Below are 65,809 nucleotides of genomic sequence, written 5' to 3'. Positions count from 1 at the left end.
GAGGATATCTTGGACTTTGACAGCGATTTTGAGAGGACTTTGAGACGAAGGAAGAAGCAACACGAATCAAATGCACCAAGCCCGGAACCTGACCTCGAAGAACAAGTCCTAGAAGAGGAGGAGGAACCCACGGCAAGGATCTTTGAAGAACCACAAGTCATGGCCGTGGACACTCGGACACTCAAGGAGCTTTCTGCTTCGGGATTGGATAATGCCGCACCCTTGTGTATCCAATATCCCCCACCGGCCGAAGGCAAGACCGAGGAGTTCGAGTTGAAGTCAAGTTTGCTTCACCATATTCCGGAATACCATAGGTTGTCCATGGAGGATCCGAACAAGCATCTGAAGGAATTCGAGGTGGTGTGTTCAAGCATGACTCCCGTCAACGTCGACGGAAGTATTTTGAAGATGAAGGCTTTTCCATTCTCTTTAATGGACAAAGCCAAGGATTGGTTGTACGAGTTAGCTCTCGGAACTGTCACATCATGGGAGAGCATGAAGAGGGCATTTCTGGAGAAGTTTTTCCCAAATTCTCGAATCATCCTTTTGCGTAAAAGGACAAGTGGAATCCAGCAAGATGAAGGTGAGTCTTTTCCTACGTATTATGAACGTTTTAAATCTCTTGTTGCTTCTTGTCCACAGCATCAGATGAAGGAGGAGTTGCTTCTACAATACTTCTACGAGGGGCTCCTACCAATCGAACGTCAAATGCTCGATGCCTTGATAGGAGCATATTTATGCACCTTAGTTTAGCTTGTTCTTGTGCATTTATAGAGTTTTTCCTTAGTAAAGTAGTCTTTTAAGCTAGTTTTATGTATTTTCAGGTTTTATGGGCAAAGTATGCAAAAGGATGCATTTTGGAGCCTTTTGGAGCAAATTAGAGCTTGGAATGGACATCATATGCTTGGAGCCAAGAGGATGGACGAAAATGAAGATTTGAAGATGATGTTTCCTACTTGAACAAGGTTTCCTAGTTGAAGTAGGAAAGCCCCTAATGGAAACAGGTTTCCTAGTTGAATTAGGATTCCTAGAAGAATGAAGATTCCTACTCAAACAAGGTTTCCTACTTGAAGTAGGAAAGTCAAAATCCAAATGGTTTCAAGAGAAGCAACAAAGAAGTTTTCCAAGTCCAAGAAGGAAAAGGAGTCCAAGATGAAGAAGGAATGATGAAGACAAGGTTTCCTAATCCTAATAGGCAAAGTTTCCAAGTACAATGAGGAGTCCTTATCCATTTAGGGCACCTTATCCATTTAGGACACCCTATCCTATCCTTGCCGTGGGTTTTATCCAATTCCCCTTAGTTTTAGGGCTTTCTAGAAGCCCTAAACATTATCCCTAAGCTTTGCCGCACCCTTATCCCTTTTTCCCTACAAATTTGGCACTTAAAGCATGATTTTAGGAACCTTATCTTATCTCCTACAAAGGTGACGCCCAAACCCTTCTAGAAATCTGATTTCCCTTGCCTTGCAAGGCATTCTAGAAACCTTATCACCTTATCCCATACCTGCCGCACCTAGGAAGCATTATCCCTCTCTATTTCTGATTTCTAAGCCTATTTCCTAGTTGATTTGGGTTATTCAAGTCCATATCTGATTACCCTAGGGTTTTAAGTGCCTATATATACTCATGTTAACCCCTAGATCAGATCACCACCTCTCATACACATTCATTCATTCCATAAATTCGTCAAAACATCTTCACAGCCTTGCCGCACCACCCTACATACCTAAATCCATCCAAAAACCCACCATAGACCCTTTGCCGTGACTTAGCAAGGAAGAGGAGAAGGAAGACCAAGCCTTGGGCGTTTGTGCATTCAAGTGGAGTGTTGGACGTTTCTAGGTGTAATCTATCTTTTATTTTCAATGTTTAAATCTATATTGCTTTGTTTTGTCATGAACATGAGAGGCTAAACTCGTTTTAGCCTAGGGATGCTTTGAAACCATGATTACATTTATAATATGAGTTGATTAAGTCCAGTTGTGATTTCATAAATTGTGAACGCAATTTACTTAACCGTTTCATGGATAACTTATTCTTGTATGTTTATTAGGGAGGCCTACTTAATTTGCATGCTTGAATTTGGTGCTAGAATATTAGGGTGTTTCACATAATCGTCACAAACTAATATTCACAAGTAGTTAAGGTTGTTTTCACAATCATGTTAAGTAAATTCCTAGCATGAGTATCATGATGTCATAGTTACAAGTGCTTTGTCAATACTTATGATTTCCATTGAACGTAATGATCTTTGACCGTATCTCTATTATGATGTCATGTAGGGGACGTTTTGGAGAATGCTTTGGGTTGTCGTATGATGTCATCCAATCCACTAACTTAAGGGAAATCTGAGGGTTAATTAGTGATGTCACGGTTAATCTGGGGTGTTGAGGTTCATGGTTTATCGAAAAAGCAACTGGAAATCAATTTATGTTAGAAAGTATCATGTGTGGAGAAGTATCCCTTGGCTATCCCATCATCCATTAGTTTTTCTTATTTTCGTCCAAAATCTATTTTAAAGTTTTAAGTTACTTGTTTTCCTTTAAATTCGTCCAAAATCAAAACCCCTTTTCTTACTTGTTCCAAATCTGTCCAAAAGAGTCGTTTTGAGTCTTTAGAGTCAAAACCAAGTGTATTTTCGTCCAAACTAAGTCCTAGAGTCTAAATTGAGTCTTTTTGAGTCTTTAAAGTTTGTTTTTGAGTCATACAAGTTAGTAAGAGTCTTGTGAGTTATTTAAAGTGTTTTAAAGCCTATTTTCACTTGTTTGAGTCAATTTTCATTAGATTAGCAATCCCTCCTAATCCCCGGCCTAGAACGATCCCTACTTATATCTATACTACAATTGTCAAAAAGAGGGTTTAATTTGTGTGCTATCTTTTATCACATCAAATTTTTGGCGCCGTTGCCGGGGATTAGCAACTTTGCAAATCCCTTGTTATTTCTTTTTAGTTATTTTCGTGTGTTATTTGTTTGTTATTAGTTTCTGACTTGTTTGTTTCCTTGTTTTAGGCACTAGTGCATGACGCGGAGTTCTCAAACTGTGCATGCACATATCTTGGACTTTAACGACGATTTTGAACGTGATTTGAGAAGAAAGAGGAGGCATCCCGAACCTAGTGAACCTAGTTCAAGTTCAGAGGCCGAATCTGAGTTTGAAGAAGTGGAAGAAGAAGTTATGGCAGCGGACAATCGGACCATTAAAGAGCTTTCGGCCTCGGGGTTGGCCAATGCCGCACCATTATGCATTCAATACCCCGCGGCTGCCCAAGGCAAGACCGATGAATTTGAATTGAAGTCAAGCTTGTTGCACCACATTCCTAAGTACCATGGACTGTCCATGGAAGATCCAAACAAGCATCTTAAAGAGTTTGAAGTAGTATGCTTAAGCATGACACCCATCAACGTAGATGAGAGTATTTTGAAGATGAAAGCTTTTCCGTTCTCTCTTTTGGAAAAGGCTAAAGATTGGCTTTATGAATTAGCACCTGGAACGGTCACTTCGTGGGAAAGTATGAAGAGAGCATTTTTAGAGAAGTTCTTCCCCACTTCGAGAGTTATTCTTTTGAGGAAGAAAATTAGTGGAATTGAACAAGGCCAAGGCGAATCATTCCCAGCATACTATGAACGTTTCAAGGCTCTAGTTGCATCATGCCCACAACATCAAATGAAGGAGGAGCTGCTAATTCAATACTTCTATGAAGGTCTTCTTCCCATTGAAAGACAAATGCTTGATGCTTCGGCGGGAGGAGCGTTGGTGGATAAAACCCCTATGGCAGCCAAGAACCTCATTGCAAACCGAGCAACAAGTGAATGAGGTAAGTTCTCAATCCGACCTTCAAACTCAATTAGCTAATCTTACTTCTCTTGTGTCTCAGATGGCCGAAGGAATGAAGATCCAAAGTCCAATTGTATGTGGCGTATGTTCTATTCAAGGTCATCCTTCGGACAAGTGCCCTCAATTGATTGAGAATGGTGGGTGGGAGAGTGCAAACGCCATTGGATTTCCAAGCCAAAATCAACCAAGAAATGATCCATATTCCAATACATACAATCCGGGTTGGAGAGACCATCCAAACTTCAAGTGGAGGGAGCCTCAACAACCTTACCAACAAGGAGGCTTTAGGCAGCAACCCCCGGGTTTTACACCACAACCCACGGCCAAGACCAAACCCAACCCCAATCCGCCCAAAACCATCAAGGTACGTCTTTAGAAAATGCTACGATTCTTAAGTTACTTACTAGTTTGTCTCAGGGGCAAGAAAATCAAAACAAAGTATTGCAAAACCACGAAAAGGCAATGCAAAACCAAGACAAAAGGATGGACCACTTAGAGAAGCAAATAGGGCAGATTGCGGAGTTTGTGGGACAATTCCGAGACCAAGGCAAGCTCCCAAGCTCAACCATTGTCAATCCAAAGGGAGGGTTCGAAACGGCCAACGCAATCACCTTGAGGAGTGCAAAAGAAGTTGGCACTACATCCACACCATCCAAAACAAGTCCTAATGAAGACGAGACGTTGCAACATGAAGAGGAGGCTGCAAACAAGCCCACGGCAAGGACACAATCCCCTTTGCCGCAAGCACCTAAGGACACTACTTCATCCAATGCATCCCATTCGGCCACCAAAGGTAAGTTGGGTTCAAATTTGATTAATTCTAACCCCGTTCCACCCAATGTCCCCTTTCCTAGCAGGTTTATGCAATCTAAGACAGAGGAGGATGAAAAAGACATCCTGGAGACGTTTAGGAAGGTGCATGTCAATATCCCGCTCCTTGATGCAATAAAGCAAATTCCGAAGTACGCTAAGTTTTTAAGGAAGATTTGTACAACAAGGAAACGGATTCGGGAGAAAGAGGTGGTACATGTAAGTGAGAATGTCTCTGCAATGTTGCAAAGAAAGCTGCCACCTAAATGCAAAGATCCAGGTAGTTTCACTATCCCTTGCGTAATTGGTAATACAAGGTTTGAACATGCCATGCTAGATTTAGGTGCTTCAATTAATGTCATGCCATATTCTGTTTATGCATCGATGAATCTAGGAGAGCTTAAAAATGATGGTGTTATTATCCAATTAGCCGATCGATCTAATGCATATCCGAAAGGAGTTTTGGAGGATGTTTTGGTGCAGGTAGACCATTTGATTTTTCCTGCAGATTTCTATGTGCTTGACATGGAAGATTCGGCACACTCTCCATCATCACCACTCTTACTTGGACGACCTTTCATGAAAACAGCTCAAACCAAGATTGATGTGGCCAAGGGAGCAGTCACTATGGCCTTTGGTGGTGATATGATTAACTTTAAGATTCCTGAATCGATTGAGAATACTAATGATGTTCGTTCTTGTTGTGCCATTAATGTAATTGAACACATAGGGACGGAGTATTCAACAAAGATCAAGAAGGATGTTTCTCGAACTACCACCGAGAAGGAACTTGGAGTAGAGCACAAGGAGTGCACGGCTCCAACCTTGAAAGCACCACAATTGGCCATGAGCAACCCTTGTGCATCCGTCCATTGTGCTACCACTTCTTTGCCGTATAAAGGTAAGCCACCTATTCCAAATTCGATTCCCATTTCAACTAATAGGTTGTTACCTCGTGTGGTGCAGGTACCTAATCGAATTCAACGTCGTGGGAAAATTCGTGTTGATGTAGAAAAGCAAAATACGACAATAAGAAAGGATCATTATCCCACTCCATTCAAGGACCCAAAGCATGAAGTGGTTCGTCGGACAGATTGTAGTTGCACCCTTCCATGCCGTGGGGTTCTATAAACCTTCAAGGGAGCATCGTCCGGCTGTACGACGTTAAAGCAAGCGCTACTTGGGAGGCAACCCATGCATTCAACAAAGGAAGACCTAGAAAGCACTCCAATTCCAGATTTGCGTTCCTAAACTCTTCTCTTTGTTGTTGATTTTTGTTTCTGCCATGTTAGGTTGTTAGATGTTGTCTATGCTTGAAACATTGAGGACAATGTTTGATTTAAGTGTGGGGGGGTAACTAAAGTGTTTTGATGCAAATTCGTAGGGTTTTATCCACCATAACTTCTAATGTTGTTTCTTGCTGTTTTTAAGTGTTTTTAGGCTGTTTTAGAGTGTTTTAGAGTGTGTTGGCTTAAAAATCCGAAAAACCCATAAAAATTGAAAAAAATTGTTTTGAAAACCCAAAAAGAGTTGTTTTTAAGTTGTTTTTGTGTGTCTTAGGGTACCTTCCAACACAATGATGAGGATTAGGTTTGTAATTGCATGACTGTTAAAGAGAATGATTAACATGGATGGAAGTTTGATTTACTCTTTGTTTATGCTTGGTTGTGGTTATAACTTATGACTTCACATGTAATCAAAAAGAAAAAAATTAGTTTTTGTAACATGCTTGAACGAAGGAACTCAAACAAATGCTACAACCTTGTGAGACTTGAGCCTAAACGTTTATTTGGAGAGGTCAAATCTGTGCATTCTTGTTTTCTAAAGTCGTTGCATGATCTCATTATTCGTTGCTTGGTTACTACTTAGAAGGCGTTTCATCATTTAGTTCCAAATACTAGAACTCATGCCAATTTCATTCAAAACATGTTATTGAATTGCATAACAAATAACAAGATGAAGTTGTGTAGTAGTCACCACCATAGCCAAATAGCCGAATCCACCCTTGTCATTTGTATTGTAGGTTTAAACCCCTTTGAGCCCTATTTAGCCTATTTTCATTGTTAGCCACATTATCCTCACCTAGCCTAGATTAGGACTTTCCATACCTTTGTTCTTCAAGGATAGTAAAGCACGACGTAGGGTGAACTCCTTTGGTCAATATATGGCAGGAAACGAGTGTGGGGGAAGATGATAGGGCACGAAAAAAAAAAGAAAAGAAAAAAAAAAAAAAAAAAAGAAGAAAAGAAGAGAAATTCGTAGAAAAATCAAAAGAAAATAGAAAAGTGTTGAAAAGAAAGAAAAAGAGTTGAAAACTAAGTGAGAATGAACTCACAAGTGTTGGTTGTTGAAGGAAGGGTCCAAAAGAGTGAATTTGACCCTAAATGTTGCATGAATCTTCCCTTGTGTGTACTAATTGATTTCGGCCATTTGAAGAGAGTTTAAGTGTCAAATTCATTACTTTGCTTACTATTGCTTTAAAGAACGTTTGTTTTATCCTTTACCTTTCTTTGTTAGCCAATACCCCAAGCCCCGTTACAACCCTTGACTTTAATCTTGAGTGTTATGTGTTTCAATTTGTGGAGTTTAAAATTGGTACGAGCATATGGTGTCACTGGTTCTCGCATCTAAGTAGTAGCATTCCATTCATGAGATCATATTGATAAACATGCTATTTAACTCCGAAAAGTGCTTTCTTTGTCATACATATATGTGAGCATTCGTTTTCATATTTACATCTATCTTCTCACATATAACTAGTATAGGGTGTGTAGTCAGAAAATCTGTGTGAAAATTGAGTGCATATCTAGTAAGGAATTGAGGAAATTCTCTAAGGCATGTTACTACATTCAAATCATGTTTTAATTTGGTTATTTGTGAACTAATGAGTAGTGACTATGATTAAGTAATTGCTTAAGCGTAAAGATGGCTAAAATCTGTGGGAATGATGATTTTTAACATGTCATGTGCATTGGAAATCCCTGAGGCGATTGTTGGAAGGTGTAGGTTGTGTTTTACTCGTTTTACTTCGGTTGTTTACTTTGTTTCATTTTGTTTTGCTCGAGGACTAGCAAAAGCTAAGTGTGGGGGAATTTGATAGGAGCATATTTATGCACCTTAGTTTAGCTTGTTCTTGTGCATTTATAGAGTTTTTCCTTAGTAAAGTAGTCTTTTAAGCTAGTTTTATGTATTTTCAGGTTTTATGGGCAAAGTATGCAAAAGGATGCATTTTGGAGCCTTTTGGAGCAAATTAGAGCTTGGAATGGACATCATATGCTTGGAGCCAAGAGGATGGACGAAAATGAAGATTTGAAGATGATGTTTCCTACTTGAACAAGGTTTCCTAGTTGAAGTAGGAAAGCCCCTAATGGAAACAGGTTTCCTAGTTGAATTAGGATTCCTAGAAGAATGAAGATTCCTACTCAAACAAGGTTTCCTACTTGAAGTAGGAAAGTCAAAATCCAAATGGTTTCAAGAGAAGCAACAAAGAAGTTTTCCAAGTCCAAGAAGGAAAAGGAGTCCAAGATGAAGAAGGAATGATGAAGACAAGGTTTCCTAATCCTAATAGGCAAAGTTTCCAAGTACAATGAGGAGTCCTTATCCATTTAGGGCACCTTATCCATTTAGGACACCCTATCCTATCCTTGCCGTGGGTTTTATCCAATTCCCCTTAGTTTTAGGGCTTTCTAGAAGCCCTAAACATTATCCCTAAGCTTTGCCGCACCCTTATCCCTTTTTCCCTACAAATTTGGCACTTAAAGCATGATTTTAGGAACCTTATCTTATCTCCTACAAAGGTGACGCCCAAACCCTTCTAGAAATCTGATTTCCCTTGCCTTGCAAGGCATTCTAGAAACCTTATCACCTTATCCCATACCTGCCGCACCTAGGAAGCATTATCCCTCTCTATTTCTGATTTCTAAGCCTATTTCCTAGTTGATTTGGGTTATTCAAGTCCATATCTGATTACCCTAGGGTTTTAAGTGCCTATATATACTCATGTTAACCCCTAGATCAGATCACCACCTCTCATACACATTCATTCATTCCATAAATTCGTCAAAACATCTTCACAGCCTTGCCGCACCACCCTACATACCTAAATCCATCCAAAAACCCACCATAGACCCTTTGCCGTGACTTAGCAAGGAAGAGGAGAAGGAAGACCAAGCCTTGGGCGTTTGTGCATTCAAGTGGAGTGTTGGACGTTTCTAGGTGTAATCTATCTTTTATTTTCAATGTTTAAATCTATATTGCTTTGTTTTGTCATGAACATGAGAGGCTAAACTCGTTTTAGCCTAGGGATGCTTTGAAACCATGATTACATTTATAATATGAGTTGATTAAGTCCAGTTGTGATTTCATAAATTGTGAACGCAATTTACTTAACCGTTTCATGGATAACTTATTCTTGTATGTTTATTAGGGAGGCCTACTTAATTTGCATGCTTGAATTTGGTGCTAGAATATTAGGGTGTTTCACATAATCGTCACAAACTAATATTCACAAGTAGTTAAGGTTGTTTTCACAATCATGTTAAGTAAATTCCTAGCATGAGTATCATGATGTCATAGTTACAAGTGCTTTGTCAATACTTATGATTTCCATTGAACGTAATGATCTTTGACCGTATCTCTATTATGATGTCATGTAGGGGACGTTTTGGAGAATGCTTTGGGTTGTCGTATGATGTCATCCAATCCACTAACTTAAGGGAAATCTGAGGGTTAATTAGTGATGTCACGGTTAATCTGGGGTGTTGAGGTTCATGGTTTATCGAAAAAGCAACTGGAAATCAATTTATGTTAGAAAGTATCATGTGTGGAGAAGTATCCCTTGGCTATCCCATCATCCATTAGTTTTTCTTATTTTCGTCCAAAATCTATTTTAAAGTTTTAAGTTACTTGTTTTCCTTTAAATTCGTCCAAAATCAAAACCCCTTTTCTTACTTGTTCCAAATCTGTCCAAAAGAGTCGTTTTGAGTCTTTAGAGTCAAAACCAAGTGTATTTTCGTCCAAACTAAGTCCTAGAGTCTAAATTGAGTCTTTAAAGTTTGTTTTTGAGTCATACAAGTTAGTAAGAGTCTTGTGAGTTATTTAAAGTGTTTTAAAGCCTATTTTCACTTGTTTGAGTCAATTTTCATTAGATTAGCAATCCCTCCTAATCCCCGGCCTAGAACGATCCCTACTTATATCTATACTACAATTGTCAAAAAGAGGGTTTAATTTGTGTGCTATCTTTTATCACATCATGCCTCGGCAGGTGGAGCATTGGTGGACAAGACACCCATGGCTGCCAAGGTCTTGATCGCTAACCGAGCGTTGAACGCTCAACAATACGAAGGAGTAGGCCAAAGAGGACCCCCACGGCAGCAAGTGCATGAGGTAAGTTCCACACCCGATATTCATTCACAATTAGCTAATCTTACTTCCATTGTGTCTCAGATGGCCGAAGGAATGAGGATGCAAGGACCAATTGTATGCGGGGTGTGTTCTATCCAAGGACATGCTTCTGAGAAGTGCCCACAACTCATTGAAAATGGTGGATGGGAAAGCGCAAATGCAATTGGATTTCAGGGCCAAAACCAACCAAGGAACGATCCGTATTCTAACACTTATAATCCAGGTTGGAGAGACCACCCGAACTTCAAATGGAGGGAGCCCCAACAACCACCACAACAAGGAGGCTTTAGGCAACAACCCCCGGGCTTCTACAACAAGCCATACGCACCCACACAAGCACCTCCATAATCTGCCCAAACAAGCTCAGGTACGTCCCTAGACAATGATACACTTCTTAAGTTACTAACGAATTTGTCTCAGGGGCAAGAAAATCAAGCCAAAGCCATGCAAAACCAAGATAAGAGGGTGGAGCAATTGGAGAAACAAATTGGGCAGATTGCAGATTTTGTAGGGAAGTTTCGTGAGCAAGGCCATTGAGAAGTGGAAAAGAAGTCGGGGCAGGTCCTACACCATCATCATCAGGTCTTAACGAGGACGAAAAACTGAGAATTGAAAAGGTGGAAACACCTTTGCCGCAAGCTTCAAGTGATCCAAAATTGTCCAATTCGGCCAAAAAGGGTAAGAATGTGTCAAATTCAGTTCCTACTAATGTTTTTCCTTCGAATGTTCCTTTTCCTAGTAGGTTCTTGCAAACAAAGAAGGAGGAAGCTGAAAAGGATATCCTTGAGACGTTTCGGAAAGTTCAAGTAAACATACCCCTTTTGGATGCAATTAAGCAAGTCCCGAGGTACGCCAAGTTCTTAAAGGAGCTTTGCACCACGAGGAAGAGGATGTCGACCAAGGAAGTGGTAAAGGTAGGTGAAAATGTCTCCGCCATCTTGCAACGCAAACTACCCCCCAAATGCAAAGATCCAGGTAGTTTTACCATTCCTTGTGTGATAGGAAATACTCGTTTTGAATCTGCCATGTTAGACTTAGGTGCTTCTATAAATGTCATGCCATATTCAATTTATGCATCTATGAACTTAGGAGTATTGAAAAATGATGGTGTAATCAAACAATTGGCCGATAGATCTAATGCTTATCCAAAGGGAGTTTTGGAAGATGTGTTAGTGCAGGTAAATCATTTAATCTTTCCGGCGGACTTCTATGTGCTCGAGATGGATGAATCTGACCATGCCCCTTCGTTGCCAATCCTACTTGGCCGGCCATTCATGAAGACGGCTTGGACAAAGATTGATGTGTTTAATGGAACGTTGTCCATGGAATTTGATGGGGAAGTTGTTAATTTTAGTCTTTCTGATTCTATTAAGTATCCTAGTGAGGACCATGCATGTTTCTCCATTGATATAATTGACTCTTTGGCGCAGGGATATATTGAAGATTTGAATGCCGATGCGCTTGAAAATGTCATTACAAGAAGCATGGAGCTCAAAACCAAGGGAGGGGGATTGTTGCTAGGCCATGGCACACACACTCCATTGCATGTCGTGCCTCTTAGTGAGGAATGCTTGGAGTTGGTTGCTGCCCTTGAGTCATTGCCTAAGCACAAGGGTAAGTTTTCTAACTTTGAGTCAATTCCCATTTCGACTAATAAGTTGTTGCCATCCATAGTTCAGGCACCCACCCTTGATCTCAAACCGTTACCTAGCCATTTGAAGTACATTTTCTTGGGGGAAGAGGAGACATTACCGGCCATTATTTCTTCATCACTCACGGCACAAGAAGAGGAGAAACTAGTGCGTGTTTTGAAGGAGTTCAAATCTGCCCTAGGGTGGACCTTGGCCGATATAAAAGGTATTAGTCCCGCCACATGTATGCATCACATATTTCTTGAGGAGGGGGCCAAACCAACTAGAGAGGCTCAACGCCGTCTCAACCCTCCGATGATGGAAGTAGTGAAGAAGGAGATAATCAAGCTCCTAGATTGTGGAGTCATCTATCCAATCTCGGATAGTAAGTGGGTTTCACCTATCCAATGTGTGCCGAAGAAATCTGGAGTGACGGTTGTGGAGAATGCGGAGAATGAGCTGGTGCCCACTCGAATCCAAACCGATTGGCGCGTATGCACTGATTATAGGAAGATAAACGCCACCACGAGGAAGGACCACTTCCCATTGCCGTTCCTAGATCAAATGTTGGAAAGGTTAGCGGGTCATTCATTTTATTGTTTTCTTGATGGATACTCTGGTTATAATCAAATTGTTATTGCCCCGGATGATCAAGAAAAACCCACTTTTACATGCCCCTTTGGTACATTTGCTTATCGTCGCATGCCATTTGGTTTATGTAATGCACCTGCCACATTTCAAAGATGCATGATGAGCATATTTTCAGATTATGTTGAGAAAATTATTGAGGTTTTTATGGATGATTTCAGTGTTTTTGGTAATTCATTTGATGGTTGTTTGAATAATCTTAGTTTGATTTTGAACCGTTGTGTTGAAACAAACCTTGTGTTAAATTGGGAGAAATGTCACTTCATGGTTAAGCAAGGTATTGTTCTAGGACATATTATTTCTGGAAAAGGCATTGAGGTGGATAAATCTAAGGTAGACCTTGTTCGTCACTTACCCTCTCCAACTTCGGTTAGAGAGGTTCGTTCGTTTCTTGGTCACGCAGGTTTTTATAGGCGTTTCATAAAGGATTTCTCCAAGATTGCACAGCCACTATGTCGATTGCTTCAAAAAGAGGTGGCTTTCTAGTTTGATGATGCATGCTCCACGGCATTCAAGCACTTAAAGGAGGCTCTCACTGCGGCTCCCATTATCACACCTCCAGATTGGAGCCTTCCATTCGAGTTGATGTGCGATGCTTCGGACTATGCGATTGGTACTGTTTTGGGGCAGCGAAAGAACAAACAACCTCATGTTATTTATTATGCATCTAGAACACTAAATGATGCTCAATTAAATTACTCAACCACTGAAAAAGAATTACTTGCTGTGGTGTTTGCATTAGATAAGTTTCGGTCATACTTACTTGGTACTAAAGTTATTATTTTTACTGATCATGCAGCTCTCAAGTATTTGCTCACAAAAAAGGAGGCCAAGCCTAGACTAATTCGATGGCTGTTGCTTTTACAAGAGTTTGACATTGAGATTCGGGATAAGAAGGGCGTGGAGAATGTGGTGGCTGACCACCTAAGTCGAATGGTACATGAGGAAGCAGCGCCAATTTCTGAAACCTTTCCCGATGAGCAATTAATGTTTATCCAGGTAAGTGAGCCTTGGTATGCAGATTTGGTGAACTTTTTGGTGTCTAAACATACCCTTAGCACACTTAATAGGAATCAACGTGATAAGCTTAAAAAGGATGCTAGGTTTTATGTTTGGGATGACCCATACCTCTGGAAATTTTGTCCCGATCAGATTGTACGACGTTGTGTGAATGAATCTGAGTTTCAATCTATTTTAACATTCTGTCATTCATATGCATGTGGGGGACATTTTGGCACCCCACGCACTGCCCTTAAAGTCTTAGAATGTGGGTTTTATTGGCCAACCATTTTTAGGGATGCTAGGACATTTTGCCTTACATGTGATCGTTGTCAACGAATGGGTAATATAAGTGTTAAGGATCAAATGCCACAAAACCCTATACTTTCTGTTGAAATATTTGATGTGTGGGGAATTGATTTTATGGGTCCTTTTCCTTCATCACATGGTTTTCTCTATATCTTGTTGGCGGTGGATTATGTTTCCAAATGGGTGGAAGCAAAAGCCACCCGTACTAACGATTCCAAAGTGGTTGCAGATTTTGTGAAGTCTAACATTTTTGCTAGGTTCGGAATGCCTCGAGTCCTTATAAGTGATGGAGGTTCACATTTTTGTAATCGCACAATCGAGGCACTGCTCAAGAAGTACAATGTGTTACATAGGGTTTCGACACCCTATCATCCTCAAACAAGCGGGCAAGCCGAGGTGTCGAATCGGGAGGTAAAACAGATTCTTGACAAGACGGTTGGGCCAAGAAGAAAAGATTGGAGCTTGAGGTTAGAGGATGCATTGTGGGCTTATGGGACCGCCTACAAAACACCCATAGGAATGTCCCCCTTTTGGCTTGTGTATGGCAAACCATGTCACTTACCTGTGGAGTTGGAGCACAAGGCTCATTGGGCCGTGAGGAAGTTCAACATGGATATAGACGAGGCGGGAATTCATCGTAAGCTTCAATTGAATGAACTTGAGGAAATACGGAATGAAGCTTACGAGAATGCTCGACTTTACAAGGAAAAGACAAAGGCCTTTCATGACAAGATGATTCGCACCAAGTCCTTCTTTGTTGGACAAAAATTGTTGTTGTTTAATTCTCGTCTTCGTCTATTTCCGGGTAAGTTACGTTCACGTTGGATTGGACCCTTTGTTATTACTAATGTTTTTCCTCATGGTGCAGTCCAAGTTCGTAGTTTCAAAACAGGTCAAGAGTTCAAGGTGAATGGGCATCGCTTGAATCCTTACTACGAGAGCTTTGTAGAACATGATGTGGAGGAGACAACCCACTATGCCGTGGGTTCCCATGAAGGTTGATCAATGTGGCATCGTCCGGCTGCAAGACGTAAAAGAAAGCGCTACTTGGGAGGCAACCCATGCAATCAACAAAGGAAGAACTTGGGAATCGCTTCACACTCAGATTTGCGTCCCTAAACCCTTTCCTTTGTTGCTTACTTTATGTTATGTGTAATGTGTTCAATTGTGTCTAAAACATTGAGGACAATGTTTAGTTTAAGTGTGGGGGGGTAACATTCTGTTTTGAGATATTTTTGCATGAAATTCGTAGGGTATTACCACCTAACATGTCTAAACTTGTTTCCCACTATTTTTAAGTGTTTTTAAGCTATTTTAGAGTGTTTTAGAGTGTGTTGACTTAAAAATCCGAAAATACCATAAAAATTTGAAAAATTGTTTTGAAAAACCCAAAAAGAGTTGTTTTTGTGTGTTTGTTTGTGTCGTAGGTTACCTTCCAACACAATGATGAGGATTTGGTTTTTAATTGCATGATGGTTAAAGAAAGTTACAAACATGGATGGACGTTTGATATACTCTTTGGTTTATGCTTGTTTGTAGTTATAGTTCACGAATTCACATGTAATCACAAAGAAAAAAATTAGTTTTTGTAACATGCTTGAAGGAAGGAACTTAAACAAACGCTACATCCCTGAGAGACTTGAGCCTAAACGTTTATTTGGAGAGTAATAATCTGTGCATCATTGTTTTCTAAAGTCGTTGCATGATCTCATTATTCATTGCTTGGTTACTACTTAGAAGGCGTTTCATCACTTAGTTCCAAATGCTAGAACTCATGCCCATTTCATTCAAAGCATGTCATTGATTTGCATAACACATATTCAAGATGAAGTTGTGTAGTGACTACCATCAAAGCCAAACAGCCATGTGCCCTTCACTCATTTTGTGTTTAAGTTTAACCCCATTGAGCCGTGTTAGCCCATGTTCTTTGTTAACCCACATTATCCTCACCTAGCCTAGAATAGGACCATCCTTACCCTTGTTCTTGAAGCATAGTAAGCAATGAATTCCTTTTGATTAATGTGTTGCAGAAAATAAGTGTGGGGGAAAGAGTATTTATGTGGGTTGATGTGCCATAGGCACGGATAGAAAAAAAAAAAAAAAAGAAGAAGAAAAAAAAAAAAGAAAAAAAGAGTTGAAGAAAAAGTGAAAAAGAGTTGCAAAGCATTGTTTGTTGAAGTAAGGGCCCAAAACAATGAATTAGGCCCTAAGAGTTGTTTGAATCTCCCATATTTGTCTAAAAGTTGATTTCTGCATTCTAAGGGAATTCTAGGTCTTAATTTCATTACTTTACTTACTATTGCTTAAAGAACTTTTGTTTATCCCTACCTTTCCTTGTTAGCCAATACCCCAAGCCCCGTTACAACCCTTGACTTCTATCTTGAGTGTTGTGCATTTCAATTGTGGAGTTTGAATTTGGTATGAGCATATGGTGTCACTGGTTCTCGCATCTAAGTAGTAGCATTCCATTCATGAGATCATATCTAAACACGTTTAATTACTCCAGAAATGGCGTTCTTTGTTATAACGTATGTGAGTACTAGTCTTTCATGTTTACATCAATCTTCTCACATATAACTAGTGTAGGGTGTGTAGTCAGAAAATCTGAGTGAAAATTGAGTGCATAACTAGTGAGGAATTGAGGGAATTCTCTAAGGCATGTTACTACATTCAAAATGTGTTTTAATTGATTAAATGCGAACTAGTGAATGGTGACTATGATTAAGTATGTGCTCGAGGGGAAGGAAGACTAAAAGCTATGTGAGTAATGATCTTTGACATGTCATGTTTCATTGGAAATCCCTGAGGCAAACGTTGGAAGGTTTAGGTTATGTTTTGTTTGTTTTGTTTCGTCTTGTTTACTTTAGTTGTTTTGTTTTGCTCGAGGACTAGCAAAAGTTAAGTGTGGGGGAATTTGATAGGCGCATATTCATGCGACTTAATTAGCTTGTTCTCGTGCATTTATGTTGTGTTTCCTTAGTTATTTTAGTGTTTAAAGTCATTTTTGTGTATTTTCAGATTCTAAGGCCAAAGTGTGCAAGAAGATGCAAATTGGAGCCTTTTGGAGTAAAAGAGGAATGAATGAGTTGAAGACTTGAAGAAACGATGAATTCTTACTCCAACGATGAATTCCTACCAAAACGAGGAATCCTACTCAAACAAGGATTCCTACTTGAAGTAGGAAAGTTAACCCTAGGTTTCCCGTTTTGGTAACCTTTCCTAATCTTAAATGTCCGTATTTTCTAGCCACTTTGAACGCCTTGCATGCACTTTAGGACACAAAACAAAGGCCCTAGCCCACTTTATAGCCCTTTCCGTGCCTTAACCCTAGTTCCCCTACCTTGCCGTGCAAGGGGGGGCACTTTTTGTCACATCCCGGCCCGGGGCGGATCACTTCCCGGGCCCGCTCCACCACCGTAGCACGATATTGTCCGTTTTGGGCTTACCATTCCCTCACGGTTTTGTTTTTGGGAACTCACGAGCAACTTCCCAGTGGGTCACCCATCATGGGATTGCTCTAGCCCCCTTCTCGCTTAACTTCGGAGTTCCAATGGAACCCGAAGCTAGTGAGCTCCCAAAAGGCCTCGTGCTAGGTAGAGATGGGAATATACATTTAAGGATCACTCCCCTGGGCGATGTGGGATGTCACAATCCACCCCCCTTAGGGGCCCGACGTCCTCGTCGGCACACTCGCGACCAGGGTTAGGCTCTGATACCAAATTATCACATCCCGGCCCGGGGCGGATCACTTCCCGGGCCCGCTCCACCACCGTAGCACGATATTGTCCGCTTTGGGCTTACCATTCCCTCACGGTTTTGTTTTTGGGAACTCACGAGCAACTTCCCAGTGGGTCACCCATCATGGGATTGCTCTAGCCCCCTTCTCGCTTACTCTAGCCCCCTTCTCGCTTAACTTCGGAGTTCCAATGGAACCCGAAGCCAGTGAGCTCCCAAAAGGCCTCGTGCTAGGTAGGGATGGGAATATACACATCAGGATCACTCCTCTGGGCGATGTGGGATGTCACACTTTTGTCCAATGTTGTGCACTTAAAACCTATTTGCTTCTCCTAACCTAACCCTAGCCACACCCTTTAATCATTCCCCCTTTAATTTCTGATTTTATTTCCTAAATTCTAGAAGCTTTTGAATTTATTTTAGTTAATAAAAACAAGCTAGGGTTTTATTTCTGAAACCATATATGTTTTAAACCTCTAGCTGATGTGAACTAAGTAAGCACTCAAATGAAAACCCTCTTGTGACAATTGTAGTATATGAATAAGTAGGGATCGTTCTTAACCGGGGATTAGGAGGGATTGCAAAATCACTTGGAAACTGACTCAAAAACGTAAAATAAAGTTTGAAACACTAAACTAGACTCAAAGAATGCAAAACTAACAATAAAAACACTCAAACAAATCAAAAGACTCAAAACAGCCCCAAAACACTCAAAACTGCCTTAAAATCACTTTCTGGGCAGTTTTGAGCACTTTGACAACTTTGGACGAAATTGGGTAATAGAATGAATCAAAATGCTTAAAAACACAAACTAAGACACTTTCTAACTAAATTGGACACTAAAGTAAAGGGGGATTGAGTTTTTGACGAAATTAATTAAAATGCACAGATTGTAAATTAGGCAGATTCTAAATATAAATTTGATGAAAATATGAATGATGGAATAGCTAAGGGGTTTTTCTCCACACATGTCACACTTACATACACTTTGATTTTCAATTGGTCTTTCAATGAATTCTGGAACTCAACACTCCGGGTTAATTAGGTCCGCTTAAATTAACCGTCAAGTTCTCCTTAAGTTAATGAATTGGATGGGTTAGCGCAACGCAATTCAAAACATTCTCCAAAAGTCCTTTACGTGAAAAGCACAATAAAGATACAATCACAGATCATTAAGCATCATGAAAACTATAAGTGTTGACGAGGCATTCGTTACTATGATGAGCATGAAACTAGTGCCAAGAATTCATTTAACGCGATTGTTTATAAGCAACCTCCACTACTTGTGAATATAAATTCATAACTATTAGGTGAAACTCACTTATATTCTAGCTTCAAATTCATGCATGAACATTAAGCGTGCACTCTCAATAAACATACACAAACAAGTTATCAATCAAACAGTTAAATGAATTGAATCCAACATTCATGAAATTCCAACCAAAAGTAATCAATTCATATTGCAAGCATAAACATGGTTTCGAATCACCCCCTAGCTAACTAGGGGGATTTAGCCTCTCATGTTCACAAAAAGAGAATTACAAATGAATTTAAACATAAAGCACAAAGGATTGATTACACCTAGAACGCCCAACGAATCCACGTGAATTGGTGCGCGTCGAAGCTCCTCTTTCCTCTTCTCCTTTCTGCGGCAGATTGGTTTTGGAATGGTTTTCTGGGTTAGGAATGGATTTAGGGAGGTTGGGTGGTGCGGCAAGGTTGGTAGAGGGTGTGTGAAGGTGTGTAAGGTGGTGGAAAGTGGTGGAGATGGCTGCGGCAGGTTGGAAAATGGGTGGAATGGGTGGTTTTTGGGTTATGGTGGCTGCGGATTGTAGAGAGAATGACTGAATGGTGGCTGATTAGTGTTAGGGTGAATGTGTAGAATGAATGGGAATTAGGTGCGGCTAGGGTGAAATATGTATATGTTGGTGGCTGAAAATTATGAATGAATGGATGAGATTCTAGGGTGAATTAAAGGGTGTGGCTGAGATGGATTTAGAAAGCTTAGGGTGAAATATGGATGGGGATTTGCGGCTGCAAAGGAGTTAGGTTAAATGGTTGAATCAATATGGAATGAGAGGTGCGGCTGCAAGGTTAAAGAATGAATAATAGAGCATAAAGGGTGCGGCTAGGGTTATAAAATATGTAAGGTTTCAGAAAATAAATCCTAATTTATTTTGGTTAATTAAAATTAAGTTAAAAGCTTCTAGAACTAGGAAATAAAATCAGAAAATAAAAGGGATGGCTGCAAGGTAATTAGGGTGATTAGGGTTTAGGGTTTAATGCATGGATTTGGGCCTAAAATGCCCCCCCTTGCACGGCAAGGGAAAGGACTTGGGCTAAAGCCCACGGCATTGGGTGTTAAGGGCCCTAGGGCCTTCGTTTTGTGTCCTAAGGCGCCTACAAGGACTTCAAAGTGGCTAGAAAATGCGGACGTTTAAGATTAGGAAAGGTTACCAAAACGGGAAACTTAGGGTCAACTTTCCTAAAATAGGAAGCCTTGTTTGAGTAGGATTCTTCGTTTTGGTAAGAATTCATCATTGGCGTAGGAATTCGTCGTTTCTTCAAGTCTTCAACTCATTCATTCCTCTTTCGCTCCAAAAGACTCCAATTTGCATCTTCTTGCACACTTTGGCCTTATAATCTGAAAATACACAAAAGTGGCCTTAAACACTGAAATAGATAAGTAAACACAACATAAATGCACGAGAACAAGCTAATTAAGTCGCATGAATATGCTCCTATCAAATTCCCCCACACTTAACTTTTGCTAGTCCTCGAGCAAAACAAAACAACTAAAGTAAACATGACGAAACAAAACAAACAAAACATAACCTAAACCTTCCAACATTTGCCTCAGGGATTTCCAATGAAACATGACATGTCAAAGATCATTACTCACATAGCTTTTAGTCCTCCTTCCCCTCGAGCACATACTTAATTATAGTCACCATTCACTAGTTCGCATTTAATCAATTAAAACACATTTTGAATGTAGTAACATGCCTTAGAGAATTCCCTCAATTCCTCACTAAGTATGCACTCAATTTTCACTCAGATTTTCTGACTACACACCCTACACTAGTTATATGTGAGAAGATTGATGTAAACATGAAAGACTAGTACTCACATACGTTATAACAAAGAACGCAATTTCTAGAGTAATTAAACGTGTTTGGATATGATCTCATGAATGGAATGCTACTACTTAGATGCGAGAACCAGTGACACCATATGCTCATACCAAATTCAAACTCCACAATTGAAATGCACAACACTCAAGATAGAAGTCAAGGGTTGTCACGGGGCTTAGGGTATTGGCTAACAAGGAAAGGTAGGGATAAACAAAAGTTCTTTAAGCCATAGCAAATAAAGCAATGAAATTAAGACCTAGAATTCCCTTAGAATGCAACAATCAACTTTTAGACAAATAGGGGAGATTCAAACAACTCTTAGGGCCTAATTCATTGTGTTGGGCCCTTACTTCAACAAACAATACTTTTCAACTCTTTTTCACTTCTTTTTCTTTTCTTTTTTTTTTTTTTTTTTTTTTTTTTTTTTTTTTAGCCGTGCCTATGGCACAAAAACTCACATCCATAATCCTTCCCCCACACTTATTTTCTGCAACACATTAATCAAAAGGAATTCATTGCTTACTATGCTTCAAGAACAAGGGTAAGGATGGTCCTAATCTAGGCTAGGTGAGGATAATGTGGGTTAACAAAGAAAGTAGGCTACACAAGGCTCAACGGGGTTAAATCCTACAAAACAAATGAAAAGGGAAATATGGCAATTTGGCTATGGTGTTCACTACACAACTTCATCTTGAATATGTGTTATGCAAATCAATAACATGCTTTGAATGAAATGGGCATGAGTTCTAGCATTTGGAACTAAGTGATGAAACGCCTTCTAAGTAGTAACCAAGCAAAGAATAATGAGATCATGCAACGACTTTAGAAAACATTAATGCACAGATTTTAACTCTCCAAATAACGTTTAAGCTCAAGTCTCACAGGGATGTAGCGTTTGTTTAAGTTCCTTCCTTCAAGCATGTTACAAAAACTGATTTTTATCATTTGTGATTACATGTGAATTCGTAAACTATAACTACAAACAAGCATAAACCAAAGAGTATATCAAACGTCCATCCATGTTTGTAACTTTCTTTAACCATCATGCAATTAAAAACCAAATCCTCATCATTGTGTTGGAAGGCGATCTACGACACAAACAAACACACAAAAACAACTCTTTTTGGGTTTTTGAAAACAATTTTTCAAATTTTTATGAGATTTTCGGATTTTTAAGTCAACACACTCTAAAACACTCTAAAATAGCTTAAAAACACTTAAAAACAGCAAAGAACAAGTTTAGACATGTTAGGTGGTAATACCCTACGAATTGCATGCACAAATATCTCAAAACAGAATGTTACCCCCCCCCCCCCCACACTTAAACTAAACATTGTCCTCAATGTTTTAAGCTTAAAATCACAACAAACAAAAGTAAACACACAAACAACAACTAAACTCATTAAACATGGCAGAATATAAATAGCAAAGAGAAGAGGTTAGGGACGCAAATCTGGTTATGGAGTGTAAATTCCATCTTCTCCTTGTTGAATGCATGGGTTGCCTCCCAAGAAGCGCTTGCTTTAACGTCTTCCAGCCGGACGATGCTCCCTTGAAGGTTTATGGAACCCCACGGCATGGAGGGGTGCAACTACAATCTGTCCGACGAACCACTTCATGCTTTGGGTCCTTGAATGGAGTGGGATAATGATCCTTTCTTATTGTCGTGTTTTGCTTTTCTACATCAACACGAATTCTCCCACGACGTTGAATTCGATTAGGTACCTGCACCACACGAGGTAACAACCTATTAGTTGAAATGGGAATCGAATTTGGAATAGGTGGCTTACCTTTGTACGGCAAAGAAGTGGTAGCACAATGGACGGATGCACAAGGGTTGCTCATGGCCAATTGTGGTGCTTTCAAGGTTGGAGCCGTGCACTCCTTGTGCTCCACTCCAAGTTCCTTCTCGGTGGTAGTTCGAGAAACATCCTTCTTGATCTTTTTTGAATACTCCGTCCCTATGTGTTCAATTACATTAATGGCACAACAAGAACGAACATCATTAGTATTCTCAATCGATTCAGGAATCTTAAAGTTAATCATATCACCACCAAAGGCCATAGTGACTGCTCCCTTGGCCACATCAATCTTGGTTTGAGCTGTTTTCATGAAAGGTCGTCCAAGTAAGAGTGGTGATGATGGAGAGTGTGCCGAATCTTCCATGTCAAGCACATAGAAATCTGCAGGAAAAATCAAATGGTCTACCTGCACCAAAACATCCTCCAAAACTCCTTTTGGATATGCATTAGATCGATCGGCTAATTGGATAATAACACCATCATTTTTAAGCTCTCCTAGATTCATCGATGCATAAACAGAATATGGCATGACATTAATTGAAGCACCTAAATCTAGCATGGCATGTTCAAACCTTGTATTACCAATTACGCAAGGGATAGTGAAACTACCTGGATCTTTGCATTTAGGTGGTAGCTTTCTTTGCAACAGTGCAGAGACATTCTCACTTACATGTACTACCTCTTTCTCCCGAATCCGTTTCCTTGTTGTACAAAGCTTTTTCAAGAACTTCGCATACTTCGGGATTTGCTTGATTGCATCCAAAAGGGGTATGTTGACTTGAACTTTCCTAAATGTCTCTAGAATGTCTTTTTCAGCTTCCTCCTTCTTTGTTTGCATGAATCTGCGAGGAAAGGGTGCATTTGGAGGAATAGCATTAGAAATAATCGAACTTGGAACATCCTTACCCTTGGAAGTCGAATGGTGTAGGTTAGGTGGCTGCGGCATGGGTGGTGTTACCCTTGTCGTGGCTTGTTCTTGCTCCCCCTCCTCAAATTGCAACTTTTCGTCCTCCGTTGGGGCAGATTTAGAGGGTTGTGAGGCTGTTCCAACTTGTTTTCCACTTCGCAACATGATTGCTTTAGCAGATTCGAATCCTCCTTTTGGATTGACAACGGTTGAACTAGGCAACTTGCCTTGCTCTCTAAATTGGCCCATGAACTCCGCAATCTGCCCTACTTGCTTTTCTAATTCATCAACCTTTTTGTCCCTATTTTGCATTCCCTGCACCATAGAAGTTAGTAATTGAAAGATTTGATCATTATCTATGGACGAACCTGATTTGGGTTGTGTAGGTTGTGATTGGGGTGGTGTGGGTGCATACGGCCTTTGGTAGAACCCCGGAGGTTGCTGCCTAAATGTGCTTTGTTGTTGGGGTTGTTGTGGCTCCCTCCAGTTGAAATTTGGATGATCTCTCCAACCGGGATTGTATGTGTTAGAGAAAGGATCACTCCTTGGTTGGTTTTGGTTCCCATACCCCACGGCATTGGCAGATTCCCACCCTCCGTTCTCAATCAATTGAGGGCACTTGTCCGTGAGATGTCCATTCATGGAGCACACGCCACAAACAGCCACACTTTGTACCTTCGGTATTTCAACCACCTGCGAAAGAAGAGAAGTAAGATTAGCCATTTGATTTTGAAGTTCGGAAATAACACTTACCTCATTCACTTGTTGCTGCCGTGGCATGTCTCTTTGGCCAACTCCTTCGTATTGTTGAGCATTCAAAGCTCGGTTGGCAATGAGAGTCTTGGCGGCCATGGCTGTTTTGTCCACTAAAGCTCCACCCGCTGAGGCATCTAGCATTTGACGTTCAATTGGTAGAAGCCCTTCGTAGAAATATTGGAGAAGAAGCTCCTCCTTCATTTGGTGCTGTGGACATGAAGCAACAAGGGTTTTAAAACGTTCATAATAAGTTGGAAATGATTCACCTTGATCTTGCTGAATGCCACTAATTCTTTTACGTAAAAGAATGACTCGAGAAGTTGGGAAGAACTTCTCCAAAAACGCCCTTTTCATACTCTCCCATGATGTGACAGTTCTGGGAGCTAGTTCATACAACCAATCTTTAGCCTTTTCCAAGAGAGAAAAGGGAAAAGCCTTCATCTTCAAGATGCTCCCATCAACATTCACCGGGGTCATACTTGAGCAAACAACCTCGAACTCCTTCAAGTGTTTATTAGGATCTTCCATAGACAACCCATGGAACTTAGGAATATGATGCAATAAACTGGACTTGAGTTCGAACTCGTCAGTCTTGTCGGGGGCTGCCCTTGGATATTGAATGCATAGAGGCATGGAATTCACCAATCCCGAAGCGGAAAGCTCCTTGATTGTTCGGTTGTCGGCTGCCATAACTTGTTCTTCCTCAACAACCCTTGCCGTGGCTTCCTCCTCCACTTCTATTTCGTCCTCTTCAAGGTCTGGTGCAGGTGGAGGTGGTTGAGGCTCTTGTTGATTCTTCTTCCTTCTCAAGGCTCGCTCAAAATCGTCGTCAAAGTCTAAGATATGAGCATGAACCGGTTGAGAACTCCGAGTCATAAACTAGTGCCTAAAACAAGGAAACAAACAAGTCAGAAACTAAAATAAATAACAAACTAATAACACACGAAAATAACTAAAAAGAAATAACAAGGGATTAGCAAAGTTGCTCATCCCCGGCAACGGCGCCAAAATTTGATGCGAAAATTAACTTAACACACAAATTAACCCTCTTTTGACAATTGTAGCATATAAATAAGTAGGGATCGTTCTTACACCGGGGATTAGGAGGGCTTGCTAAACACTCTAAACTGACTCAAATAACTAAAATCAACCTTCAAAACACTTAAACTCACGTAAAAAGACTCAAAAACGTTCACAAGACTCAAAATAGGCTAAAAACACTCAAAACTGCCTTAAAAACACAATCTGGGCAGTTTTGAGCCTAAACACAAACTTGGACGAAAATTGGTTCTAACTTGACTCAAAACTCTTAAAAACACAATCTAAAACATATTTGGACCAATTAGACACTCTAAGACAATTGGGGATTTGGTTTTGGACGAAAATAAACAAAACAAAACAAATATGTAAACTAGGTAGATTTGGACGAATTTGATGGAATTAAGTGGATGGATGGTGAGATGGCTAGGAGGTTTTTCTCCACACATGGCATACTTGCACATAATACAATTTCCAGTTGCTTAATCAATGAATTTATGAACCTCAACACCCCAAGTTAATTAGGTACGCTTAAATTAACTTTCAGATTTCCCTTAGGTCATTGAATTGAATGGAATTAGCGCATTGCAATCAAATTATTCCTTAAAAGTTTCCTATATGAAAGCGCATAAAAGAAAGACAATCAAGGATCATTAGATTCTATGGAAATCATAGGTGTTGACGAGGCATTCGTAACTATGAAAGCGCATGATACTTATGCCAAGAATTCACTTATCATAATTGTGACCAACAATCTTAACTACTCATGAATATAAGTTCCCAACGATTAGGTGAAGTTCCCTCATACCCTAGCATCATGTTTATGCATGCAAATCAAGTGTGCACTCTCAATTCATATACATAAGCAAGTTTTAATTAAAATAGATAAGCAAATTGAATTCATCATTCATGAAATCACAACTGAAAGTAATCAAATCATCATGCAAATACAACCATGGTTTCGAAATTCCCCCCTAGCCAAAGGGGGGATTAGTTCCTCATGCTTGCACAACAAAAAGTATTGACTTTAAACATTGAAATCATAAGAAAGATTACACCTAAATGCTCAGCAATTCCACGATGGATTCGTTGCACAGATTGGCTCCTCTTCCTTCTCCTTGCTGCGGCACAAAGTGGGGTTGATGGAATTGGTGGTTTTGGATGGTGTTTCCTTGTTTAGAGGGATGGAGGATGGTTGATTATGGTGGGGAAGGGTGCGGCTGAAGTGTATGGATGTGTAGGGAGGTGTATGGAGGCTTAGAATGGAGAATGGAGGTGCTGCACAAGGGTTTCTGAATAGCATAAGGGGGTGGTACGAATTTTTGGCTGAATTTATGTTTATATAGTCCTAGGGTTAAGTAGATTAGGGTTGGACTTAACAGATTTTATGGATTAGGGCCCTAGAATTCGGCTATAGGTGAATCAAATCCACTTAGGAGGAGGTTTTGGCCCACTTAGTTTTATAAAAGGATTTGTAAACCCAAATACACAAGGATTAGGCCTTGGAAATCAGATTCCCAAAGGGATTGGGCCTAGGGATGTGCGGCTGATTTAGGGGAGAGATTTGCTTGGCTTGCAAGGCAAGGCAAAGCCTTCTAGAATAGGTTTTGGGCGCCACTTTTCTAGGGCTTCTAGAAAGAATAGGTTTTGTGGCAGATTTGGGCCTTCTAGAATAGGATGCTTCTAGAAATAGGTTCTAGAATTATCCATTTAGGTCCCCATGCAATTAGGATTAAAACATGATAAGGTTTGGATAGGATAAGATGAGATAAGGTTTGGATAATGTTTTGGATAATGTTGGATAAGGTTAGATAAGGTTTTGGATAATGTTTCCTCTTTTGAGCTCCTACCTTATCCACTTTGTCCCAAGCTTATTCCTTCCTCTTCTTATCACATTTCTAGCCCCTTGAAGTCCAAATTCGTCCATCCATGTTGGCCCATATGTAAGCTATCCACATAGTGTCCAAAATCGCTCCAAAATGCACCAAAATGCCCTTTCTTGATACTTTACCCCATAGGACCTACAAACACACGAAATTGAGTTGTAATGCGACATTAACTAAGAAATAATAGCATAAATGCACAAGAATAAGCTAGTTAAGTCGCCTAAATATGCTCCTATCAGTTTCAAAGCCTCCCTTCGGATTTGGAATGGTTGAGCTAGGGAGCTTGCCTTGGTCTCGGAATTGCCCTACAAACTCCGCAATCTGCCCAATTTGCTTCTCCAATTGATCCACCCTCTTTTCTTGATTCTGCATCGCTTTGGCTTGATTTTCTTGCCCCTGAGACAAATTCGTTAGTAACTTAAGAAGTGTATCATTATCTAAAGTGTTACCTAAATTTGTTTGGGCAGATTGTGGAGGTGCTTGTGTGGGTGCGAATGGCTTGGTGAAGAAGCCCGGAGGTTGTTGCCTAAAGCCTCCTTGTTGTGGTGGTTGTTGGGGCTCCCTCCATTTGAAGTTCGGGTGGTCTCTCCAACCCGGATTATAGGTGTTCGAGTACGGGTCGTTCCTTGGTTGGTTTTGACCCTGAAATCCAATCGCGTTGGCACTTTCCCATCCACCATTTTCTATGAGCTGTGGGCACTTCTCAGAAGCATGTCCTTGGATCGAACACACCCCGCATACAACTGGTTCTTGCATCCTCATGCCTTCGGCCATCTGAGACACAATGGAAGTAAGATTAGCTAACTGGGAATGAATGTTAGGTGTGGAATTTACCTCATGCACTTGCTGCCGTGGGGGTCCTCTTTGTCCTACTCCCTCGTACTGTTGAGCGTTCAACGCTCGGTTAGCGATCAAGACCTTGGCATCCCTGGGCGTCTTGTCCACCAATGCTCCACCCGCCGATGCGTCGAGCATTTGTCGTTCAATTGGCAGGAGCCCCTCGTAGAAGTATTGCAGAAGCAACTCCACCTTCATCTGGTGCTGTGGACAAGAAGCAACAAGAGATTTAAAACGTTCATAGTACGTAGGAAAAGACTCACCATCTTCTTGCTGGATTCCACTTATCCTTTTTCGTAAAAGGATGATTCGAGAAGTTGGGAAAAACTTCTCCAGAAAAGCCCTCTTCATGCTCTCCCACGATGTGACAGTTCCGGGAGCTAAGTCATACAACCAATCCTTGGCTTTGTCCATTAAAGAGAATGGAAAAGCCTTCATCTTCAGAATACTTCCGTCGACGTTGACGGGAGTCATGCTTGAACACACCACCTCGAATTCCTTCAGGTGCTTGTTCGGATCCTCCATGGACATCCCATGGTACTTCGGAATGTGGTGGAGCAAGCTTGACTTCAACTCAAACTCCTCGGTCTTCCCTTCGGCCGGTGGGGGATATTAGATACACAAAGGTGCTGCATTACCCAATCCCGAAGCCGCAAGCTGCTTGAGTGTCCGGGTGTCCACGGCCATGACTTGTGGTTCTTCAAATACTCTTGCCGTGGGTTCCTCCTCCTCCTCTAGGACTTGTTCCTCGAGGTCAGATTCCGGGCTTGGTGGATTTGGTTCGTGTTGCTTCCTCGTCCGTCTCAAAGTCCTCTCAAAATCGCTGTCAAAGTCTGAGATATGCTCACGAATCGGTTGAGAACTCCGAGTCATACACTAGTACCTAAAACAAGGAAAACAAAACAAGGTCAGAATCTTTAACAAAAACTAAAGTAAACAGAAAATACAATCCAAGGGATTAGCAAAGTTGCTAATCCCCGGCAACGGCGCCAAAAATTTGATGCGAACTAAGTAAGCACTCAAATGAAAACCTCTTGTGACAATTGTAGTATATGAATAAGTAGGGATCGTTCTTAACCAGGGATTAGGAGGGATTGCAAAATCACTTGGAAACTGACTCAAAAACGTAAAATAAAGTTTGAAACACTAAACTAGACTCAAAGAATGCAAAACTAACAATAAAAACACTCAAACAAATCAAAAGACTCAAAACAGCCCCAAAACACTCAAAACTGCCTTAAAATCACTTTCTGGGCAGTTTTGAGCACTTTGACAACTTTGGACGAAATTGGGTAATAGAATGAATCAAAATGCTTAAAAACACAAACTAAGACACTTTCTAACTAAATTGGACACTAAAGTAAAGGGGGATTGAGTTTTTGACGAAATTAATTAAAATGCACAGATTGTAAATTAGGCAGATTCTAAATATAAATTTGATGAAAATATGAATGATGGAATAGCTAAGGGGTTTTTCTCCACACATGTCACACTTACATACACTTTGATTTTCAATTGGTCTTTCAATGAATTCTGGAACTCAACACTCCGGGTTAATTAGGTCCGCTTAAATTAACCGTCAAGTTCTCCTTAAGTTAATGAATTGGATGGGTTAGCGCAACGCAATTCAAAACATTCTCCAAAAGTCCTTTACGTGAAAAGCACAATAAAGATACAATCACAGATCATTAAGCATCATGAAAACTATAAGTGTTGACGAGGCATTCGTTACTATGATGAGCATGAAACTAGTGCCAAGAATTCATTTAACGCGATTGTTTATAAGCAACCTCCACTACTTGTGAATATAAATTCATAACTATTAGGTGAAACTCACTTATATTCTAGCTTCAAATTCATGCATGAACATTAAGCGTGCACTCTCAATAAACATACACAAACAAGTTATCAATCAAACAGTTAAATGAATTGAATCCAACATTCATGAAATTCCAACCAAAAGTAATCAATTCATATTGCAAGCATAAACATGGTTTCGAATCACCCCCTAGCTAACTAGGGGGATTTAGCCTCTCATGTTCACAAAAAGAGAATTACAAATGAATTTAAACATAAAGCACAAAGGATTGATTACACCTAGAACGCCCAACGAATCCACGTGAATTGGTGCGCGTCGAAGCTCCTCTTTCCTCTTCTCCTTTCTGCGGCAGATTGGTTTTGGAATGGTTTTCTGGGTTAGGAATGGATTTAGGGAGGTTGGGTGGTGCGGCAAGGTTGGTAGAGGGTGTGTGAAGGTGTGTAAGGTGGTGGAAAGTGGTGGAGATGGCTGCGGCAGGTTGGAAAATGGGTGGAATGGGTGGTTTTTGGGTTATGGTGGCTGCGGATTGTAGAGAGAATGACTGAATGGTGGCTGATTAGTGTTAGGGTGAATGTGTAGAATGAATGGGAATTAGGTGCGGCTAGGGTGAAATATGTATATGTTGGTGGCTGAAAATTATGAATGAATGGATGAGATTCTAGGGTGAATTAAAGGGTGTGGCTGAGATGGATTTAGAAAGCTTAGGGTGAAATATGGATGGGGATTTGCGGCTGCAAAGGAGTTAGGTTAAATGGCTGAATCAATATGGAATGAGAGGTGCGGCTGCAAGGTTAAAGAATGAATAATAGAGCATAAAGGGTGCGGCTAGGGTTATAAAATATGTAAGGTTTCAGAAAATAAATCCTAATTTATTTTGGTTAATTAAAATTAAGTTAAAAGCTTCTAGAACTAGGAAATAAAATCAGAAAATAAAAGGGATGGCTGCAAGGTAATTAGGGTGATTAGGGTTTAGGGTTTAATGCATGGATTTGGGCCTAAAATGCCCCCCTTGCACGGCAAGGGAAAGGACTTGGGCTAAAGCCCACGGCATTGGGTGTTAAGGGCCCTAGGGCCTTCGTTTTGTGTCCTAAGGCACCTACAAGGACTTCAAAGTGGCTAGAAAATGCGGACGTTTAAGATTAGGAAAGGTTACCAAAACGGGAAACTTAGGGTCAACTTTCCTAAAATAGGAAGCCTTGTTTGAGTAGGATTCTTCGTTTTGGTAAGAATTCATCGTTGGCGTAGGAATTCGTCGTTTCTTCAAGTCTTCAACTCATTCATTCCTCTTTCGCTCCAAAAGACTCCAATTTGCATCTTCTTGCACACGTTGGCCTTATAATCTGAAAATACACAAAAGTGGCCTTAAACACTGAAATAGATAAGTAAACACAACATAAATGCACGAGAACAAGCTAATTAAGTCGCATGAATATGCTCCTATCACTAGCCGCACCCTATTCTATTCATTCACACTTTTCATTCATTCACCAACATATCAGCCGCATCTCCCATCCATCATCCATAAACCCTAAGCCTTCTAGTTCTAATCTCAGTCGTTCCCTTTAATTGAACCCTAGAGCCTTTTCATTCATTCATATATATTCTATTATTCACCCTAATTCACCCTAAGCCGCAGCCACCATCCCATTCTCTCCATTCAATCCGCAACCTTCCCCCTCCATCACCACCAATTCCAGCCACTTCCCACCTTGCCGCAGCCATCTCCACCATTCCAGCCACCTTCCACACATCCATACACCTTCCACCACCCTTGCCGCACCACCAAACCTCCCTAAATCCATCCCCAACCCAAAATAACATCCAAAAACCACCCATACCATCTCTACCGCAGCAAGGAGAAGAAGAAAGAGGAGCTTGGACGCGCAGAAATTCAAGTGGATTCGTTGTGCGTTCTAGGTGTAATCAATCTTTTGTTCGTTATGTTTAAATTCAATTTTATTTCTCTTTCTGTGAACATGAGAGGCTAAATCCCTAATTAGCTAGGGGGTGATTCGAAACCATGTTTATGCTTGCAATATGAATTGATTACCTTTGGTTGGAATTTCATGAGTTGTGGATTCAATTGGTTTAACTGTTTGATTGATAACTTATTTATGTATGTTTATTGAGAGTGCACGCTTAATTTTCATGCATGAATATGACGCTATAATATAAGTGAGTTTCACCTAATAGTTATGAACTTATATTCACAAGTAGTGGAGGTTGCTTATAAACAATCGCGTTAAATGAATTCTTGGCACTAGTTTCATGCTCATCATAGTAACGAATGCCTCGTCAACACTTATAGTTTTCATGATGCTTAATGATCTTTGATTGTATCTTTATTGTGCTTTTCACGTAAAGGACTTTTGGAGAATGTTTTGAATTGCGTATGCGCTGTCCCATCCAATTCATTAACTTAAGGAGAACTTGACGGTTAATTTAAGCGGACCTAATTAACCCGGGGTGTTGAGTTTCATAATTTATCGAAAGACCAACTGAAAATCATCTTGTATGCAAGTGTGACATGTGTGGAGAAGAACCTTCTAGCTAGCATTCATCCATATTTTCATCACATTCATATTTACATTCTACCTTTAATTACAATCTGTGCATTTAGTTTAATTTCGTCAAAACCTCAATCCCCCTTTACTTTAGTGTCCAATTTAGTTAGAAAGTGTCTTAGTTTGTGTTTATAAGTGTTTTGATTCAATTTGTTACACAAATTCGTCCAAATTCACCAAAGTGCTCAAAACTGCCCAGATTGTTGTTTTAAGGCAGTTTTGAGTGTTTTGGTGCTGTTTTGAGTCTTTTGATTTGTTTTAGTGTTTTAAGTGTTTAGTTTTGCATTCTTTGAGTCTAGTTTAGTGTTTTAAACTTTATTTTACGTTTTTGAGTCAGTTTCCAAGTGATTTAGCAATCCCTCCTAATCCCCGGTTAAGAACGATCCCTACTTATACATATACTACAATTGTCACAAGAGGGTTTTAATTTGTGTGCTTATTTAGTTCGCATCAGGAGAGACCACCCAAACTTCAAATGGAGGGAGCCCCAACAACACCCACAACAAGGAGGCTTTAGGCAACAACCCCCGGGCTTCTACAACAAGCCATACACACCCACACAAGCACCTCCACAATCTGCCCAAACAAGTTCAGGTACATCCCTAGACAATGATACACTTCTTAAGTTACTAACTAATTTGTCTCAGGGGCAAGAAAATCAAGCAAAAGCCATGCAAAACCAAGACAAGAGGGTGGAGCAATTGGAGAAACAAATTGGGCAGATTGCAGATTTTGTAGGGAAGTTTCGTGAGCAAGGCCAACTCCCTAGTTCTACCATTCCAAACCCCAAGGGAGGCTTCGAAAGTGCAAAGGCCATACTCTTGAGAAGTGGAAAAGAAGTCGGGGCAGGTCCTACACCATTACCATCAGGTCTTAACGAGGACGAAAAACTGAGAATTGAAGAGGAGGAAATAGGCCAACCCACGGCAAAGGTGGAAACACCTTTGCCGCAAGCTTTTATTGATCCAAAAGTGTCCAATTCGGCCAAAAAGGGTAAGAATGTGTCAAATTCGGTTCCTACTAATGTTTTTCCTTTGAATGTGCCTTTTCCTAGTAGGTTCATGCAAACGAAGAAAGAAGAAGCCGAGAAGGACATCCTTGAGACGTTTCGAAAAGTTCAAGTGAACATACCTCTTTTGGATGCAATCAAGCAAGTCCCGAGGTACGCCAAGTTTCTCAAGGAGCTTTGCACCACAAGGAAGAGGATGGCGACCAAAGAAGTAGTAAAGGTAGGTGAAAATGTCTCCGCGATCTTGCAACGCAAACTACCCCCCAAATGCAAAGATCCGGGTAGTTTTACCATTCCTTGTGTGATAGGTAATACTCGTTTTGAATCTGCCATGCTAGACCTAGGTGCATCTATAAATGTCATGCAATATTCAATTTATGCATCTATGAACTTAGGAGTATTGAAAAATGATGGTGTAATCATACAATTGGCCGATAGATCTAATGCCTATCCAAAGGGAGTTTTGGAAGATGTGTTAGTGCAGGTAAATCATTTAATCTTTCCGGCGGACTTCTATGTGCTCGAGATGGATGAATCTGATCATGCCCCTTCGTTACCAATCCTACTTGGCCGGCCATTCATGAAGACAGCTCGGACGAAGATTGATGTGTTTAATGGAACTTTGTCCATGGAATTTGATGGGGAAGTTGTTAATTTTAGTCTTTCTGATTCCATTAAATATCCTAGTGAGGATCATTCATGTTTCTCCATTGATATAGTTGACTCATTGGCGCAGGGATACTTTGAAGATTTGAACGCCGATGCACTAGAAAATGTCATTACACGAAGCATGGAACTCAAAACCAAGGGAGGGGAGCTTTTGATAACCCACGGCACACACACTCCGTTGCATGCCGTGCATCCTAGTGTGGAATGCCTTGAGTTGGTTGCTGCCCTGGAGTCACTGCCTAGGCACGAGGGTAAGTTTTCTAACTTTGAGTCAATTCCCATTTCGACTAATAAGTTGCTTCCATCCATAGTTCAGGCACCTCTCCTTGATCTCAAGCCATTACCAAGCCATTTGAAATACATTTTCTTGGGAGAAGAGGAGACCTTACCGGCCATTATTTCTTCATCACTCACGGCACAAGAAGAAGAGAAACTAGTGCGTGTTTTGAAGGAGTTCAAATCTGCCCTAGGTTGGACTTTGGCCGATATCAAAGGTATTAGTCCCGTCACATGTATGTATCACATATTTCTTGAGGAGGGGGCCAAACCAACTAGAAAGGCTCAACGCCGTCTCAACCCTCCGATGATGGAAGTAGTGAAGAAGGAGATAATCAAACTCCTTGATTGTGGAGTGATTTACCCCATCTCCGATAGCCGTTGGGTTTCACCTATCCAATGTGTTCCCAAGAAATCTGGAGTGACGGTTGTGGAGAATGCGGAGAATGAGCTTGTGCCCACTCGAATCCAAACCGGTTGGCGCGTATGCACGGATTATAGGAAGATAAACGCCACCACGAGGAAGTGATAGGAGTATATTTATGCTACTTAGTTATGTTGTTTCCTTGCATTTAGTTAGTTCATTACTATTTATTTTAGTCTTTTAAGCTATTTTCGTATGGTTTTAGGTCCTAATGGCAAAAGGAGCAAGCAAGGGCATTTTGAAGCTAAATGGAGTAGTTTTGGGCATGGATTGGATAGCTTAACTATGGAGCAATGTGGATGGACGAAATTGAAGTCAAGAGATGCTAGGAAAGGCTAAAAATCTGGAGAAAGAAGTCCAAATGCAAAGAAGATAAGGAAATAGCAAGAAACAAGGAACCTTATCCAAATTTCCTTATCTTATCCAAACCTTATCCAACCTTATCTTATCTTATCCTATCCTAATCTTTCCTACCTTAATTCCAACTTCAAAGAGGACTCCTTTTCACATTAAATCACCTAAATATCAAGTTCTAGAAGCCCTATTTTCGTGCATTAAGTTTATGCCACATGTAACCCTTCTAGAAGTTCTAGAATCTGCCACAAGGACCATTCCTTGTCCTCCTTGGAATCTAATTGAAAGTATCCTTGTTCTTTGATGATTTGGAGTCCTAATTCCTCTCCTTTTCAGCCCAAATTCGTGCCTCCCCTTCACCCTATAAATACTTGATGCCACAACACTCAAAAACCACCACCCTCTACCACAAATTCACACCACACCATCCACTCACTCATTCATTCATTCATACTTTCAGCCATCAAACACCACAATTCACCCTACACCACCCTAGTGCCGCAAGCAAGGAAGCAAGGAGAGGAGGACTTGTGCAATCTGCCATCCAAGGAGAGTTCGAAATCTGCCATTGGAGTGTGGAGAGTTTCTAGGTGTATTCTATCCTTTGTCTTAGTTCAATGTTTAAATTTAATTATCTTTGTTTTGCGAACATGAGGAACTAATTTCTTTTTAGTTGGAGGTGAATTCGAAGCCATGATTATATGTTTTATATGAATTGATTACGTCCGGTTATTATTTCTTAAGGCATGAATGTGATTTGCTTATCTAAGTTATTAAAACTGGTTTATGTATGTGGGTTGGGGGTTAACACTTAATTTGCATGCATAAACTTGATGCTAGAATATAGGGGGGTTTCACGTAATTGTTATTCACTTATATTCACAAGTAGTGGAGGTTGCTACTCACAATCGCGTTAAGTAAATCCTTGGTATGAGTCTCATGTGTTTCATAGTGATGAATGCCTTGTCAATGCTTATAGTTTTTTATAGGAGCATATTTATGCGCCTTAGTTTGCTTGTTTTCTTGCATTTATGTTGCTAGTACTTAGTAATTTTAGTACTTTAAGCTATTTTCGTGTGTTTGTAGGTCCAAAGGGCTAAAGGAGCAACAAAGTGCATTTTGGTGCATTTTGGAGTAGTTTGGGGCATTAAATGGATTGCATATGCTTAAAGCCAAGTAGATGGACGAAATTGAAGACCAAAGGAGGCTAGGAATAAATAAAGGGATGAAGAAATGAAAATGAAGAACAAAGAGTTCACATTCATCACCAACACAACCATGCATCCACACATTCTTTCTCCATCATTGCCGTGCATAACCCACCTTCATTCCAACCATTCCACATGCATTCATCATCATAACCTAGCTGTCATTCCACTCCTTTGTGCCGTGCATTATTCCACCTTCATTCCAGCCATTCCACATGCATTCATCATCATAACCTAGCTGTCAAAGCACATGCACATTCACCCTAATCACTCACATACACAACCTGCCATCATTCCTACCCATGCCGTGACTTCCCCTTCATTCCAGCCATTCCACATGCATTTCCAACCCACATGCAACTCTTCATCATTGCACCACAAATCAGCCAACCCATACATCCCCTCACCAAGAAATCATTCAAAACACATGCATTTCCAACACATTCCAACCATTGCCGTGCACATCAACAAATTTCAGCCATACCACTTCATCATTCTAGCCACCAAGACATTATTCCTTCATCATTACACCACATTCCAGCCTTGCCATGCATAACCCACCACAGAAATCATCACATGCACCCAAACAAGCCTTTGCCGTGCATAACCTTGTCAATTCCAGCACCTACACACCTTGCCACATGCTTTCCAGCTTTCCACCAACTTTCCTAGCTGTTTTTCCATCATTAACCAGCCACATGCATGCTTAAACAAACAGCCATATACACCTCCATTCCTCCTATAAAAACCCTTGCATTCCCATTACCAAAGGGGACCAAAACACAACACAAAAACAGCATTCTTCCATCTTTGCCGTGGGTTCCCTATCACTTCCAGCACCATTTTCATTCCATTTCCTACACCATCCTTCCATTTCCACCACTCCCCAAACCATTCACACCATCAAACTATCCTTAGACCTTGTGCCACAATAAAGAGGAAGAGAAGAGGGCCTAAACGTTCATACAATTCAAGTTTGAGTTGTTGGAATGTTTAGGTGTTTCTTTTCCTTTGATTTCAATGTTTAATTTCAATTCTCTTTGTTTTGTACGTATGAGGAAATAAACCCCCCATAGCTAGGGGGTGATTCGAAACCATGTTTACGCTTGCAATATGATTTGATTACCTTTGGTTGGAATTTCATAAGTTGTGGATTCAATTTGTTTAACTGTTTGATTGATAACCTATTTATGTATGTTTATTGAGAGTGCACGCTTAATTTTCATGCATGAGTATACGCTAGAATATAAGTGAGTTTCACCTAATAGTTATGAACTTATATTCACAAGTAGTGGAGGTTGCTTATAAACAATCGCGTTAAATAAATTCTTGGCATAAGTTTCATGCAATTCATAGTAACGAATGCCTCGTCAACACTTATAGTTTTCATGATGCTTAATGATTCTTGCTTGTATCTCTATTATGCAATTCATGTAGGGAACTTGTGGGGAATGCTTTGGGTTGTCGTATGCAATCATCCAATTCATTAACTTAAGGACAACTTGACGGTTAATTTAAGCGGACCTAATTAACCCGGGGTGTTGAGTTTCATAATTCATCGAAAGACCAACCGAAAATCATCTTGTATGCAAGTGTAACATGTATGGCGAAGAACCTTCTAGCTAGCATTCATCCATATTTTCATCGCATTCATATTTACATTTTGCCCTTAATTACAAAGTGTGCATTTTAGTTTAACGTCGTCAAAACCTCAATCCCCCCCCATATTTTGTTTAGTCTTAATCTATCTTATTTTGAGTTTTGCATTATTTGAGTCTAGTATAGTGTTTTAAACTTGTTTTTACGTTTTTTAGTCAAATCCAAGTGATTAACAATCCCTCCTAATCCCCGGTCCAGAACGATCCCTACTTACATACTTACTACAGTTGACAAAAAGAGGGTTTAATTTGTGTGCGTATAAATCTCGCATCAAATTTTGGCGCCGTTGCCGGGGATTAGCAACTTTGCTAATCTCTTGGATTGTTTTATTTTCGTTTGTGTGTATATATTTTTAGTTTTATTTTGTTGATTTTAGAAGCAAGACATGGCACTTGATAGTGCTTCTCTTTTGTCACAGCTTATGGAAAGGTCCCAAATGCAAAGAGTTGGTACATTTGATCATAATCAATCAAGGAATGACGTGTTTTCCAATACTTACAATTCAGATTGGAGTGATCATTCAAACTCTATATGGTGGGAACCTCAACATATTCAACAAGAAGGATATTGGCAGCCCTATGAGGAGTTCTATTCAACGTCTATGCATCCACCACAACCTCATATACAATATGCCCAACCAAACTCAGGTTTGTCAATAGATTATAATCAAGCTCTTAATGAATTAATTTCTTTGGTGCAGGGCTCACAAAACCAACTCGAGGAGGCTCAACAAGGAGAATATTGGCAACCATATGAGGAGTTCTATACAACACCTATGCAGCCACCACAACCTGCCCAAACAAATTCAAGTGAGTCTTTGTATAATGATACGGTTAGTAAGTTACTCACCAAAGCAAGGCAAAATCAAGACAAAAGGTTGGACCACTTGGAAAAGCAAATTGGGCAGATAGCGGAGTTCGTAGGACAATTTCAAGACCAAGGCAAACTCCCTATTTCAACCATGGCAAATCCGAAGGAAGGATTTGAAACTGCCAAGGAAATCATCTTGAGAAGTAGCAAGGAGGTTGGAACGGACCCTCAACCATCAAAATCAAATCACAAGGAAGATGAAAGATTGCAATTTGAGGAAGAGGAACACACCCAACACATGGAAAGGGTGGAAACACCTTTGCCGCAGGCACCTATTGCTCCTACGCCATCCAATTCAGGTAAGGTTGTTCCAAATTTAATTCTTTCTAACCCCATTCCACCCAATGTCCCTATTCCTTGCAGGTTCATGAATTCCAAGGAAGAAGAAAGTGAAAAAGACATCTTGGAAGCCCTTCCAAAGGTGCAAAGTATGGAATATCAAGAATTCGTCAAAGAGGATGTTCTTGAGGCAAACAACCCCGAAGAAGTTGAATTTTGTGACACAGGACAAGGACCAATCCTCACACCACATCTGGCCGAGTGCAAAGTCCCTGAAACGTTCAAAGAAGATGTGTTTATTCTTGAGTTTATGTCGGAGCACACAGGTAAGCCACCTCCCCGAATTTCAATTTTGTTTTATACTAATATGTTGTTAATGATTCAGGCACCCACTCTAGAATTTAAACCATTACCGGATCATCTCAAGTATCACCCCCCATTCAAAGATCAATTCCATGTCGTGGGTCCTAAGTGAGAAAAGAAGTTCTTCGTCCGGCTGCAAGACGTAAAAGAAAGCGCTACTTGGGAGGTAACCCAATACACTGAATAAAAAGCTTGTTCATTGATTTTCGAGAAATTACAATTGAAGAAAAGAAAACAAAAAAAAAAAAAAAAAAAAGCAATAATAAACATGGCAAAGAAAGAGAAAGATGGAGCCTTCACAAAGGTTGTTTTTGTTTACGTGAAGCCCCACTACGTGGCAAAACTCTCGGAGCGGAAGACATCGGAGCGGGAGGCATCGGAGCAAGAGACATCGGAGCGGGAGGCATCAGAGCAAGAGGCATCAGAGCGGGAGGCATCGAAGATAGATCATTCGAGGCCTCAATACTTGGTGGAACGCTAGATGACGCAGGAAAAAGGTGCCGCTGGAAGAAAGCCGCAAGCCTTTGACGGTCACTTTGAATGCGACCTTGAGATTCTTGCATCTCATCAAGCTTCCTCTTCATGCCGGTGGAATAATTATTTGCAAGCACGTGCAAACTTCTATTCTCGTGCTTAAGTTGTTTGATCTCTTGCTTGAGATTCTCCACCTCCGCCATCAATGATTCAACCTGACGGGATCGAGCAAGTAGGCGTTGGCCCATGTTGGACATAGAGCCCGCGCACTGAACACTGAGAGCAAGGGACTCTTGAACGGCCAACTCATCTGACCGTCCTGAAAGCAGCTTACTATCTCTTGGAGTGAGGAGGTTCCGAGCTACTACCGTAGCTGTTGTTGCATCCGTCATCACAGAGTCTTCACCTGTAAGAGGGCCATGAGAAGATAAAAAAGACGGGCACCATACCTTAGCCTGACGTGGCGCGACCGGATCACTGCTGAGACTCAAATCTAAGCAAAGGTTAGATGGGTTAGAAGAGTTAGCCATTTTCAAGAAGTTAAACGAGAAGGGTTGGATGGAGTAAAATCTCAAAGGGCCGGAGACGATTTCACAAATGGGCAATCTTCAAAGTGTGCATGTTAGAGGTGATCGATCACCTCTATAAAAGGAGAGGCGACACAATCACCGATTCAGAATTGAAGAGACACCACTCTCGAAAGCCGGATTTTCCTGCGTAAAGTTCGCCAGATCTTCAGCCGAAATCCCGGCTTTTCAGATAAAGCGTGCCACTTTGTCAAAAGATCTCTGACAAAGTTGACGACGCGTGGAGGACGAAAAAGCAGCTGCACACTTTTGCCGACAAGCGTGGGTGACTAAGCCGAAATCCCGGCTTTTTAGAAAACGCGTGCAACTTTGTCAAAAGAGCTCTGACAAAGCCGTATCCGCACTACTACTTGCCATTACAAATCCTATATACATCAACATTCATGGCAAGGCATACACCCAAAAACGCATAACTTTCCTTCTCGGCCGAGAATGTAGCTCCAACCAAACCTCTCAAACATGCTCAGTTTTCTTCTTCCCTTGAGAACACCTATTCAACCATTGATGTATCCCCCAAAGAAGATATCAGATGCCTGGAGTACAGATGAGGCAAGAGGAAACAGTGGATCGAAGCATGTGGAGACAAGCGCAACAAATATATGTGCTGATTCATTCGCTGCTTCTTCAAAAGCAAAAGTATCTCATATCATCAAGGGCGAAAGCAAAGGTATCTCATATCATGATCTTTCCCTGTCTTTTCCTTTGTCCTTGTTATTACTCGCATGGCAAAGTGAAGTGAGCAATGATAGGCGCATATTCATGCGACTTAATTAGCTTGTTCTCATGCATTTATGTTGTGTTTACTTATCTATTTCAGTGTTTAAGGCCACTTTTGTGTATTTTCAGATTATAAGGCCAAAGTGTGCAAGAAGATGCAAATTGGAGTCTTTTGGAGCGAAAGAGGAATGAATGAGTTGAAGACTTGAAGAAACGACGAATTCCTACGCCAACGATGAATTCTTACCAAAACGAAGAATCCTACTCAAACAAGGCTTCCTATTTTAGGAAAGTTGACCCTAATTTTCCCGTTTTGGTAACCTTTCCTAATCTTAAACGTCCGTATTTTCTAGCCACTTTGAAGTCCTTGTAGGCGCTTTAGGACACAAAACCAAGGCCCTAGCCGCACCATTTTAATCTTCCCCCTTTAATTTCTGATTTTTCCTAAATTCTAGAAGCCTTTGAATTTATTTTAGTTAATAAAAATAAGCTAGGGATTAATTTCTGGAACAAAAACATTTTTCAAACCCTAGGTTCTACCATCTTAGCCGCATCTCCCATTGATCCATCACCCCATTTTAATTTTCCACCTTTGCCCTGCATTCTAGAATAATGCACCACAATTCCCCCTAAGCCGTGTCCCCCTCCCCCATTCTATCATGGACCCTAATAAACTAAAAAAACAAGATAAGCAGCCACCATAATCCTATTTATTCCCCATGTAGCCGCACTATATTAAGGGATTCCATTCATTCACATTTTTTTGGACTGGCCGCCACCATTCACCTTATATACATCATTCGGTCCCCAAAAAACTGGCCCATTTCCATAATCATGCTGCCGTGGCCCCCCCCCATTAATCTCACCCTAATTCATTCAACAATCATCTCCTATTCTACTCCATAATCCGTGCAAAAAAAACCATAACAGCCGCAAGACACACACATCATTCATCCACCCGCAGTCTCCATTCTCTCCCATTCTACACTTCACCCTAATAAATTATTCAGCCACCATACTTCCATTCTCCAAAACAGCCGCAACACCATCCCATTCAACCTCCCTTCTCTGCCGTGTCATTCCCCTGCCATTCTAATCATGCACCCAAAAAATCCCACCAGCCGCCACCATTCCATAACCTAATTCACAAAACAGCCGCAACCATTTCTCCCATTATTCAAAACCTGCCGCAGCCAATTCCCAGACCATTCCACACCATCCTACACCTTCCACCACCATTGCCGCACCACAAAACCTCCATAAATCCATCCCCAACCCAAAATAACATCCAAATCATCCATTTAACCTCACTACCGTAGCAAGGAGAAGAGGAAAGAGGACTTAGACGCGCAGAAATTCAAGTGGATTCATTGGGCGTTCTAGGTGTAATCCATCCTTTGTTCTTTATGTTTAAATTCAATTTTATTTTTTCTTGTTGTGAACATGAGAGGCTAAATCCCCCTAGTTAGCTAGGGGGTGATTCGAAACCATGTTTATGCTTGCAATATGAATTGATTATATTTGGTTGGAATTTCATAAGTTGTGGATTCAATTTGTTTAACTGCTTGATCGATAACTTATTTATGTATGTTGATTGAGAGTGCACGCTTAATTTTCATGCATGAATATGATGCTAGAATATAAGTGAATTTCACCTAATAGTTATGAACTTATTTTCACAAGTAGTGGAGGTTGCTTATAAACAATCGCGTTAAATAAATTCTTGGCATAAGTTTCATGCAATCATAGTAACGAATGCCTCGTCAATACTTATAGTTTTCATGATGCTTAATGATTCTTTCTTGTATCTCTATTATGCAATTCATGTAGGGAACTTGTGGGGAATGCTTTGGGTTGTCGCATGCAATCATCCAATTCATTAACTTAAGGAAAACTTGACGGTTAATTTAAGCGGACCTAATTAACCCGGGGTGTTGAGTTTCATAATTTATCGAAAGACCAACTGAAAATCAAAGTGTATGCAAGTGTGACATGTGTGGAGAAGAACCTTCTAGCTAGCATTTATCCATATTTCATCACATTCATATTTAAATTCTGCCTTTAAATTACAATTTGTGCATTTAATTTATTTTCGTCAAAATCTCAATCCCCCTTTACTTTAGTGTCCAATTTAGTTAGAAAGTGTCTTAGTTTGTGTTTATAAGTGTTTTGTATTCTTTGAGTCTTTTGATTTGTTTTAGTGTTTTTATTGTTTAGTTTTGCATTCTTTGAGTCTAATTTAGTGTTTCAAACTTTATTTTACGTTTTTGAGTTAGTTTCCAAGTGATTTTGCAATCCCTCCTAATCCCCGGTTAAGAACGATCCCTACTTATTCATATACTACAATTGTCACAAGAGGGTTTTAATTTGTGTGCTTACTTAGTCGGCACCAAGCAACCTGGAATCTATTCCCTAGTTGCTTACCTAGCGTTGCTCTCGAGTAGTCATCTTCAAAGGTTGATACACTTCCAGAGAAGGGACCACATCTGCTTGGAGAAAGACGAGTGACAATGAAAAATCAATCTTTCTAATTCGTGCTCTTCAGTACGAATTAGAGAGATTGAACAAAGAAACAGGTCATCACCTCCACCTCGTGCTTGCCTACCATGTGTCAGAATCCTCCAGCCCAGTTCAAGATTAGCCTGTGGAAAAACTCACGATCAAGCCTCAATGCAATCACCAAGGAGAAGATGGAATTTACACTCCATAACCAGATTTGCATCTCTAAACTCTTCTCTTTGTTAGATACATTCTGCCATGTTTATTATGTTTAGTTGCTATTTATGTGTTTACCTGTGTTTAGTGTGAATCTATGCTTAAAACATTGAGGACAATGTTTGATTTAAGTGTGGGGGGGGGGGGGGTAACTAAGTATATTTGATGCAAATTCGTGGGATTTTATCACCCATAACTTCAAATATTGTTCCTTGCTGTTTTAAAATGTTTTTAAGATGATTTGGAGTGTTTTAGTGTGTTTTGTTTTATAACTCCGAAAATCACATAAAAATTTGAAAAACCTAAAAAGAGTGTTTTGAGTCGTTTTTGTGTGTTTGTGTCTTAGGGTACCTTCCAACACAATGATGAGTTTCATGGTTTTTAATTGCATGACTGTTAAAAAGAGTTATAAACATGAAGAAAAGTTTGATTTACTCTTGGTATATGCTTGGTTATGGTTATAATGTATGACTTCACATGCAATCCTAAAAAATTAGTTTTTGTAACATGCTTGAAGGAAGGAACTCAAACAAACATTACAACCCTGAGAGACTTGAGCTTTAAACATTCTTTGGAGAGTATAAATCTGTGCATTATTGTTTTCTAAAAGTCGTTGCATGATCTCATTATTCTTTGCTTGGTTACTACTTAGAAGGCGTTTCATCATATAGTTCCAAATGCTAGAACTCATGCCCATTTCATTCAAAGCATGTTATTGATTTGCATAACACATATTCAAGAAGAAGTTGTGTAGTGACCACCACCAAGGCCAAACTGCCGTGTATCCTACTTCATTATATGTTTAAGTTAACCCCATTGAGCCTTGTTAAGCTTACATTCTTTGTTAACCCACACTATCCTCACCTAGCCTAGTTTAGGACAGTCCACACCCTTGTTCTTAAAAGATAGTGAGCATGACTTAAATGAATTCCTTTTGAGTGTGGGGGAGAGAATGTTTGTTCTTAAGTGTTTATGTATGTTTTGAGATTCAAAAGAAAAGAAAAACAGAAAAGAAAAGAAAGAAAGAAAGAAAAAAGAGCTTAAAAAAATGAAAGAATGAGTGATTGAAGAAAGGGTCCAAAACACCAATTCTGGCCCTAAATTGTCTAAATTCTCCCTTTTTGTTCAAAAGTTGAGTTTTCATTCAAAAGTGAATTCTAAGTTGATTCAAGTGCTTTGCTCACTATTTCTTTAAGAACCTTTGTTTTCCATATCCCTTCTTTGTTATCCACACGCCCCAAGCCCCATTACAACCCGTAACTTCAATCTTGAGTGTTATGTGTTTCAACTTGTGGAGTTTGAACTTGGTATGAGCATATGGTGTCACTGGTTCTCGCGTCTAAGTAGTAGCATCCCATTCATGAGATCATATCTAAACATGCTTATTAACTCCAGAAATTGCTTTCTTTGAGATACATATATGTGAGTGTTCGTTTTCATGTTTACATCAATCTTCTCACATATGACTAGATTAGGGTGTGTAGTTAGAAAATCTGAGTGAAAATTGAGTACATATCTTGTAAGGAATTGAGCAAATTCTCTAAGGCATGTTACTACATTCAAAACATGGTTTTAAATGCTTAATTGTGAACTAGTATGTGGTGACTATGATTAAGAATGTACTTAAGTGTGAAGATGACTAAAATATATGGGAATGATGATTTTTAACATGTCATGTGCATTGGAAATCCTTGAGGCAAATGTTGGAAGGTGTAGGTTGTGTTTTGTTCGTTTTGTCTAGTTTCGTGTTCTTTTGTTGTTTTGTTTTGCTCGAGGACTAGCAAAAGCTAAGTGTGGGGGAATTTGATAGGAGCATATTTATGCGCCTTAGTTTGCTTGTTTTCTTGCATTTATGTTGCTAGTACTTAGTAATTTTATTACTTTAAGCTATTTTCGTGTGTTTGTAGGTCCAAAGGGCTAAAGGAGCAACAAAGTGCATTTTGGTGCATTTTGGAGTAGTTTGGGGGCATTAAATGGATTGCATATGCTTAAAGCCAAGTAGATGGACGAAATTGAAGACCAAAGGAGGCTAGGAATAAATAAAGGGATGAAGAAATGAAAATGAAGAACAAAGAGTTCACATTCATCACCAACACAACCATGCATCCACACATTCTTTCTCCATCATTGCCGTGCATAACCCACCTTCATTCCAACCATTCCACATGCATTCATCATCATAACCTAGCTGTCATTCCACTCCTTTGTGCCGTGCATTATTCCACCTTCATTCCAGCCATTCCACATGCATTCATCATCATAACCTAGCTGTCAAAGCATGATGCGAAATAGATAAGCACACAAATTAAACCCTCTTTTTGTCAAATTGTAGTAAAGATGTAAGTAGGGATCGTTCTAGACCGGGGATTAGGAGGGATTGCTAAACACTTGGAAACTGACTTAAAAACTCAAAAACAAAGTTTAAAACACTAAACTCGACTCAAAGAATGCAAAACTAACAGTTAAAACACTTAAAGAAACCTAAAACCCAAAACAGCAACTAGAAGACTCAAAACTGCCTAAAAACCACTTTCTGGGCAGTTTTGAGCACCTACACTAATTTGGACGAAATTGGATGAAAACTTGAATCAAAATACTTAGAAACACAAATCAAAACACTTTCTAACTAATCTAAGACTTCAAATTAAAGGGGGATTTGTTTTGGACGAAAATTTAACATAAAACAGAAACTTTAAACTAAACAGATTGTAGAATGTTTTTGGATAAAAAGGATGGATAAAAGGCTAGTTAGGAGGTTCTTCTCCACACATGTCACACTTGCAAACAAAACGATTTTCAGTTGTTCTTCCAATAAATTATAAATACTCAACGCCCCAAATTAACCGTGAATTGCACTAATTAACCCTCAGTTTTTCCACAAGTTATTAAGTTGGATGATTGCATACGACAACCCAAAACATTCCCTACAAGTTCCCTACATGAATTGCATAATAGAGATACAAGCAAGAATCATTAAGTTCTATGAAAAACATAAGCATTGACGAAGCATTCGTTACTATGAATTGCATGAAACTTATGCTAAGAATTCATTCAACGCGATCGTTTTCAAGCGACCTTCACTACTTGTGATTATAAGATTGTAACTATTAGGTGAAACTCCCTCATAATCTAGCATCATATTCATGCATGAAAACTAAGCGTGCACTCTCAATCAACATACACAAATAAGTTATCAATCAAATAGATGAATGAATTGAATCCACAACTTATGAAATAACAACTGAATGTAATCAAATCATATTGCAAGCATGTACATGGTTTCGAATTCCCCCCTAACCAAGGGGGTTTAGCCACTCATGATTACAACAAACTTAGAGAGTAATAACAAAGTAAACATTGAAAACAAGAATCGAAGTACACCTAAAAATTCCAACAACTCAATCTTGAATTGTATGAACGTTTAAGCCTCTTCTCCTCTAGTTGCTGCGGCACAAGGGGTTTTGGTGAGTTTTGGGGGTTATGGATGATGTAGAATGATGTGTTTAGGGTAGGGATGGATGTAGGGGAAGGCAAGGAGTGTTTTTGGGCAGAAAATATGAAGAATGGTGAAGTATGGCTGTGTTAGAGAGAGGGAATGAATTTATGGCGTGAATTAATGTGTATGAGAGGTGGTGATCTGATCTAGGGGTTAATATGAGTATATATAGGCACTTCGAACCCTAGGGAAATCAGATATGGACTTGAATTAATTAATGGGAGAGCATGGGAGTGCATGTGGCTGATTTGTGGTGCAATGATGAAAGGCAAAGTGCATGTGGCTGATTTGTGGTGCAATGATGAAAAGGCAAAGTGCATGTGGCTGATTTGTGGTGCAATGATGAAAGGATGGAAGTGCATGTGGCTGAAATGTAGCCTTCTAGAAATCAGGTTTTTAGGCCCCTTTGCAACTCCCTAACTGAATTCAAGCCTTTCAAATTCGTCCATCCTCATGCCACCATGCTTGCACTATCCAATCTTGGCCCAAAAATGCTCTAGAATGCTCCAAATTGCTTCTTTTTGCATACTTTGACACTAAAACCTGAAATTGCACGAAAATAACTTTAAACACTATAATTAACATAGTTTAGCTAATTAAATGCAAGAAAACAAGCTAACTAAGTCGTATAAATATGCTCCTATCAATTTCCCCCACACTTAGCTTTTGCTAGTCCTCGAGCAAAACAAACAAAAGAAAGAAAACAAAACAAAACAAACTAACCAAAACAAAACCTAAACCTTCCAACGTTTGCCTCAGGGATTTCCAATGCACATGACATGTTAAAGATCGTTATCCCCACAGATTTGAGTCCTCTTTACACAAGCACATACTTAATTAAAGCCACTACTCACTTGTTCACAAGTAATCAATTAAAACAATGCTTTGAATGTAGTAACATGCCTTAGAGAATTCCCTCAATTCCTTACAAGATATACACTCTATTTTCACTCAGATTTTCTAACTCCACACCCTATACTAGTCATATGTGAGAAGATTGATGTAGATATGAAAACGAATGCTCACATATATGTTTCACAACGAATGCAATTTCTAGAGTTAAGAAGCATGTTTAGATATGATCTCATGAATGGAATGCTACTACTTAGATGCGAGAACCAGTGACACCATATGCTCATACCAAATTCAAACTCCACAAATTAAAACACATAACACTCAAGATAGAAGTTAAGGGTTGTAATGGGGCTTGGGGTGTTGGTTAACAAGGAAAGGATAGGGAAAACAAACGTTCTTCAAGCAATAGTAAGCAAAGCAATGAAATTGAGACTTAGAATTCACTTAGATTGCAGAAATTAACTTTAAAACACAAGGGAAAGATTTAGACAACTCCTTAGGGCCGAATTCATTGTTTTGGACCCTTACTTCAACAAACAATACTTTGGAACTCTTTTTCTCAACTTTTCAACTTTTTCTTCATTTTTTTTTTCTTTCTCTTTTTTTTTTTTTTTTTTTTTTTTTCGTGCCTATAGCACACAATTCCTCATGAAAAACACTTCCCCCACACTTGTTTTCTGCCAACATAAATCAAAAGGACTTCAATTTGAATCATGCTTTGCTATGCTTCAAGAACAAGGGTATGGATAGTCCTAATCTAGGCTAGGTGAGGAAAACATGAGTTAACAAATAATGACGGCTAACAAGGCTCAATGGGGTTAAAAACCTACAAAACATAATGACATAGGGCACACGGCTTTTTGGCTAAGGTGGTGGTCACTACACAACTTCATCTTGAATGTGTGTTATGTAAATCAATAACATGCTTTGAATGAAATGGGCATGAGTTCTAGCATTTGGAACTAAATGATGAAACGCCTTCTAAGTAGCAACCAAGCAAAGAATAATGAGATCATGCAACGACTTTAGAAAACAAAGAATGCACAGATTTTAACTCTCCAAATAAACGTTTAGGCTCAAGTCTCACAAGGTTGTAGCGTTAGTTTGAGTTCCTTCCTTCAAGCATGTTACAAAAACTGATTTTTTTCTTTTCTTTATGATTGCATGTGAATTCATAAGTTATAACCACAACTAAGCATAAACAAAGAGTAGATCAAACTTTCATCCATGTTAATCACTCTCTTTAACAGCCATGTAATTACAAACCGAATCCTCATCATTGTGTTGGAAGGTACCCTAAGACACAAACAAACACACAAAAACAACTCTTTTTGGGTTTTTTAAAACAAATTTTTCAAATTGTTATGTGATTTTCGGATTTTTGCATCAAAACACACTAAAACACACCAAAACTGCTCAAAAACACTTAAAAACAGCAAGAAACAACATTTGAAATTATGGGTGACAAAACCCTACGAATTTGCAAGAAAACACTTTGGTTACCCCCACACTTAACTCAAACATTGTCCTCAATGTTTTAAGGCATAACTCACACAAATAACAAACAAACAAACAAACAGCAACTAACATACTAAACATGGCAGAAACGAAATACACAACAAAGAGAAGGGTTTAGGAACGCAAATCTAGAATTGGAGTGATTCCTTGGGCTTCCTTTGTTGAATTGCATGGGTTGCCTCCCAAGTAGCGCTTTCTTTAACGTCGTACAGCCGGACGAAAAGCCCATTCACTCTCCATTTGTGCCCACGGCACCCAAAGAAATATCCTCCACGGTTTGTTCAACAAAGTTCTCATAATATGGCTTCAAACGGTGTCCGTTCACTTGGAATTCATGACCTGTTTTGAGACTTTGAATCTGGATGGCACCATAAGAAGATACGTTAGTAATAACAAACGGTCCAATCCACTTAGAACGTAACTTACCGGGAAACAAACGTAAACGGGAATTGAACAATAGCACTTTCTGCCCAATTGAGAATGATTTCCCACGGATCATGTTGTCATGGAAAGCTTTGGTCTTTTGCTTGTAAATGCTTGCATTATCGTACGCCTCATGCCGTATCTCATCAAGCTCATTCAATTGCAATCTCCTTTGACTTCCTGCTTCCTCGAGGTTCATGTTAAACTTCTTGATGGCCCAAAGTGCTTTGTGCTCCAATTCAACAGGAAGATGGCACGCCTTGCCACAGACAAGTCGGAAGGGGGACATCCCGATGGGGGTTTTGTACGCCGTACGATACGCCCAAAGTGCCTCATCTAACCGTAAGCTCCAATCCTTCCTTGTTGGCCCAACGGTCTTCTCTAGGATTTGCTTGATCTCTCGGTTGGAAACCTCGGCTTGGCCATTCGTTTGAGGATGGTAAGGTGTAGAAACCTTGTGGGTGACACTGTATTTCCTCAATAACGCTTCAATGGTCCGATTGCAAAAGTGTGACCCTCCGTCACTAATGATCACTCGTGGCATTCCGAATCTTGCAAAAATGTTAGTTCTAATAAAATCTGCAACCACTTTAGAATCATTAATCCGTGTGGCCTTTGCTTCCACCCACTTCGACACATAATCAACCGCAAGCAAAATATATGTAAAACCATACGAAGAAGGAAAAGGACCCATAAAATCAATACCCCAAACATCAAAAATTTCAACATTTAGGATAGAAACCTGCGGCATTTGGTCCTTTGCACTAATACCACCCATTCGTTGGCATTTATCACATGTTAAGCAAAAAGTTTTAGCATCTTTAAAAATACTAGGCCAATAAAATCCACATTGTAACACCTTAAGGGCTGTGCGTTGTGTGCCAAAATGCCCTCCACATGCATATGTGTGACAAAAACTCAAAATTGAATGACATTCAGAATCGTGCACACAACGACGTATAATCTGATCGGGGCAAAATTTCCATAAGTACGGATCATCCCACACATAAAACCGTGCATCATGCCTAAGTTTATCACGTTGGTGCCTAGTGAACTCACTTGGAATACGTTTTGACACCAAAAAATTAACAATATCGGCATACCAAGGTGCACTAACCTTAATGGACAGCAATTGTTCATCGGGGAATGTCTCCAAAATCGGCAAAGACTCCTCATTATGCACCATTCGGCTTAGGTGGTCAGCCACCACGTTTTCACTTCCCTTCTTGTCCCGAATTTCTATGTCGAACTCTTGAAGTAGCAATATCCATCGAATTAGCCGTGGCTTGGCCTCCTTTTTGGTGAGCAAGTACTTCAGAGCTGCATGATCAGTGAAAACAATTACTTTAGTTCCAATTAGATATGATCGAAATTTATCTAAAGCAAAGACAACGGCAAGGAGTTCTTTTTCCGTAGTGGAGTAGTTCAATTGTGCATCGTTCAACGTCCGGGAGGCGTAGTAAATGACATGCGGCCTCTTGTCCTTTCTTTGTCCTAAAACAGCTCCTAAAGCATAGTCGGACGCATCACACATGAGCTCGAAAGGTAGACTCCAATCCGGTGGAACAATGATGGGTGCCGTGGTCAACAATTTCTTGAGTTGTTTGAATGATTCCGTGCACTCCTTGGTGAATTCAAACGCCACTTCTTTTTGTAGGAGTCGGCAAAGAGGTTGTGCTATCTTCGAGAAATCTTTGATAAACCTACGATAAAATCCTGCATGGCCAAGAAACGAACGAACCTCTCTAACTGAAGTCGGAGAGGGTAAGTAACGTACAAGATCTACTTTAGACTTATCAACTTCAATTCCTTTTTTAGAGATTATATGACCCAAAACAATACCTTGTTTAACCATAAAGTGACATTTTTCCCAATTCAACACAAGGTTTGTTTCAACACAACGTTTCAAGATTAAAGTGAGATTATCCAAGCATTTGTCAAATGAATCACCAAACACACTAAAATCATCCATGAATATCTCAATAATCTTTTCAACATAATCCGAAAATATGCTTACCATACACCTTTGAAACGTGGCAGGAGCATTGCACAAGCCAAATGGCATGCGTCGGTATGCAAACGTTCCAAAGGGACAAGTAAAAGTGGTCTTTTCTTGATCATCCGGGGCAATGACAATTTGGTTATAACCTGAATATCCATCAAGAAAACAATAAAAGGAATGACCGGCTAACCTTTCCAACATTTGGTCTAGGAACGGCAAAGGGAAGTGATCCTTCCTTGTGGTGGCGTTTATCTTCCTATAATCAATGCACACACGCCAACCGGTTTGAATCCTCATGGGTACAAGCTCATTCTCGGCATTTTCCACAACTGTCACTCCGGATTTCTTAGGCACACATTGGATAGGTGAAACCCAACGACTATCGGAGATGGGATAAATCACCCCACAATCTAGAAGTTTGATTATCTCCTTTTTCACTACTTCCATCATCGGAGGGTTAAGACGGCGTTGAGCCTCTCTAGTTGGTTTAGCCCCCTCCTCAAGAAATATGTGATGCATACAAGTCGTAGGGCTTATACCTTTGATATCGGCCAATGTCCAACCTAGGGCAAATTTGAATTCCTTCAAAACTCGAAGCAACTTCTCCTCCTCTTGTGCCGTGAGGGAGGAGGAAATAATGGCAGGTAGTGTTTCATTTTCCCCCAAGAAAATGTACTTCAAATGGCTTGGCAAAGGCTTGAGTTCAAGGATAGGTGCCTGAATTATAGATGGAAGCAATTTGTTAGTCGAAATGGGAATGGACTCACGGTTAGTATACTTACCATCAAGCTTAGGTGAGGACTCAAGGGCAGCCACAACTTCAAGTAATTCCTCACTAGGGGGCACGGCATGGGATGACTCTTGTATGCCGTGGGTATGCATGCAATCTGCCCCCTTTGTTTTGAGTTCCATGCCTCGTGTAATGACTTTTTCAAGCGCATCGTCATTCAAATCGTCGAGATATCCCTGCGCCAAAGAGTCAATTATATCAATAGAAAAGCATGAATGGTCCTCACTAGGGTATTTAATGGAATCAGAAAGATTAAAATTAACAACTTCCCCATCGAATTCCATGGACAAAGTTCCACTATACACGTCAATCTTCGTCCGGGCCGTCTTCATGAATGGCCTTCCAAGTAAAATGGGCAGCGAAGGAGCATGGTCTGATTCATCCATTTCGAGGACATAGAAATCCGCCGGGAAGACCAAATGATTAACCTGCACAAGAACATCTTCCAAAACTCCCTTTGGATAGGCGTTAGATCTATCGGCCAATTGTATTATTACCCCATCATTTTTCAATGCTCCTAAGTTCATAGATGCATAAATGGAATATGGCATAACATTTATAGAAGCACCTAAATCAAGCATGGCAGATTCAAATCTAATATTCCCAATGACACAAGGAATGGTAAAGCTACCTGGATCCTTGCATTTGGGAGGTAGTTTGCGTTGCAAGATGGCGGACACATTCTCACCTACCTTTACCACTTCCTTAGTCGACATCCTCTTCCTAGTGGTACATAACTCCTTCAAGAACTTAGCATACCTCGGAACTTGCTTGATTGCATCTAACAAAGGTATGTTAACTTGAACTTTCCTAAAGGTTTCAAGGATATCCTTTTCTGCCTCTTCTTTCTTCGTTTGCATGAACCTACTAGGAAAAGGCACATTTGAAGGGAAAACATTAGTATGAACCGAATTTGACACATTCTTACCTTTGTGGGACAAATTGGGCAGATTTGGGACCATAGGGACTTGCGGCAAAGGTGGAATCACCTTTGCCGTGGGCAACCTTGTTTCCTCCTCTTCCATTTGCAAAATTTCATCCTCGTTATGACCTGTTTTTGATGTAGGACCTGCCCCAACTTCCTTACCACTTCTTAGGGTGATTGCTTTGGCTGATTCGAAACCTCCCTTCGGATTTGGAATGGTGGAACTAGGGAGTTGTCCGGGATCTCGAAACTAACCTACAAACTCGGCAATCTGCCCAATTTGTTTCTCAAGTTGATCCACCCTCTTATCTTGGTTTTGCATAGCCTTCGCTTGATCTTCCTGCCCATTAGACAACTTAGTTAGTATCTTAAGAAGTGCATCATTGTCAAGAGACGTACCTGAGGCACTTGGGCCGGATTGGGCTTGATTTTGGGGTGGGCCGTAGGTTTTGGGAAAGAACCCCGGGGGTTGTTGCCTAAAGCCTTCTTGGTTCTGAGGTTGCTGGGAATCCCTCCACTTGAAATTTGGGTGGTCTCGCCACCCCGGATTATACGTGTTGGAGTATGGATCATGTCTTGACTGATTTTGGCTTTGAAACCCAATGGCATTCGCACTCTCCCATCCGCCATTCTCAATGAGTTGAGGACACTTTTCGGAGGCATGTCCTTGGATAGAACATATGCCACATACCACAGGTCCTTGCATCTTCATTCCCTCGGCCATCTGTGAAACAATAGAAGTAAGATTAGCCAATTGTGAATGAAGATCGGACGTTGAACTTACCTCATGTACTTGGTGCCGTGGGGGTCCTCTTTGGCCTACACCCTCGTACTGTTGAGCGTTCAACGCTCTATTAGCAATCAAGACCTTGGCATCCATGGGTGTTTTGTCCACCAATGCTCCCCCCGCCGAAGCATCAAGCATTTGACGTTCTAGAGGTAGGAGACCCTCGTAGAAATATTGCAAGAGCAACTCCTCCTTCATCTGATGCTGTGGACAAGAAGCAACAAGTGATTTAAATCGTTCATAATACGTAGGAAAAGACTCACCTTCTTCTTGCTGGATTCTGCTTATCTTTTTGCGTAGGAGGATGATGCGAGAAGTTGGAAAGAACTTCTCCAAGTACGCTCTCTTCATACTCTCCCAAGAAGTGACAGTGCCGGGAGCTAACTCATATAACCAATCTTTGGCTTTATCCATCAAAGAGAATGGAAAAGCCTTCATCTTCAAGACATTTCCGTCAACAGTGACGGGAGTCATACTAGAGCAAACTACTTCAAATTCTTTCAAATGTTTGTTAGGATCTTCCATGGACAAGCCATGGTATTTAGGAATATGATGAAGCAAACTTGACTTTAATTCAAACTCATCCGTCTTACCTTGGGCAGCCGTGGGGTATTGAATGCACAAGGGTGCGACATTATCCAAACCTGAGGCGGAAAGCTCCTTGAGTGTACGGTTGTCCACCGCCATGCCTTGGACTTCTTCAAATATCCCTGCCGTGGCTTCCTCTTTCTCTTCTTGTATGTTTTCTTCAAGGTCAGATTCGGAATTTGGTGGATGGTGTTCTTGCTGGTTTCTAGCTCTTCTCAACTTCCTCTCAAAATCGTCGTCAAAATCCAAGATGTTCGCACGAATTGGTTGAGAGCTTCTAGTCATACATTAGTACCTAAGAAACAAGAAACAAAATTAGGTCAGAAACTTAAACAAAGTCAGAAACAAAGTGAAATAAAACAAACAAAAACAATCCAAGGGATTAGCAAAATTGCTAATCCCCGGCAACGTGATAGGAGCATATTTATGCACCTTAGTTTAGCTTGTCTTGTGCATTTAAAGTGTTTTTCCTTAGTAAAGTAGTCTTTTAAGCTAGTTTTATGTATTTCAGGATTTAAGGGCAAAGTATGCAAAAGGATGCATTTTGGAGCATTTTGGAGCAAAATTGGGCTTGAAATGGATAGCATATGCTTGGAGCAAAAGGAATGGACGAAATTGAAAGCATTCACTCTTCATAATTCACTCACATGCTCTCCCATCATCATTCCACACCTCCATTGCAGCCACCAACCAACCTAGCTGTCACCCACATGCTCTCCCATCATCATTCCCTCTTTAACCCATTCAGCCACATGCACTTTGCCTTTAATCATTCACCCTAGCTGTCACTCCCATGCTCTCCCATTAATTAATTCAAGTCCATATCTGATTTCCCTAGGGTTCTAAGTGCCTATATATACTCATATTAACCCCTAGATCAAAAAAACCACCATTCATACACTCTTCCATATTCAGAAATTCATCCATTCATACACATTCACACCATCAAACTATCCTTAGACCTTGTGCAGCAACAAAGAGGAAGAGAAGAGGGCCTAAACGTTCATACAATTCAAGTTTGAGTTGTTGGAATGTTTAGGTGTTTCTTTGATTTCAATGTTTAATTTCAATTCTCTTTGTTTTGTACGTATGAGGAACTAAACCCCCCTTGGCTAGGGGGGGGGGATTCGAAATATATGTTTATGCTTGCAATATGATTTGATTACTTCCAATTGCGTTTCATAAGTTGTGGATTCAATTTGTTTAACTATTTGATTGATAACCTATTTATGTATGTTTATTGAGGGTGCACGCTTAATCTTCATGCATGAATATGACGCTAGAATATAAGTGAGTTTCACCTAATAGTTATGAACTTATATTCACAAGTAGTGGAGGTTGCTTATAAACAATCGCGTTAAATAAATTCTTGGCATGAGTTTCATGCAATCATAGTAACAAGTGCTTCGTCAATGCTTATGGTTTTCAAAGAACTTAATGATTCTTGCTTGTATCTCTATTATGCAATCATGTAGGGGACTTGTGGGAAATGTTTTGGGTTGTCGTATGCAATCATCCAATTCAATAACATTAGGAAAATCTGAGGGTTAATTAGTGCAATCACGGTTAACTTGGGGTGTTGAGAATTCATGGTTTATTGAAATGCAATTGGAAATCTTTTTATTATGCAAGTGTAACATGTGTGGAGATGAACCCCTTAGCTAGCCATAGCATCCATTCATTTCATTTCATCAATTTCATATTTACATTCTGTTTTAATTGTAATTTGTTCATTTAGTTTAATTTCGTCAAACCCTAAATCCCCCTTTACTTTATTGTCAAATTAGTTAGAAATCAATTTAGTTTGTGTTTTTAAGAGTCTTGAGTCAAGTTACAACTTAATTTCGTCCAAATTCACCAAGGTGCTCAAAACTGCCCAGAAAGTGTTTTTAAGGCAGTTTTGAGTGTTTTGGGTGATGTTTGAGTCTTTTGGTTTGTTTTAGTGTTTTAAGTGTTTAGTTTTGCATTCTTTGAGTCTAGTTTAGTGTTAAAGTGTCTTAATTTGTGTTTTAAAGTGTTTTGAATCAACCTATAATCTTAAATTCGTCCAAATTTGTGTTTAAGGTCAGAAACTGCCTAGTTAGTGTTTTTAGGCAGTTTTGAGTCTTTTGAACCTGTTTTGAGTCCTTTGAGTCTTTGTGAACGTTTTTAACTTTGTTTTTAAGTTTTTGAGTCAATTTAGAGGTTTTAGCAAGCCCTCCTAATCCCCGGTTTAGAACGATCCCTACTTGCATCATTACTACAATTTGACAACAAGAGGGTTTAATTTGTGTGCGTATAATTCTCGCATCAAATTTTGGCGCCGTTGTCGGGGATTAGCAACTTTGCTAATCCCTTGGTTCTTTTCTTTTTGGTTTAGTTGTTTTCGTTTTAGTTTCTAACTTAGTGTTGTTTTCTTTGTTTGTTGTTACTTTTGATATTTGATTTAGTTCTCTTTCTTTGATTTTAGGTACTAGAGAAGTAAGATATGGATTTTGCTAGCATTCAAGCTCAATTGGCAAATCTTACTTCTCAATTGTCGTCGTATGCCGAAAGGACCACAATGCAGAGTGTCCCTACATTTGGTGCTTCATATAGGCAAGGATTTCAAGCCAATCAATGTCCACAAAGAGATTGGAGGGATCATTCAAACTCTATGTGGTGGGAAGCTCAACAAGTTCAACGTGAAGCAGATTGGCAGCCATATGAGGAGTTCTATTCAAGACCTATGCAGCCACCACAACTTCATATGCAATATGCTCAATTAAATTCAAGTTCGTCAATAGATTATAATCAAAAGCTTGATGAATTAATTTTGTTGGTGCAGGGCTCACAAAATCAAGCCAAGGAGGCTCAACAAGAAGCATATTGGCAACCATATGAGGAGTTCTATACAACACCTGTGCAGCCACCACAACCTCCCCCACAACAATTCCAATCAAGTTCAAGTATGTCCATGGATAATGATAAAAATTTTCAATTACTAACCTCTTTGACGCAGGACGAACAAAATCAAGACAAGAAGTTGGGTAAATTGGAGGAGCAAGTTGGGCAGATTATGGAGTTCATGAAACAAATTCAAGAGCAAAGTGAACTTTCCAACTCAACTATTGAAAACTCGAAGGAAGATTTTGAAATCCATAATGCTATCACTTTGGGAAGTGCTATGGAGGTTGGAGCTGACCTAAAAATGTCCAAACATAGCCTAGAAGTGGATGAGGAGCTGCTAATTGAGGAGGAGGAAGAAGACATGCACACGGCAAGGGTAGAACAACCCTTGCCGCAGCCCCCTAAGCCCTCTAAACCACCCACCACAAGTAAGGACGTCCCAATTCCATGTTATTCTGATGTTATTCCACCCAATGTCCCTTTTCCTAGCAGGTTTTTGATTCCCAACCAAGAAGAGAGTAAAAAGGACATCGTGGAAGCCTTCCCAAAGGTGCAAAATGCTATTCCAATTCTTGGTGCAACACAGCAAGTTTTAGATGGTGTTGAATTCTTCAAAGGACTTTGTACACCAAGAAGAATGATTCAAGAGAAGGTAGTGGCTGGAGAAGATGTAGAAGGCATCAAAGAGGACATATTTGAAACCACAAAACCCAAAGAAGTTGAATTTGATGACATTGGACAAGTCATAACCATCACACCACATCTGGCCAAGTCCAATATCCCTGAAACTTTCCAGGGAGTGGTGTTTATTCTTGAGTTTATATCGGAGCACACAGGTAAGCCACCTCCCCGAATTTCAATTTTGTTTTATACTGATATGTTGTTAATGATCCAGGCACCCACTCTAGAATTTAAACCATTACCGGATCATCTCAAGTATCACCCCCCATTCAAAGATAAATTCCATGTCGTGGGTCCTAAGTGAGGAAAGAAGTTCCTCGTCAGGCTACAAGACGTAAAAGAAAGCGCTACTTGGGAGGCAACCCAATACATTGAATAAAACAAAGCTTGTTCATTAATTTTCGAGAAATTACAAATGTATCTAACAAAGAAAGAGAAAGATGGAGCTTCACAAAGGTTGTTTTTGTTTTTGTTTACGTGAAGCCCCACTACGAGGCAAAACTCTAGAAGCGGAAGGCATCGGAGCGGGAGGCATCGGAGCAGGAGGCATCGGAGCAAGAGGCATCGGAGCGAGAGGCATAGGAGTGGAAGGCATCGGAGATAGAGCATTCCAGGCCCCAATACTTGGCTGAACGCTGGATGACCCAGGAAAAAGGTGCCCCTGGAAGAAAGACGCAAGCCTTTGACGGTCACTTTGCATTCGACCTTGAGATTCTTGCATCTCATCAAGCTTCCTCTTCATGCCCGACGAATAGTTATTTGCAAGCACATGCAAACTTCTATTCTCGTACTTAAGCTGTTTGATCTCCTGCTTAAGACTCTCCACCTCTGCCATCAATGATTCAACCTGACGGGAGCGAGCAAGAAGGCGTTGGCCCATGTTGGACACAGAACCAGCGCACTGAACGCTGAGAGCCAGGGACTCTTGAACGGCCAACTCATCGGACCGTCCTGAAAGCAGCTGACTATCTCTGGGAGTGAGGAGGTTCCGAGCTACTATCGTAGCTGTTGTGGCGTCCTGCATCACGGAGTCTTCACCTGTAAGAGGACCGTTAGAAGATAAGAAAGAAGGGCGCCATACGTTACCTTGACGCGGCACGCCCGTATCACTGCAGAGACTCAATTCTAAGCTAAGGTTCGATGGGTTTGCCATTTTTCAAAAGTGTTCAAAGAGAAGGGTTGGTTGGAGGAAAATCTCGACGGGCCGAAGACGATGTTTGGGAAATCTTCAAAGTGTGCATTGATAGAGGTGATCGATCACCTTTATTAAAAGAGAGGCGACACAATCACCAAATCAGAGTTGAAGAGACACCACTCTTCAAAGCCGGATTTCCCGGCGTAAAGATCGCCGACTCTTCAGACGCAATCCCGACTTTTTCAGATAAAAGCGCGCCACTTTGTCAAAAGCTCCCGGCTTTTCAGAAGACGCGTGGAGGCCTAGAAAGCAGCTGCACACTTTTGCCGACAAGCGTGTGCAACTTTGTCAAAAGCTCCCGGCTTTTCAGAAAGCGTATGCAACGTGTCGTTCAGAAAGCGAAGGGGCGTCGTTCAGAAATCGAAGGGGCGCCTGCTCAGAAATCGAAGAGGCGCATTCAAAGATCGAAGAGTCGTCACTATTTCAAAAAGCCGGATTTGCGGGATCAAAACGTTTGTCGACAAACGGTAAAAGAACAGTACCCCCACTTGCTATTGGGAAATCCCTATATATGTCGACCTTCATCTTTTATGGCAAGGCAGACCTGAAGATAATGCCCAACTCTTCCTCACCTCTGAGAGCGCACTCCCAGCAAAGCCTTTCGAAATACTCAATTTTTTCTTCTTCCCCAAAGATGATACCAGATGCCTGGAGTACATATGACCCAGGAGGAAACAACACAACAAATACATGTGCTGATTCATTCACCGCTTCTTCAAAAGCAAAGGTATCTCATATCATCAAGGTCAAAAGCAAAAGTATCTCATATCATGCTCTTTCCCTGTCTTTTCCTTTGTCTTTGTTATTACTCGCATAGCAAAGTAAAAGAAGCAATCAGCCGGCACTTGGAGTCTACCTGGACTCTATTCCCTGGTTGCTTACCTAGCGTTGCTCTCGAGTAGTCATCTTCAACGGTTGATACACTTCCAGAGAAGGGACCACTTCTGCAAAGGGGAGCAAGAAAGGCAAGTGAAAATGACACATTGAAGCATGTGGAGACAAGCAACAACTGCATATGCTGAGCTATCCTCTAACCCTCTTCAATACGAATTGGAGAGATTGAACAAAGAAACAGATAAAAGGAGTAAGCTCAGACCTTCGGGGGAGACCAAAAGAATCCTGCTGCCCAGTTCAAGAGTAGCACAAAGGAAAATCAACGATCGGAGGAAACCAAAAGAATCTCCAGCTCAGTTCAAGATTAGCCTGTGGAAAAGCTCACGATCAAGCCTCAATGCAATCACCAAGAAGAAGATGGAATTTACACTCCATAACCAGATTTGCATCTCTAAACTCTTCTCTTTGTTAGATACATTCTGCCATGTTTAGTATGTTTAGTTGCTGTTTATGTGTTTACTTTTGTTTGGTGTGTTTTAAGCTTAAAACATTGAGGACAATGTTTGATTTAAGTATGGGGGGGGTAACTAAGTATGTTGATGCAAATTCGTTGGATTTTATCACCCATAACTTCAAGTGTTGTTCCTTGCTGTTTTAAAATGTTTTTAAGATGTTTTAGAGTGTTTTAGTATGTTTTGTTTTATAACTCCGAAAATCACATAAAAAATTTGAAAAACATGTTTTGAAAAGCCTAAAAAGAGTGTTTTGAGTCGTTTTGTGTGTTTGTGTCTTAGGGTACCTTCCAACACAATGATGAGGATTTGGTTTTTAATTGCATGACTGTTAAGAAGAGTTATAAACATGGAGAAAAGTTTGATATACTCTTGGTATATGCTTGGTTATGGTTATAATGTATGACTTCACATGCAATCCTAAAAGAAAAATTAGTTTTTGTAACATGCTTGAAGGAAGGAACTCAAACAAACGCTACAACCTTGTGAGACTTGAGCTTTAAACATTCTTTGGAGAGTATTAATCTGTGATTCTTGTTTTCAAACTCGTTGCATGATCTCATTATTCTTTGCTTGGTTACTACTTAGAAGGCGTTTCATCATATAGTTCCAAATGCTAGAACTCATGCCCATTTCATTCAAAGCATGTTATTGATTTGCATAACACATATTCAAGAAGAAGTTGTGTAGTGACCACCACCAAAGCCAAATTGCCATGTATCCTACTTCATTATATGTTTAAGTTAACCCCATTGAGCCTTGTTAAGCTTACGTTCCTTGTTAACCCACACTATCCTCACCTAGCCTAGATTAGGACCATCCATACCCTTATTCTTGAAGCATAGCAAAGCATGATTTGAGTTGAACTCCTTTTGATTAATGTATGGCAGAAAACAAGTGTGGGGGAAGTAGTTTTCATGTGAGTTAGTGTGCCATAGGCACGGGTGGAAAAAGAAAAAGAAAAGAAAAAGTTGTGAAAAGAAAGAAAAAAGAGTATGAAATAAATGAAAATAAGTTCACATGTTTGTGGTAGTTGAAGAAAGGGTCCAAAATGTTGAATATGGCCCTGAGTGTTGCTTAGATCTTCCCTTTGTGTTAAAAGTTGATTTCTGTGTTTTAAAGTGAGTTCTAAGTCTCAATTTCATTACTTCGCTTGCTATTGCTTTAAGAACCTTTGTTTTCCTTTATCCTTCCATTGTTAACCAATACCCCAAGCCCCATTACAACCCTTGACTTTTATTTTGAGTGTTGTGCATTTCAATTTGTGGAGTTTGAAGTTGGTATGAGCATATGGTGTCACTGGTTCTCGCATCTAAGTCGTAGCTTTCCATTCATGAGATCATATCTAAACATGCTCATTAACTCCAGAAATTGCTTTCTTTGTGATATATATATATGTGAGTGCTCGTTTTCATTAATCTTCTCACATATAACTAGATTAAGGTGTGTAGTTAGAAAATCTGAGTGAAAATTGAGTGCATATCTTGTAAGGAATTGAGCAAATTCTCTAAGGCATGTTACTACATTCAAAACATCGTTTTAAGTGGTTATTTGTGAACTAGTAAGTAGTGACTATGATTAAGCATGTGCTCGAGTGTAAAGATGGCTAAAATCTGTGGGAATAATGATTTTTAACATGTCATGTGCATTGGAAATCCCTAAGACGATTGTTGGAAGGTTTAGGTTGTGTTTTACTTGTTTAGTGTCGTTTTGTTTTGCTCGAGGACTAGCAAAAGCTAAGTGTGGGGGAATTTGATAGGAGCATATTTATGCACCTTAGTTTAGCTTGTCTTGTGCATTTAAAGTGTTTTTCCTTAGTAAAGTAGTCTTTTAAGCTAGTTTTATGTATTTTCAGGATTTAAGGGCAAAGTATGCAAAAGGATGCATTTTGGAGCATTTTGGAGCAAAATTGGGCTTGAAATGGATAGCATATGCTTGGAGCAAAAGGAATGGACGAAATTGAAAGCATTCACTCTTCATAATTCACTCACATGCTCTCCCATCATCATTCCACACCTCCATTGCAGCCACCAACCAACCTAGCTGTCACCCACATGCTCTCCCATCATCATTCCCTCTTTAACCCATTCAGCCACATGCACTTTGCCTTTAATCATTCACCCTAGCTGTCACTCCCATGCTCTCCCATTAATTAATTCAAGTCCATATCTGATTTCCCTAGGGTTCTAAGTGCCTATATATACTCATATTAACCCCTAGATCAAAAAAACCACCATTCATACACTCTTCCATATTCAGAAATTCATCCATTCATACACATTCACACCATCAAACTATCCTTAGACCTTGTGCAGCAACAAAGAGGAAGAGAAGAGGGCCTAAACGTTCATACAATTCAAGTTTGAGTTGTTGGAATGTTTAGGTGTTTCTTTGATTTCAATGTTTAATTTCAATTCTCTTTGTTTTGTACGTATGAGGAACTAAACCCCCCTTGGCTAGGGGGGGGATTCGAAATATATGTTTATGCTTGCAATATGATTTGATTACTTCCAATTGCGTTTCATAAGTTGTGGATTCAATTTGTTTAACTATTTGATTGATAACCTATTTATGTATGTTTATTGAGGGTGCACGCTTAATCTTCATGCATGAATATGACGCTAGAATATAAGTGAGTTTCACCTAATAGTTATGAACTTATATTCACAAGTAGTGGAGGTTGCTTATAAACAATCGCGTTAAATAAATTCTTGGCATGAGTTTCATGCAATCATAGTAACAAGTGCTTCGTCAATGCTTATGGTTTTCAAAGAACTTAATGATTCTTGCTTGTATCTCTATTATGCAATCATGTAGGGGACTTGTGGGAAATGTTTTGGGTTGTCGTATGCAATCATCCAATTCAATAACATTAGGAAAATCTGAGGGTTAATTAGTGCAATCACGGTTAACTTGGGGTGTTGAGAATTCATGGTTTATTGAAATGCAATTGGAAATCTTTTTATTATGCAAGTGTAACATGTGTGGAGATGAACCCCTTAGCTAGCCATAGCATCCATTCATTTCATTTCATCAATTTCATATTTACATTCTGTTTTAATTGTAATTTGTTCATTTAGTTTAATTTCGTCAAACCCTAAATCCCCCTTTACTTTATTGTCAAATTAGTTAGAAATCAATTTAGTTTGTGTTTTTAAGAGTCTTGAGTCAAGTTACAACTTAATTTCGTCCAAATTCACCAAGGTGCTCAAAACTGCCCAGAAAGTGTTTTTAAGGCAGTTTTGAGTGTTTTGGGTGATGTTTGAGTCTTTTGGTTTGTTTTAGTGTTTTAAGTGTTTAGTTTTGCATTCTTTGAGTCTAGTTTAGTGTTAAAGTGTCTTAATTTGTGTTTTAAAGTGTTTTGAATCAACCTATAATCTTAAATTCGTCCAAATTTGTGTTTAAGGTCAGAAACTGCCTAGTTAGTGTTTTTAGGCAGTTTTGAGTCTTTTGAACCTGTTTTGAGTCCTTTGAGTCTTTGTGAACGTTTTTAACTTTGTTTTTAAGTTTTTGAGTCAATTTAGAGGTTTTAGCAAGCCCTCCTAATCCCCGGTTTAGAACGATCCCTACTTGCATCCTTACTACAATTTGACAACAAGAGGGTTTAATTTGTGTGCGTATAATTCTCGCATCACAACGGCGCCAAAAGCATGATGCGAAATAGATAAGCACACAAATTAAACCCTCTTTTTGTCAAATTGTAGTAAAGATGTAAGTAGGGATCGTTCTAGACCGGGGATTAGGAGGGATTGCTAAACACTTGGAAACTGACTTAAAAACTCAAAAACAAAGTTTAAAACACTAAACTCGACTCAAAGAATGCAAAACTAACAGTTAAAACACTTAAAGAAACCTAAAACCCAAAACAGCAACTAGAAGACTCAAAACTGCCTAAAAACCACTTTCTGGGCAGTTTTGAGCACCTACACTAATTTGGACGAAATTGGATGAAAACTTGAATCAAAATACTTAGAAACACAAATCAAAACACTTTCTAACTAATCTAAGACTTCAAATTAAAGGGGGATTTGTTTTGGACGAAAATTTAACATAAAACAGAAACTTTAAACTAAACAGATTGTAGAATGTTTTTGGATAAAAAGGATGGATAAAAGGCTAGTTAGGAGGTTCTTCTCCACACATGTCACACTTGCAAACAAAACGATTTTCAGTTGTTCTTCCAATAAATTATAAATACTCAACGCCCCAAATTAACCGTGAATTGCACTAATTAACCCTCAGTTTTTCCACAAGTTATTAAGTTGGATGATTGCATATGACAACCCAAAACATTCCCTACAAGTTCCCTACATGAATTGCATAATAGAGATACAAGCAAGAATCATTAAGTTCTATGAAAAACATAAGCATTGACGAAGCATTCGTTACTATGAATTGCATGAAACTTATGCTAAGAATTCATTCAACGCGATCGTTTTCAAGCGACCTTCACTACTTGTGCTTATAAGATTGTAACTATTAGGTGAAACTCCCTCATAATCTAGCATCATATTCATGCATGAAAACTAAGCGTGCACTCTCAATCAACATACACAAATAAGTTATCAATCAAATAGATGAACGAATTGAATCCACAACTTATGAAATAACAATTGA

At 39.9% G+C, this 65,809-nt stretch overlaps 2 protein-coding genes across 2 annotated transcripts; both read right to left on the bottom strand.

The window, feature by feature from the left end:
• Nucleotides 1–21,890: 21,890 nt before the first annotated feature.
• On the bottom strand, nt 21,891–24,846 carry LOC148691714 (uncharacterized). The gene has a single exon (XM_088683602.1). The coding sequence runs from the start codon at nt 24,844–24,846 to the stop codon at nt 22,066–22,068; it is 2,781 nt and encodes a 926-aa protein (XP_088539728.1). The 3' UTR covers nt 21,891–22,065.
• Nucleotides 24,847–27,876: 3,030 nt separating this feature from the next.
• On the bottom strand, nt 27,877–55,387 carry LOC148691713 (uncharacterized). The gene is made up of 2 exons (XM_088683394.1): nt 54,211–55,387; nt 27,877–27,935 (listed from the first exon to the last, which is right to left on the bottom strand). The coding sequence occupies exons 1-2, from the start codon at nt 55,385–55,387 to the stop codon at nt 27,877–27,879; spliced, it is 1,236 nt and encodes a 411-aa protein (XP_088539520.1).
• Nucleotides 55,388–65,809: the final 10,422 nt, after the last annotated feature.

The sequence above is a fragment of the Pyrus communis genome, chromosome 13, assembly GCF_041283825.1.
Source record: "Pyrus communis isolate YQ-2024b chromosome 13, ASM4128382v1, whole genome shotgun sequence".
NCBI classification, from domain to species: domain Eukaryota; kingdom Viridiplantae; phylum Streptophyta; class Magnoliopsida; order Rosales; family Rosaceae; genus Pyrus; species Pyrus communis.
Note: the sequence above shows the minus strand (reverse complement) of the source record. Positions and strands in the feature narration are given on the sequence as shown.

Bases quoted from the DNA above. Each gene is read 5' to 3' on its own strand.
- LOC148691713 (XM_088683394.1), bottom strand. From the start codon at position 55,387: ATGACTAGAAGCTCTCAACCAATTCGTGCGAACATCTTGGATTTTGAC. The intron at 27,936-54,210 runs GCTTTAGGCAAC...TCTTGTCCACAG, and splicing joins GCAACCTCAGAACCAAGAAG to CACCAGATGAAGGTGGAGTT.
- LOC148691714 (XM_088683602.1), bottom strand. From the start codon at position 24,846: ATGACTCGGAGTTCTCAACCGGTTCATGCTCATATCTTAGACTTTGAC.